Here is a 72,089-nt window from a genome sequence, read left to right as displayed (position 1 = left end):
ACTTCTTGGACCAGCCCTTGAGCTTTCATTAGATTGCCCAAGTTGCTATGTGCATCAACCTGCAGTACGTAGATAATAACAACAAAAATAATGATATATGACCAAAGCCTGTAAAAGCATAGTAAAATGGATAGAGAAGAAACGTAAAAGATTACATCCTATGGCTTGGGGTATTTACTCAGGGGATGGTCATTCCACACCTTTAGTGTGCCCACCACACCCTTGAAAACCCCAAAATGTCCCTAAAATCCGGAGACGCATCTCCGGACGCACCTTTTTCTAAAACGCAAAGTGGTCCGCCAGATCTCCAGACGCTAGGGACATTTGTGAAATTTCATGGTGGTGTGGAAAAACACATAAGGGTGGAATGAGCATTCCTCTTTACTTATTAGCTTGAGCAGCAGTTACTCATTAAACAAGTAGCAAAATTACCATTAGAGGGTTGATAGCAAGTGCTTGACGGCAGCATTGAGCTGCTTCAGTTAGTCTTCCTTTCCGCATGTATGCACTAGCTAGGTTTGACCATGCATCGGCAAAATTGGGACGAAGCTGCAGCAGCAGAACCAAGAGGGGGGAAATCGCATCAAATGAGGGGGCATTGAAAATGATAATAATTATAACATATATGCATCTTTTTCTAAAAAATAATTGGCATCAAACAAACTGGAAGGTGAGCCTTATATGGCTGTCTCTAATAGTAGAATAACGCCTCCACGCATGCCTAACATTTGTTACCTATCATTACTACTGGCTGCAACAATTAAGAACATATTATGATAGCCAATAAAATTAAGCAACAAAATCCACCATGTGTTACTCCTGAATCCATACAAGATATGTTGTCATCCATCTTATTTATGGTTCTTGGGCACAAATAATAGGAACGGAGATAGTGTATTTTAGAGTAATAATACAAAAAGAAGAAAACTAAACCAAAGCAACGCGTAAATTCACGAAACAATTACACGACAAACTACATTTACAAGTTCAGACTTGCATACAGACCTCAATGGCAACCAAGTAATAGCGAATTGCAAGGTCAATGTTGCCTTTTTCCTGCATAAAGGAAAAAGCTCTATTAACTCCAGAAAACATATGCGGTTCAACATTCATCCATTACACAAAAAAATAGTAGAGCATCCATCACAGTCATGGCATATTAGTATTGGTGACTTGCCTTCCATGCATTTGCCATATTACCGTAACACTCGGCAAAGTGTGGCTCAATCCTAAGCGCTTCTTCATTTTTCGCCACACACATATCAAAATCATGCAACTGCACAAGACAAGTCAAGTCGTGAATATCAAATGTAGTCAAACAAATAGCAGGAAAAAAAATAGATACAAAAATATATATAAAAAACCTGGTAATAAATTGCACCAAGAAGCAGTAAATTGTCGGTGCGAAGCGGATTTCTCTCATAAACAGTGTTGCTGTGTTCTAGTGCTTTCTTATAACTTCCAGTTTTGTACATTTGATGTGCAAGAGTCAAATGTAAATCTTCATCAACTGCACAAGGATCATAAATTCTCATAAACTTTCATCAAGAGTTCACAGTTAAGCAATTAAGAAGTCATCCAAAGTACCCAATTTGAAATAACAAACTGAAAATTAATTTCAAAAAATACTCTAAAGCTAAAAACCACCTAATAAACCTATCACAAAAACAGAAAAATCACCAAATAAACCCTGATTATGGAATTAATCAACAGAACTAAAACCGGTATTAATTATTGGCGCATGTCAGCTGTAAAACCTCAAGAAGCAAATAAAAATCAAAACAAACCTTCACTGGAATCATGTGAGCGTAAAGGCAATAGCGTGAGGGAAGCTGGCTCTTGCTTGACGGAGAACGGTTCAACGCGATCCAAACTGAACGGCGACCGAGAATCGTCAGCTAAGCCGGAAAGCTGAGACTGGTGGTTATAGTGGTGGCGAAGGTGGTGGTCTCCCTGGACGGAGATCATGGTGCCGGCGGTAACAATTGGAAACTGAATCAGTGGACGAAGAAGGTGAACATGAAATTCAACTGGATCGGGATGGGATCGTAAAGGAAGAAGGTGGTAGATGAAGAAATAGCTCGAAAATTTCAAACCCTAATTGTGTGAGAAAATTCTCGAGTGTGTATTTCTTCTTTTTCTTCTGTTTTATTTTCTTCCCTTCTGTTGTTGAGGCATCTGTTTTGTTAGGATTGGTGAAGACAGCAGATCGCGAAGGAGAAAGTGTTTAAAAGGAAGATGAGAATCTGGGTTGTGAAGAGATCTGAGCCGTCGATGTAGGACATATAAAGACGCTAGGGATCGATAAAGTGAGATGTTATTAATGACCGACACGTGAACACCTTTATATTTATTTATTAAGAAAAACAAATTATAATATTTTTAAGTATTTTAAACTTTGACTCATATACAAAATATTTTTATAGTATTTTTTACCGCTTTTGAGAATGAAACCATTTACAATCTACGATCTAATTTTTATTCATCTTTTAATATTATTAAATTCAATTTTTAATTTAAAAGTAATTTTCTTTTTAATAATATGCACATACAAAATACCATTTTTATGATAACTTCTACAACAATTTTCTATCACATCACTTTAAAATATTATTAAAATTTAATTTAATGTATAGCTTTTTTGACATTTCACCTTATTGGTAATCAACCACATTAAATCAAAACACGACATGTTGTTTATTTGTAATTTATTAAAGTTATATTTTTTATAAAAGTGAGACTATGAAAAAGTATGAAAAATGTATAAATAAATAAAAATTGTGAGGACAGAGAAACATATATAATTAAGAAATAACATAAATGTTTTTTTAAAATAATAATGTATTTTAATGTGAATTTTATTTTGTTTGATATCAAAATATTACTTTTTATTCTATTTTTTAATATATACACGCATGTTTAGAAAAATTAGATCAAATGGACACCATATTTAAAAATTGGCACACTGTATTTTTATTTTATTTTATTTAAGTTAGTCACAAATTTGACTTTTCGTAAGTAGCATAGAAAAATTATAAATTAGGTGCGGCGCCAATAACCTATAAGTATCGATTTTATTTTATTTTATTTTATTTGAAATATGGGTATATTGAAAAATATGAAGATGGGATAGTGATATTAAGTGTCGGAAACTTTGTTATTTGGAAAAAAATTCTCTTAATGTTGTCTTAGTATTATTCATATTTTTGTTTAATTAATTTTAATTTCTCTTTAAGCATGGTTGTTGTTCTTTTTCATTAAGAAAAGTTTATGGGGTTGAACTTTTAGGGCTCACCACACCGAGTAAGTGTGTCTCAAAGTTCAAAGAACTGCATTTTTTAAAAGGTGACATTAATATTCTTAATCGAATAATTTATAGATTTAATTGATTAAAAGATGCAAAAATTTAATTTTTTTATTCTTTTTGGTTTGGAAAGAACTTTAGCGTCGAAATTGCTTTTGGGATTTTTTTTTTTACTTTCTTACCTTTTTTTTTTGTTTTTGGGATTTTTTTTTTTTACTTTATGAACTTTTTTTGCTTTTGGGATATATTTTTGTTACTTTATGAACAATTTTTTTTTCAAAACTTCATTTTTCATCAAATAATTAGTAGAAAAATAAATATAATAAAAGTGCGATATTCTTTAGCAAGTGGTTTACCCTATTTTTTATCAAACAAAAAAGAATAAACTTTAGAGGATTAATTGACACCTTTGATTGATAAGGCTTGTGATATTTCTTTCTTGATCAAATTTCATTATTAGGAACTTTTTGAAGAGTTGTCGTGATTAACTCATTTGACAATTGTCATAAACACAACTGTTTGAGCAATTGTAATCATCAAAACAAATTGACGATATTACGTGTACAACGCATGTAGCCATATTCTCTCCCTAAAATATAAGTGATAGAAAAAAGATTATGAGTGATTAATTTCTCCTCACAGATAAAGAGAATATACTTTACTCCATATAAGAGTATACTCCTCATCCTTTGAGATTATCAAAAAGGCAAAATAAACAAATAACACATAGAGCACATCATGAATATATAGGCAAATGAAACTGAATTCTTTTTAAAGGCAAAAAAAACATATTATATAACAATGAATATGAAAAAATATTAAGCATGCAAAAAATGGGAAAAAAAAGTTAAATCAAGACAACTACTCATTATTTCAATCATCATCAATAGGAAAACCGTGAGGAACTTTTGCTCCAGCGTTAATCTCTTGGTTTTTCAAGAAAGCAACTCGCTTGGACAATCGATGAAGAGTTCTGGCGTTGTTCTGAAGTAGCTTGTTGTTTTCTTGGGTTCTTGCAATAATTGAAGACAATAGGGCTTTAGTTGAGGGAATTTGAGGAATTTCAAGGTCAAAAACTTTCAAGTTTGTTGTCTCGTGTTCTAGGGTTCCATTATTGTCTCTCAAAATGTATCTTAGAGTTTCTTTCAATCATTGAGCATATTGAATATGAACATTCCCCTTCCAATCTGATTTAGTGATGGCAACGCGTAGGGTCGGGTGCGGGTTTCACACTACCCAAACCCGCACCCAAAATCACCATCCGAACCCAAACCCAAATCCAATGGCTATTCGGGTGGCAAAATAACACTCACGCCCACACCCGTTGGGTTCAGGTTTTTTCACCCGAACCCAAACCCGCAGCAAACACACATAAAATACAACATCTACATTGAAATTTTCCATCAATTTTTCTACAACTTTCCATCGATTTTACTACAACTTTCCAACATCAACATTACAAATTTCCATCAACAATGAAATTTAAATTAAAGTCTAGAACTTTTCATCAAGTTTGTTACACTTATATGTATTTAGGGGCACTTATTTAATTTTAGGTCTAAGCGGGTGTGGTTTCGGGTTTTGGATGCAGATTTCACACAACCCAAACCCGCACCTGAAATATCGGGTGACACCCGAACCCGAACTCAGTCAACTCGGGTTTTCACTTGTTTACTCAGGTTCGGATGCGGGTGGGCCCGCGGGTTTGGGTCTGCTTGCCATCCCTAATATGATTTGAGCATGACACATGACTTTTGTGATAACGCCTCCATATGGTAACCATGCGCTAGTCCTTCTTTTGCATTCTAACATATGTTGAGTTACCTCATATGTTCTATTGGTTTCAATGATTTAAGACAACATCCAATTGATCACAACATCGTTCCTAGAAAATTCATCTTGGTGGATTTCCTTGGAAATAGCATATGCGATATAAAATATAGAATGAAATAGTAAGATGATTCCATATATCTCGCATCGATATGAAATTTATGACATGTATTAGGATTAGTAATAGGGGTTAGGGATGTTCGTGGTGCAATTTTCTCAGAAAACTGAACCAAACCAAACCATTATATAAAGTCATCTGAACCATACCGAATCGTTTCAATTTTTGTAGAACTAAACCAAATTTTTTGGTTTGGTATAATAGTTTAGAATTCTAAACCGTACCAAACCATTAGAAGATAATTTTTCCAAACCGAACCATTTGTTAAAGAACTGAACCGTTATATTTGGTTTTGAATTTTTTTTAATAAAAAACCTATTTAAATTTATTTTTAGCATTTTTTTACAAGCATTTTTAATATACTTTTTACAAGATTTTTTAACTTAAAAAAACTTTTTTTTATCTACATTCACAATCAAAATCACAAATTAATTCAAATCAAAATTGCAAACACATTCAAGTGCTAACAAAAATAAGCACGTATGATTAAGCTTGTACAATTTTCATGAACCATTTCTTAAACCAAAAGTAACTAAAATTAAACTAGGGTGTTCTGAAACTCTTTTAGCTTGCAAAGTCTTCTTCATCATCATCAAGATTAACCGACGTCTGAGATGTTATCTCTAAAAAACAAAATAAACCCAAAATAATGTTGAGAGTCATTCAAAATGTTAGTTCCATAGTTTTTGTATTGGCATAATTTTGCTAAAACATGGTTCTTAACTGATATTGAACAAGATGTTGTAACATCATGTACTGCTGTCATAACAGATTTTGCTGCTATGTGTGTGGACAGATGTTCTACCAGATGTTGTGACATTCTATACCAGAACATCCTGACTGTTTTGACTGTTTTTAATCCTTTAAAGATTTGATTGAAAAATATGAGAATCTAGAATATTCGGATAATCGTTAAAGGCGCAGACAACCAAGGGATGATTAGGACAAATGCATATTAGTCAGATTAGTCTCTATTTTTAGAAAAAGAATCTTTAAGATTTCTTTTGGAAAACTAAGATTTGATTTTAATTTTATTTGTTTCTAATTTGTAAAAAGATCTCGCAAGTGTTTCAGAAAAGAGAAGACTGGATTCATAATTGAAGTCCGAGTCCATTATGTAAGTATCTATAAAAAGAAACTTGGAAAATCTAGTTTCCTAAACTTTCTTGTAAGGAAAACCGTGGGAGAAATAAGGATTGTTGCTTTAGAAGTTCCTAAACTGCGGTGATTAGAAGTGGGATGGCGATTTCTTAGGTCTAGATGTTGACTTCTAGGCAGAAGTAGTGTTGGGTAGTGATTAGACGAGAAGTTGTAAACGGTGGGTTTAGCTTTAAACTAATACTACTGATAGTGGACTTCCTTCCTAATTTGGTAGCCCTATATTATGTGTTATTTGCACTAAGTTGGGTTAACAATTCATTGTATTATTTATCATTCTATCATTTACTTTCAATTTTGATAAGTGTGATGTGAGTCAACAAATGTTATAACATTCGTCTTGACATTGTGTGTTGTTAGGACATTTGTCTTGACATCTATCGTAAGTGTCATAATTTCACAAAATAATGAACCCTGAATCAAAATAAAGATCTGTAAAAGAAATTGAGATGCTCTTACAATCAAATTACAATATGACAAACTAATTCTCTGTTACCTTTTTTATTTATCCTAACATCCACTTAAGTAATAAATACCACCACTCTATAAGTGAAGCACAAATCACAATAATTTCTTCCCAATTTAAACATTGTGTCACCATTCACAGCCCGTGCTTAACAAGATTTAGTATATACTTTGTATGTTGAAAATAATTGGGATCAAAAGTTAACTTATAAAGCCAAGGTCTGCATTATTAATTGCAGTAAAATCATTCTTATATGTGAGACCGTATAGTCAAAAATAAAAAAGCAGAAACTCAAATTGTTGAAAGTTGTTCTAAGTAGAGGCAAAAGTACTTGAATAGACAAAGGGCAGTGTCTGCAGAACAAGAAATAATGGACTCTATCACTGTAGAAAAAATTTGTTTCTAAAGTATTAGATGATATATGCACAAGTAAATATGAAAGTTCAACTGTGTTTGTACGACATCTAATACTAAATCACCGAGTCCTGAAGAAGCTATAGGTCTTCACTTTATCATTGCATATTTGTAACATCACTCAAGAAATGAAAACTATGAAATCTATCATGTCAAGTAAGTTTCAAGGGATCAGAAATCAACAAAAGATCTGGAATCCTAGCACCATGGATGCGGCTATCGCAAGTTTAATATTGAGCAAAACAATGCAAGGCAAACATGATATTGAAAGCAAAGCTTGAACTAATTAATCAAAAAAAGAATCATCTATTGAGGTTCTAGCTTGAAACTACAAAGTCCCAACTTACTGCGAAACTTTTTTTTTTTAACTTCATTTGTGTCAAAACAGCCTATAATACATTTCAAACTACATTTTATCTCAACATACAGAGACCACACAAAAATACCAGACATAAAACTTATTGAAAATCCATTTATTGCTCAATAACTATTCCATTCCTTGTCCCACAAAACTGTAAGTCTTACACAATGTAGTTCGATATATTTATGAAATGCAAAATCAATCCCAGAAATTGAAGACTATCATCAATCACTTTAGTCTCTATAAAAATGTTGTGTTGGCACATTGCTTAGGGCACAATCAACTAAAATATGTTTCCTAAAATCTATTTAATCCTTTGGGAGAAACATGATAAGCAAATAGCATTTTCTAGTATTTTACTGTCAAAATCAAAAACCAAAGTAATCTATGTATAACTAAAATTGAAAACATTATACTACAAAAGATATAACACAATCTAAATATAACTTTAAATCATCATATGCATAAAGTAGAAAACACGTCTTCAATAACTTAAAAAATTATAAAGAAAAAATGTTAGAAAATTGATTTACCTTGCTCTAATTGATGGATCTCATTAAGGTCCTCCTCAAAAAATAAGGAGATCAATTTTCCTTTCAACCAGACTTGCATGCAAACAAGCACTTCTGCTATTTTAGGTGTTAGACAATTGCGATAATCACTAACAACCCTTTTGCGAGTGCTGAAAGCTAACTATGAAGTTACAGTAGAGGCGGGAATGGTCGACTCTTCTTGAGATATGCTTGCCAGAACAAGATATAGAGTTAAGTTGGCTTTCCACCATCCCAAGATTTCAAACTCATCTCCTTTGTTGTATGGCACTCGTGCTTCTTGTAAATATGATTCAATTTCAATCTTAAGATCATACTTATGCCCAGTTTATTGATTGTAGTGGCAGGAAATATTATCAGCATCATCATCCTCATTTGGTGGTGTGTCTAGTTGGCTAGATTGAAAGTCATCAACAGCTTGATATTGAGCATAAACTTTTGAAAGAGAAGACTTCGATTTTTTCTTTAAGTCATCAACCTTTCTAGTGTGAGCATATAAAAGACTAATATAATACTCAGCAATAAACAATTTCACCCTTGGATAAAGAACAAAAGCAATCAACAGTTAGATGTTTATTGTGTCAGGATTTTGTTGAATTTACGTTTCATCTTCTCCGCCGTATTTTTTATGTGCTCATTGTCACTCTCTAAATGCTTATTGATCCCTTTTCCAATGGAGAATACATCTGGCTTATATGAAGCACTAGTGACATATAATGATCCAGACAAACAATTTGTAGATTTGGAAGAAATCTCAAGCAAGGGAAGCACTGATGCAACATATGTCCAATCCTCTTTCTTAATTACCCCATTTGTTTTTGTCCATTTCTTTGTGGAATGTCTTATCCCGTGCATAGAGCAAATCAAAAGCTTTTTGATACTGTAAGGCAACCTTCAACATTGAATAAGTTGAATTCCATCTCATTTCAACATAAAGGAAAATAACACTTTTGTATGAAACTTTTTCCTGCACTGCATATTCCATAAATTTGGCTAGTCTGCTAGGAAAAGATTTGACATATTTAATGTAACGTCCTTCTAACCCACAAGGAATATTCACAATATAATACGAATTAACATCAAATAAAATCACCAACAAAGGTGTCACGTCGTTATAAAACATCACAAACAATAGTCATGCTTCGTAACAAGGTTGCATACATTTTAAAACATACATCGAATGACAGTTCAACATATTTATTAGAATACTTCGCAGCGGAATTCATAACTTGAACATATTTAAAGTTAACTTCATAAACATTAACTGGACATCATGATTCATGAGTCACAACTCAAACATCAACATCAAAAGGTAAATCAACTCAAATCATCAAAGAGAACATAATAGTTCAAAACATAACGACCCCATCCCCGATGTTACGTATCAAGGAAAGACTCCCTTCAATCTAAACAATGATAAAAGGACGCCATGAAGCTATCCTTAAACTTCAACGGACTACTCTTGATTACCTACACGTTACCCACGTGGAGGCAACATTCAAACAAAAATGGTGAGTATTTCATAATCATTATGTAAGACACAAGGAATATGTATATTAGTTGTATACAAATAATCAACCATACATATACCAATACAATGTATTCATCATATACGCATACTCACCCACACCTGCATATCATCGCATATTCACAACGTCACCTTATGATTCAATCACACTTATCAATTAGATATCTCATATCACAAATAATCAATATTATCAAACCGGACATCATCATAACAATGCAATGCAACAACAATGGACTCATGCATATGGTACCAATTCGTCACTGATGACTCTGTCATCGTTCTCCAAAGATCCCTGCCATAGGATCAATTCCCGCTTGGAACCGGAGTTCATCAACAAGTTGCAGTCATCCGCACAATGGGATTAAGGGCCATCACTGGACCAAGGTCCCACAACATCACTAGACTTTCGTCCTATAATTATGCTATGAATGCATGATGCTCAACTTCACAAAATCAACGACCACGGGTAGTCAAAATGGCATCATCATTCAAATATTCATCAAAGTCACATTATCACTCAACATACACGTCATAAGCATCTAATTCAACTTAACACACAAATCACCAAGTAATCATGTTACCAATCAACACAACAACATTCACCACAATCAAGTATAGAATAGAAGATTTCACAAGGTCAAGTTTCATACAAAATGCTTTCTAAGCCTACCCAAATGTTCGCAGTAAATTCCAGAAAATTCTAATAAAATACAAGTCACCATATTCTGGAATCATTTTTCAAAAATATAAATTTTCAAATTTCAGGGACCGCGCTAAGCACGACCATACCGTGCTAAGTGGGCTCCTCTCTATCTTGACCCTATTTTTATTTTTCAGAGTGCGCTAAGCGGGCCATGCCGTTCTGTAGAAATTTCCAGCGTGACCTGCATCATACCAGACACAATCTTTTGTCCAAAAAACTTATTTTAATTGTTAATTTTTTGCGATTTAAGGCCTACTGACCTAGTTCTAGCATGGATTAATCATTTCAAACACCAAATTACAACCATTCATTATACTTCTAATGAATCTTCATCAAGCCTTAAACCTCCAAATCCTCAACAAAGGTGGATTTGAGTCTAATTCATATTATCAATCACCAATATAACAATCATCATCATACAACATATTAATCATGCAATCAAAACCAACCATCGTCATAAATCATCAAGAACAACACAAACCCCGACATATAATTATCATTCCCTTAAATCAAACATAATAATTAGGATAACCCCCTTACCTTAGATTTTTATCTTGATCGATTATCTTCCCAAATTCTACTGTCGTTCTTCTTATCCTCTCTTGCCCTAACCATCTATTCTCTTCACGTTTTCTCCAATTCTACGACTAATGAGTTTCTCTACTTTTTTATCTTTTTAGCTAGTTAGCATTAGGACCCTTTTTATGAATTTCCTCATTTGCCCTTACTAACTTATCTCACCATATCCATTATTTTATTAAATTAATTAATAATGCTAATTAGAAATTATATTATTCTAATATTCTAACTAGCACCTTAATTCTAGTACCTCGCACACATCAACATAACATCACACATCACACATTATCAACAATAAATTATCGTGATTCATATAATCACATTAAAAAATCAAATAATCAATTAAATAATTAAATCCAAACATCGGGGTGTTACATTTAACTGCATAACAAATTTTTTTATGCAACTTTTATCCTCCTTCAATCTCAATTTTACAATTAAATTCAAGATATGCGTACAACAACACATGTGAACAAATTCCCCATTCAAAACAATATTACTCGAAGAACCCATTCTTACGTTGAGATACTTAATCACAGTGGTGTTTGTCGAAGCATTGTAAACTGTTATGGTCAAGATTTGACTCAACCCCCAACTTCTTAAGTAATCATCAATATATTTCCCAATCATGTGACCCGAGTGCCCCGTGATTTGACGAAAGTTGATGATTTTCTTATGAATATTCCACTCGCTCTTCACAAAATGCACGGTCAAACTCATGTAACTTAAGGTTTGAGTTGAAGTCCAACTGTAAGTGGTCAAACAAACTCTTCCACAATTTGGAAATAATTTTTTCAATTTCTCATTTTCTTCAAGGTAAAGCGCCCAAATATCACCCCTCAATGTAGACCGTGATGGGATATAAAACTGAGGCTGCAAGGTGGTCATTTGCTTTCTAAGCACTTCATTCTCCACAAAACAAAATGGAAGCTCATCACACACAAATGTTTTCACGAGTAGCACTCGACATTCCTCTTGATCAAATTTAGAATAGCTTGGCGAGCAATCTACTTCCCTTCTGAAGTGGTTTTTCTCCTTTTATTTGGTTGGGTCGCTTGGGATTTATCATTATCATAAATAATGCATCTACCTAGATGAGTCAGTATGCCACTTGTTCCATTACTATACTTAATTAAGACTCCACGGTATTGATATTTAGCTTTTTTCTCATCATCGTCCACTATGGTGAAGTGGTTTCACATATCAGACCGTAATTGACGCTTTTTTTCACTGGGATGTGGGGGAAATATAGTTTCTTCACGAGGGCCGACCGAGGTTGTAAGAATTGTAATCTCTATATTATCTGCCATCTGATAAAAAATCAATAGACAACACAATGTAAATAAAGTATTAATCAACCTACCAAAATACTTTGCGGCACTATGTGGAGGTAACAAAATTAAGCATATAATATTAAAATCACCTGTCTTAGTGTGAATGAATATTTAAATCAACCTATCAAAATAGAGCATTACAAAATATTTGGCTTTCACCATTGTGAAACTTTATGCGCAATAAAACCCTTGACTATCAGTTAAAAAGAAGAGATTTTACCATTGCTAGAAGGCACAATGCTCACTTTCATCAGATTTTTCTTTTAATATGTAAATTACTGAAGATGGGGGAATAGAAAGACTAAGAAATATTTAAGAACAAAAAAGAAAAGAATTAATAGGATTTGAACAATAGTTGTTTGAACAACCAACTTTGATATAATTTCTGAGTCAATTGACCAATCTAGTTTTAGCTATTAAGCAAAGGTTCAAGTTTCAATTATTCACAGCTCACTTTCACAACTAAAAAAGATGAACCAAAACAAACTTCAAAAGAAAATTAACGCAATGAGCTCAAACTAACATGGTTGTAATCCAAGTAGTCGCATCGATTCAAGATAAAGTGATTGAAATAAAGCAAACTTCAAAACTAAAATCAATCACACTAAATGGAATAAACTTTACCCAAAATCTAGTGAACTCCGCCCAAAAGTTCTGTAATGAAACAACAACGTAAAACATAGAAACAACACAATCATGTATAAAAAATACATTGAATGAACAATGGGGTGTATAAACAACTTGAACAATGGGAATTGACCCATTATTGAACTCAGTCACGTAAAATAAAATTGACCCATTATTGAACTAGACAACTTGAATAATGGGTCTGTATAATAAAATGGATAGACAAAAGCATGTGCATGTCCATTTCTAATAAAATCAACTGAAAAAACACAGTCATGTATAAAACATATAATGAACTGAAATATGGAAAATATTAGAAGATGAAGATGAAGCAAGTTGAATGGATTGTTAACTTCGATTTAGAAATTTTGGATCAATTTGAAGATTTTTGACGATTTGGGGTTCTTCACCAATTTGGGGGTTTAGGGTTATGGGTCATTTTTTAGTTCTTCAAAGTTCCTATGATTCAGAAGTTAGAATTTAGAAATATTAATTTGAGGCTGCATAATTTCTTATGGGTTCAGCTAAGATCCATTTTAGATTGGATAATTTCTTAATGGTTTAGTTCTAAACTATTATTAAAATACAAGTTCGGTTCACTAACCATCAATAGTAACAGTTCGGTTATTTTAACTTCAGTTTGGTTCAGTTTAATGGTTTGTTTTAACAACCATAATGGGGGTGGTGCAACAATGAGTATATTAGAATTTTTAGCATTAGATGGAGCGTCCATATAGTAGAGTATTTTAGAAACAGGTACATTGCAAAGTTCCCCAAACTTCTTAATAGTGAGAGAAATTTGAATTTTTCAAACCTCTGATGTGATTATCTCTTTATCAAATTTGAGATTAACTTAAAATGTCTTGATTAACGTGAGATGCATCTTCATGATTTGATGCAAATAAAATCATTTACTTTTGCTTGATAGAGATTTATGAATAACTTAAACCTCATATAGTAATTTGCATCAAGGTATAGCGGTTTGTGAAAGTAGCGGTCGAGAAAATCTTTATGGTGGAAATTCTCTTGAATTTTAGAGGAAAAAGCATTGGAGTCATAGAAATTTGATAAAGTGTTTCCAAAATCGAGAACCCTCTTGGGTGCCATTTGATAATGATGATAGCAAGCATGAAGTGTCAAATTCTGGTATCAAATATAGGATGTCAGATGAGATGTCACGACACTATATATGTGTTATGAACATGAATAAGAAAAGCAATAATGAACTTGCAGAAAGTAAATAACACAGCGATATGTTTACCCAGTTCGGAACAATCCTTCCTACTCTGGGGGCTACCAAGTCAGGATGAAATCAATATTCGATAGTATCAATTTGAAGTTAAACAGTCCCAGTTTATCCTTCTCACTTAATCACTACCCTTCCTATGATTTCTACTTAAGTCTCACCTAGGTATGAGGCACTCCTCAAATCCCTCTCAGTCACAATCCTGTGACCAAATAAAAATCAAATAAATAAAAATAAACAAACTACTCCTCAATGCTTCAAAGCTCACGAGGATGCAAATACTCTCCTACCTTAAAAGCTTCGAATATCAAACAACATTCAACACCTACAGGTTTATGAATGTACACAGTGGAACACTTATGACATAATCCCTTGGACCAGAAGCCGTACCAGAAAATAAGAATTTACTGAGCCTTTAAAGAGCGATCCCTAGCAATCCTGATCACGGGCTTGGGCCACATAAAATAGGGTTCTCACGGAACTAAGATGTTAAGTCAGTTTAAGTAACTGACAGCCCAAGACCTAAAAATAGAAACATACTAAGACGTTTCAGAACGCTTCAGAAAACCTGCAATTTCAAGACATCTGTTATGACATCATCGCAACTATAACACAGTGATTTAGCCAAAATTGCTGCCAACACAGAACCAACAAACTCCCCCTTTGGCAAACTTTGGTTAAAACAGATTCACACATCAGAGTAAAAAGAATCTCCCCCTCAACATGCCAAACAAGCATAGAAAAAGAAATAAATCTATCTAGCAACGTATATCTAGCAACGTATCAACTATTACATAAACTCCTCCCCCTTTTTAGCCACAATATGCCAAATACAGTTAATGGAGACAAAAGAAAGCAAATATTATGTTTTTCAAAAAATCACACACATTATTCTTCCTCATCAGAACTGGAAACATAATCACCATCATCACTATCAGAAGCAGTTGTATTTCCCTCCACATAATCATTAGAGTTTTGTGCATCATCTGCTTCTTTAGTTGTTGTGCTAGTCCCGATTTTTTCAGCTTGCTCAAGACTTTTGATAAGCTTTTCAATGTCAAGCTTCCTCATGGTGCTGGTAGAAATGATCTTATCCAAGTCCTTACAAATATCCTCCAGAGCTATAATGGTATCACCAGTGGCGGGTAGCCTTTTCTCTGTAGATGTTAAGATAAGATTTGCAACATGTTTCCCTGCAAAAAGTTTTTCATGAAGAGATAGCGAGGATTCTCTCTTGCAAGCCATATCAGTTCCTAGCAGAATACCAGGATGTTGACTGATTACAACACCACAAATCAAAGAAGGAAATGCTACAGGCATCTTGGTAGCATTTGTAGATGTATGTCTCACAATCTGATAAAAAATATAAGTACCATAGTCGAAGTTAGTTCTAGTGCCAACCACATACAGGTACTTTCCTAATCCTACTGCCACTTTTGAAGTGTGATTGGTAGGAACCCAATTTATAGCTCCAATTTTGTGCAGATTGTTATTACTGTCATTAGTATTGGAGGAATTGATCATAGGTGATTGCTCCTTTTCCTCAATAATGGTGGGGGGAACAATCTGTGCAAGAGGACGAGTAATCCCAGCCACAGGAATATCCTCACGCAGCACTCTATTAACTAGACGGCTAATAGCCTCATCAACATATCTACTCCCTTCTCTGAATTTATCAAGAACAGGATTAGAGGAATTACCTTTATAGACAGAGGGTCCTTCAGAGCTTGGTGCATGAGAGGTTTGGGATTCCTTCGATCCCAAGTTAGCGTTCAAGGATGAGGGGACATCAATAATCGCCTTTCTAAGATTGATGTCTGCAACCTGACTATTAGAGAAAGAAGCCGACATTGTTTCTTCCCTGGTAGAGGTTCTGGAAGAGGATCCAGTCGAATGTTGAGACATCTTGCAGAACTTGTAGTTAGCAATACAGCAAGAAAGTAGGGTTTCTTTTCTAAAGTGGAAGGTGAACCAGTTATTGAAAGGAAAAAGTAAATAGTTGTGTCGAGCGGGAAAATGTCTTAAGTAATTTTGAGGGTATTGGTTTTGATAAGCCAACAACCCAAGTAATTTACCGGCTTTTCTGCACCCTATTAATTGCTATACTTTCTCATCAATGAGGGGCCCTACTCCTTTTTTAAAAACTTGTGTTTTGTGACTATGTTTCTACCCCAATTACTCTGTGATAAGGATATCGAGTACTCTATCTGCTTTCTTTAAAGGTCATTAGGACCAGTTCGTCTAGCACTTGAATTCAAATGTTTAACGCAGTGTTGAAACACTTCATATAACGTTCCACCAAGCAAGGCATCATTGACATAATTTTTGGAACTCATGTAACTTATTTTGGAGTCTTTGACATGATGAGTAGTACATTGGATTATGAGGAATCCACACATAGCGGTTATTCTTCTACCTAACACCTAACATAACAACTTCATTTTTTTGTTAATTACTTGGCACTCGGATTGGGTGAAGTTGACTCAGCCCTTGATCACACAACTGACTTATACTTATTAGGTTGGTAGACAATCCTTTAACCAGTAAAACATTATTAAGATTTGGAACTCTTGAACATTTTAGTCTTCCAGTTCCTATAATTTTTCCTTTGGAGCCATCTCCATACGTTACATTCCTGGAGGGGCAAGGTTTTATACCTGCCTGCAGATCCTTATTATAAGTCATATTCCTTGAACATCCACTGTCAAAATACCATTCCTCCTTGGCCAACTCTCTTACTGATGTATGTGCCATAAGGCTAGTAGTAACACTTTTGGGGACCCAACGTTGCACCTTTTTGTTATTGACTTCAGTCTTGTTAACCTTAAGGTAGGGTCCATACTTTGGAAACCCGTGCAGTCTGAAACAAAAAGGCCTTATGTGTCCAGGTCTTCCACAATGATGACACCTCCAATTTTGGAACTTGTTCTTGGTGTGAGCGGTTTTTCTCTTGTCATGATGTTGAGGTCTCTGATTTGACATCTCAGGACTTGACTTAGGGTGTTAGTGGTTTGCACCAGGAGTTTTGTTCTCTCTGAATCCTAACCCCCTCATGTCTCCAGTCATTCTTCCCATTTGAAGAATTTCATCTAATGAGTTAGTTCCATCATTTAGCATCCTTAGAGCTTTGTGTACTCTGTTAAGTTCAGACTTCAAAGAGCTTACTTCTTCTTTCAATCCAAAGATGGTTTGTAGGAGCCCTCTCTTTTCTGCCTTCAGGATGTTTATGGACTCTTTTTGACTCTAGCATAGTTTTGAACTTTTGAAAAACATCTCTTCATATGATGTAACTAATTTATCATAGGTTAGCTCCTTTCTATTCGAATTTTCAACTGCCCCCCACCTACATGTTAAGGCTTTTACGGACTTCGCAGATTCCTTCATATGATCATTCTTAGTGACCTCTTTGTTTCTGGACTTTGTAGGTCTCTCTATTTGTTTCTTAGAATACGTAGGACATTTGCTTTTGTTGTGTCCAAACCCCTCGCACACGAGGCACTGTGGCTCCTTCCCTCGAGAGTACCCCATAACCTTTCTGACTTGTCTACTAAGCTAAGCTATAGCATTGGCTAACTTTATTCGTGTTCTTGAATTATATTCCTTTACTTCATCATCCGAGATGGCTTCGAAGGATATGCTCTTGTTCTCCAATTCCGATCTTCCTATGATACTTAGCTCAAAAGTCTGTAGAGATCCAACAAGTTCATCTAGCTTCAAGTGGTTGATGTCTTGACTTTCTTCTATGGCTATGACTTTCATGTCAAATCTCCTGGGAAGAGATCTCAGCATTTTTCTCACCAACTTAGATTCAGGAATCTTTTCTCCCAATACACTTGATGCATTTGCTATCTCCAGGACATCCATGTGAAACTCATGAATGCTTTCATATTCTTTCATCCTTAGATTCTCAAATTGAGTGGATAAGAGCTGAAGTCTTGACATTTTCACTTTAGAGGTGCCTTCATGTGTTGTTCTAAGGATCTCCCATACATCTTTGGCCATTTCACATGTGTTCACTGTAAGTACAAGCCTACACTCATCAAGAAGTTTTCGATTAACGGCAAACATCATAGTTGAACAAATATCAAGCCACAAGTGAATGACATAAGGAAAAGTAGGATTTTGGCTATCTAAGACATTTTAGGCCGACACATCACAAGCCTAGGTCGACCTAGAAGGCTTCATTCAACCAGCAAAAGGAATTGACTCAGATAGGTCGACCCACTCAGCCCTTAGGTCGACTCAAACTGAAGAGAATAAAGGATTCTCACTTCTGTCCCATTTAGGTCGACTCAACCAATTGCCTAGGTCGACCTAAACTGAAGAAAAACCACAAAAACCAAATCCAACTGATTTTAGGTCGACCCAAAGCCCCAACAGGTCGACCCAACTGGAAACAAATATAGATTTGTTGAATTTGCTCCATTTAGGTCGACCCAATCAATGAAGTAGGTCAACATATCTCCTCAAAATTTGCCAAATTATGCGCTTGCTCTGTGTTAGCTGTACCAGCACCTCTATATATCTTTTTCTGTTAATTATTAAATTTCAACACCAACAACTGAAAGATACACAATCTACTATCTACCCAATATTATTAGATTGAGCATACTACCTAAATTAACCTTATTCCAAATTTTTATTACCCTTGCAAAAGGTTGTTTCAGTAATTAACAAAATGAATTTTTTCATTGGCCATGTGTGCTTTGCTGATTCGTCAATTAACACAAAATTGTACTTTCCCTCCAAACCTACTTTACTTTGTCTACACCTTCTCACGCTTTACCTTTCTTTCTCACACTTCAATTACTTTTCTTTCTCACACTTCACTACGGTTTCGAGGCAGAACTCCATACTTTCTCTCGGTTTTCCTCCCTTTCTATTATACTTCTCGAACGGCGCCGGTCAAGAAACAAAGGTAAGGTATGCGTTTCTTGCTTTTTTATTTCAAACCAAAATGTTGTTTGTTGTTTGTTTCCCGTTTCGTGCTTAACACTACCGTCGAGCCAGTTGACATTAAGAATGTTTGTTGTTATTCAGAATGTTTGTTGTTATTCAGAATGTTTTTTGTTTCCCAGTTCTGCAGTATTCACCATGTTTCCCGCCCGTTCCTTTTCATTTTCATTCAGAATGTTTTTTTGTTTGGCCTCATAAGTTATGCTTGCATTCTACCACAGGAACAATGTCAAGGGCTCCCATTCTCATTAACGATCTGGTCAAGGGGAACCAAGTCTGGAAAATGCTGATTAGGGTTGTTGATCTTTGGGTTGTGAATGAGAAAAATGGCCATCAACACCTTGAGATGGTCATTCAAGATGTCAAGGTATCATTTTTTTCTGTCATAACATTACAAAGCGTTGGTTTGTGTTTTTAGAATTTTTTCACTGTGTTCTTTCTGTCATAACGCCTACTCTTTATGTTAATAGTATTAAAAAAACCTTACATTATTAAGTGTATCTGGCAAATGACCATTATTAAACGATACTATTTGCAGGCTGATAAGATTCATGTCACAAGTTGGAACAGAGATTTCAAAGATTGGTTTGAACAAGTGAAGGAGCATGAGACTTATATTATGTACAATGGAGAGCCCGTTGACAATGAAGGTCCTTTAAAAGTCTGTTCTCACCCACTCAAGCTCGTCCTCAACGGAGGGACTACGATGATGAAGGCGTCGTTACCCGACATACCAACCCACAAATTCATTTTTCATCCTATTGATAACTTTCTCAAAGGGACCTACAAGCATGACCTGTTATATGGTGAGATATGACTATTTTATTTTGTGATATGGTTTACTAATTTGTATCTCCTTCTGTTAGCTCACATGTCCATGAATCCAATTGTTTCTAATATTGCTTGACTTGCTTCATAAATTTTAGATGTTATAGGGGTGTTGCAAGATGTTGTTAAGACACAAATGGGCGGTGGTAACAGGAAATCTTGCGTCAATATTACCTTGCGTGATGTCGAAGGGAATGTTATCGAGGTGGCATTATGGGAAGCTTACGGCAAGCAATTCATGAACTACACTACCCCGAACAACACTTTTGGGCCTACAATTATCGTTTTGACCCATGCCTGGTGCAAGCCAAATTCAGGTTTCAATTAGTTTACAATGCATCATACTTGATGTTTACACTTATCTACTTTAAGTATTAGATCACTTATCTACTTTGCCTTGCATTTTAGTTTCCGGTCTTCCGTCTCTTTCGAATGCATGGAACGGCTCTAGACTTCTCATTAACTTGGACCATCCACAAGTGGCAGAATTCAAAGCTAGGTAATGTATCCACTTATCTGCAAAAATTCATCAATTTATGTGTTTCAATTCCATAAATTAATTTCTGAAAGTCATGTTGTTAACAGTTTTGGAACTACTGATTTATCCGGTATACCTGCCCTCTCCCAATCATTAACATGCGATTCTTCCATGCAATCTGCAAACAATTTCTGGACTAATTTGAGTGAGGTCAGGAGTATCCATGCTATCGCTGCACTAGCAAAGGTTTGGCTTAATTTGCATAATTTCTGTTATGAATATATTGTTATTCTTTCTATGTCATTAGCACGCCATTAAGCTTTCAAATCTGTTTTTCATTATCTTCGATGCAAAAGGATTCTTTCGCAACAACTATTGGCACTACTGTCGGTTTCAAAGCTTCCAAGAACGGATGGTATTTTGAGTCTTATGCTGGGTCATCTGGAAATACAGATCCTGAACCTGTTTTGAAGTGAGCACTTATTCTTGCCCCTACACCCAATTGTATATCTTACTAAAATATCTATCCATGACCTTAAACTCACTTTTGCATGGTAGGTTCAAAGTTGAGGTTGAAGTTGTCTATGGTGACCACAATGGAACATTTGTTTTTTGGGATAAGGATTGTATTCCGTTTACAAAAATGACTGCTAGGGAATTAAGAGAGGTTATGAAACAGGTGACATTTGGCATTGGCATTTCGCTTTTATTGCATTAGGTCGGTTAGTTGCATATTAATCCTATAGTAATTTCTTTTTTTTGCATAGGCTGGAGAAGACAATCCTAAAATTTGGCCTGCTCATCTAGATGTTTTGTTGAATAAACAATTTGTGTTTCGTGTCAAGTATCAACAACAGTACCGACAGTTCTCTATCGTGAAAATACTTAACGAGGAGGGCCTTTACGCCAAGTTTGACAAATACCTCACCCCGGATGAGGTGCATCATATGTTTCATGCTTCTTTTAGAGTACTCCAACAATTGTTTTACATTAATAACACATTGGTTGTTTTCTGTTACAGACCATGCCACTTCAGACCGATCTTGAAACGTCCACCACTGCTCCGATTGTTATTCCAAACCAAGTAAGTTCATGGATCTATACTTTTATTTATTGTAAAAAACAGTCTACTGTTAACTCCCTCTAATTATTAACTCTTTTCTATGTCTCATTTGTAGCTCACACAAACTTCGGAGCAATCAATCTGTGCTGAGCCATACTCGGCTGCTAGCCCGACTTGGAGCCCAGAAGCAAGCTCCAACAGTACTCCAGCCAAGAGGGGATCAGAGTCAACCTCGGTTAATGATATCATCCCGGTTGAAGAGATCACTCCCAAACAATCAGCCACTAAGGCCAAGACTGGAAAGAAGCTTAAGCATTTGAAGAAAGAATGATTTGGTGGGTTTATTTCAACAATTACTCTCTATTTTGTTGCTGTATCTAGCATTTTGGAAGTGTAAGGATTTATTCCACCAACTAAACTGAATTCTGAACTACTCTACTCATTAGTTATCTATGCCATGAACCTGTAGTACTATAACTCCTTTATCCAATATTCAACATGTTTTGTAAACATTCTGATATTATAAATATCTAATTGTTGAACAACTATAGTCTAATATGCTTAGATATGGCATTTTCTGGATGTTTTAATATTCAAAAGGGTGCAGTCTGAAATGAACCAAACATTCTGCAGGAATACCAAATAATTCACATATTCCCTAAAATCAGTGCTTATAACTACATGTTCCCTAAGCACCTACAATAGTTTACATGTTCCCTAATCACATGTTGAATAATTACCTACAAGAAAAAATATGTTCCTATTTGTTCATAGGTTTACCAATGCTTATAATTACCTACACTATTAGTTTTGAAGAATATGTATTGGCAGTTGTTTTCTTCAATAGATTAGCTTTCTGAATATTTAGTAGTGTTAATGAGGTTGTTAACTTAACCATAAAAATAACCGATATCAAAGTAATAAAAATATGTTAGCTAGCATATTTTATTTTCAATGAACCGATATCAAAGTAATAAAAATAACCAATTTCAAGAATGAATTCATGTGAGCTACCATATTGAATTTTTTTTGACAGATTCTATGAAAATCCAATTGTGTTATTATCATGTTGTATTATTTGGACAGATTAGCAATGGTCTTATTTAATGATAGTTAATATAAGTATAAGTGACAGCACACAATTGGATTACCAATAATGATAATTACCTACTATATTAAACATGACCACTAATTACATTACATGTTCCCTGATTAAGTTGGTAGGTATTAGACAGAGTTAGGATTCCTCACTTAGACTACAACTTGCGTTTCCTACTACTGAGATGAACCATATAGGATTCCTCACTTAGTCACAAGACATGTTCTTGGAATGATACATGATAGACTTAATGGATGCAAGACTTTTGCACTTGAGAACTTTTTTTAAATAATTTGCAAAGGGAACATAACTGTATGATTCCAAGAAAAACTCTGTGCTAGAGATCTTGGACCTGTGGTACACATGAAATCTCCTTTTTTCAAAACAGCCCTATCACTTCTTCATTTATCTATTGTACAATGCAGAGCTCCCTTTTTCACCATTGCACATTGGGCCACGCAAATTACTCTATAAAACTGTCCTTCTCTGCGCAGGTACAGCAGGGAGATTGGTACACACTCCAGCATTTTGGGAAATTCTAGAGATATGTGTCACATCAACCTTAAATGCAATGTACTCCTTGACACGGTAAGTCAAACATTTTCCATAGGTTCTGTTTTTTTATGACATCCCTTTCATAATTTTGTTAAATTTTTATGTGCACAAGCTAAAGTAATGTAGGATGTAGTTGTATTGGTATTGTAACTTTAATTCATAACAGACCCTGCTACACACTTGCAGCATGTAATGATGTCCTGTCTCTAGCACAGACTGCATAAATTTTGCTTTTGTAACCAAGTAGTTTTTCCATTGTCATTTTTTGATCCATTTTATAAATAGTTATCGTAACTACATGTTTTAATAGCCAACTATTTACCTATGATCCATTTTATAAATAGTGATCGTAACTAATTTGTTTAAAAAATTTACATCTATTTTTACTCTAAAGAAATTAACTTTAATAGATTCTAATATTATATTCAGTGGACAAAAAAATTGTACTGACCTTGACAAACTTTCTTTCGGTTGAACATTTCCAGTGAGTTTTACTTGCCTTTGAGCACAAAGAGGAACATTTGTTAACATCTATTTCGTATGCAACAGGATATGCAACCTCATTGTTCCTGCTAAACAGGGTCTATACATGACATTGGAATAACTTCATCAGGTGCAAATCTAAGCCTGCCTAACCTATTAATATATGTATGCTTCTATAATAATGTGCCTTGGAATTTCATGCAACCTAATCAACTTACCATTGCTTGTCATCTTTTTGCATTCCTGGGAATTTGGTTTGCCAAACACAGCCTTAATAATGACAGAGATACTGTAATGGGATGAAACTGAATATAATGGTGTTATGTGAACTTATGTTCCATGGCAGAATATTGCTTAAACTTATATATGTATGCTAAAGGATAGGACTAGATAGTTTAACATTTTCAGAAAACGCATAGATACATGTTCAGCAAGGAATTTCCTTGAAGTGATTAACTCAATAGTCAATGCCATCTATGAAACAAAACCTAATTGCCACTGTGTTCAATATACAGCAAGAATCATGTATGGGACATCTAAAATGTGTTGAGTTCAGCCTAACTTCTGTAGTACATCTACAAAATAATATCTGCTCAACATATTTGTAGAAGTTCTATGCTTATTAATCACTGTGATCAATATACAGCAACAGAAGTTGTATCAAAAAAGATTAGAAATAACCTAATTACCTTCCCTTATTTATCATAGTGCTTCCCTTATTTATCATGTGATCAGACATGATACTCAAATAACTTAAAGATCCCTTATGTATTCTGATTAGGAATAGCCAAAATGTGTTGAATATTGCACACATTGGCTTCTCTCTATGTAATGGCCAACATCGTTTAATTATTTTAGATAGCACGGATTGGTATCTCTTTATACAAAGTGAAGTTTGTTGAAGCATTTAATGTATGGCACAACTACCTCAATAAGAGCTTTAACTAATGTATCAACTGTTTTTATAACTTTTCTAAGTCATATAGATGATGTCTTTTTTCTCTACCATTGATAATTTAATGCTATCTGTTATTTACTTTGAGTGAGGAGCATTGAATATTTAGTTCAACCAAGGACATAACAATATTAATGGTTCTGAGTTAAGTATAATATGACTGGTTTATGAACAAGTATTTTTAAGAATCATTTGCTTTAAGACAGTCATCATTTACCGATTACTAATAGTAATATGATTGCCACTGTTGTAGATAATTTGCCGTTGCTACAAATGGAGCATATTCACAATGCATCAGGAAAAAAGGCTAGAGCTAGAAGAATGTTGATTTTGAAAGAAAATCGGTCTAAACGTCAAAAATTATCTCCTCAACAAATACTCCGTGGGCAGACTGTGATTAATAATCCTACCTTCCACACTCCGAGACAACCTTTGTCCGACCTTACTCAGGAATTCCAAAATATTATTACAAGAACACCAGTTTATCAACATTCTATTAGTCCAAATGTCAGCGACGCAGGGACAGAACCTAGCCTATCAATACACGGTTTTAAAAATCTGAGAAGCTGCCACATTGCCTCCTTAGGGACAAATCTTTACTCAAAGTTTGCATCAACTTCTACACTTAAGGAAAATGATTCTTTTGGTCTTCCGAGCATAACTACTCAGCACCCCCTTCCGCCTCATGAAAAGAACGTCGTTCGAGCCGGAAGTTCTTCTAATAGAGCCACGTTATTGTAATTATTTTTCTTAAGTACATACTGTTTCAACAATGGTTTATATATAAGTTGTCAACTGGCTATAGGTAAATATTTCTAATGTATTGCCCATTTTCTTTGTCAATAGATGTCCACCGGATTCCAAGACAGCTCGGGGACGGCCTAAAAATCAATTTGGAGTTCCAAATATGGCGCTTAACTTGTGCAGAAAGTTTCCTATACCAACGAATACGCAAGAAGCTGCCATGCAAAGTCAGACCTCAAATGCAAACCCACAGCCTAGGTATATTATTTGATCATGCAGTTAAATTACCCTTCAAACCACCTCTGTATTTGTAAGTTTGATCTTACTAATCTTTGAGAATTGAATAGGTGTTCAACATTCGATAAACCTCGCAGGGGCAGGCCTAGGAAAAATACCACTGCTCTTAACCTCCCTATGAATACAGATATCAACAACCAAACAATTAACTTGCAACATTCTATTCCATCTGAAGTATGCAGATCAAGGTACCAAACATGACATTCTAACCATTTCTTTGACAATTTGTTTCAATGCTAACTCTCTAATATGCGAAATGGAAATTTCACTAACACAACGAAGTCGTTAGACCATATGTCCATGGGGTTCAAGTACCGCAAAACAGGGGCAGACTTGGTGCTGACGAGTATACACCGGTCTCAACGCCTACACATGGTCCCAACAATCGAAAGACGCCAACATGTCCAGTTTTTACACCTACGGTCAATTTGGATTTTAATAGCGACTCAGACAATGACAGCGACTATGACCCTTTTGCAAGTAAGTTTAATAATTCCATACTAGAGAGCCGTATCTTTGGTTGAAATTCATAATTGTCTCTACAATGGTAAATGTCCATTATGTTTCAACTATACCCACACATGTAATTATTTTCCTTTACTCATTTTAAGGTTTGTTTATCATAACATTACAGCATATCTATCCGAGGATGAGTTATTATCGGAAGACGAAGATTATGATGCACCTTTCACAATTCATGATAATGCTGCCGGCCATTCTGAAGGTATCCGTTCTTAAACACAGCCAGCATAACACAAAAACCGTTATGCTTAAATATTCCATTTCTTCTAAAATATTGATATATTCCATGCTTTTGTAGAATATTACGATATTGGAGTGCCTCTTATTGAATGCCGTTATTGTAAAGCGATGATGTGGTATCAAGAGAGAATGCATAAAAGTTCTCATTCCGCCAACCCAAAGTTTATGATGTGTTGTGGCAACGGGAAAGTTGAACTCCCACTACTTAGAGAGCCTCCAGAAACCCTTGCAAAACTTTTGTTTGATCACAATAATTTGGTTAGCCGCAAGTTCCAACAACAGATCCGAGTATACAACATGATGTTTGCATTCACGTCACCGGGGGCAAAGGTTGACAATCGATTTAACAATGGACGTGGGCCTCCAACACTAAGGATACAAGGTCAAACATGTCACCGAATAGGAAGTTTGTTGCCACCGCAAGGTCAAAAACCTAAGTTTGCTCAGTTATATATTTATGACACCGAAAATGAAGTTGAAAATCGAATGGCAGGACTAAGGTTATTTCTTGAAACCCATCCCTGTGAATTTGACATATATATATATATATATATATATATATATATATCTTTTGTAAATTTTGTTACTGTTTTAATATCTTTTGAATTAATATTCTTTTTTTGTCCATATCAAGGAACAAAGAAGATTTTGATCCGGAAGTTGTCAGTCGATTGGCAAGCATGCTGTATAAATTCAATCCTCATGCTAAAAGTTTTCAAATGGCAAAACAATGGTTAAATAATGGGGAAACTCCAAATTTAAAGCTCCGGCTCATTTCCAACCGATCCACCGATGGCAGGGTCTATAATCAACCAACCGTGTCTGAAGTGGCTGCTTTGGTTGTTGGTGATATTGACACGGCAGAAATGAGGGATATCATAATGCAGACAAAGGGAGGTAGACTTCAAAGAATCAACGAGCTGCATGCGGCTTACATGGCTTACCAGTATCCTTTGATATTTCCTTATGGTGAGGACGGTTATAGACCTGATGTTGCACATAGAGACTTGCCTGTCAACGAAAACAGCATAAGAAATAGGCTCACAATACGCGAATGGCTTGCCTTCCGCATTCAGACAAGGTTATGTGAGGCTAAGACTTTGTTATCTTCGAGAAGGTTGTTCCAACAATTCCTGGTCGATGGTTACACAATGTTAGAATCCGAGAAACTAGAATGGCTACGTAAAAATCAACCAAAGCTTCGAGTGTCAAAGTACAACTCTTTAGAGAAAGAGGGCGATCAAAGTCAGGCGCCAGGAATAAGCATAGGTAAACGAGTTGTTTTGCCTTCTTCCTTTGTTGGCGGCCGTAGATTTATGGATCAGTTGTACTATGATGGGATGGCTATATGTAGTAAAGTCGGATTTCCCGATTTGTTTATTACTTTTACATGTAACCCAAATTGGCCAGAGATTCAAAGAGTTCTCGGACCTCTACATTTGAAGCCTCAAGATCGCCCGGATGTCATTTCAAGAGTTTTCAAAATCAAATTCGATCAACTCCTTTCAGATTTGACCAAAAAAGGCGTTCTTGGAAAAGTGCTTGCTTGTGAGTTACCTTTGCCCATTTACTTAAACATTAGAATACCATTGCTTTCATGTTTACTAATTTTGTTTTATTTTGCCCGTGCTAGATATGTACACCATTGAGTTCCAAAAGAGAGGATTACCTTATGCCCATATATTGCTGTTTTTGCATCCTTCAAACAAATATCCAAGGCCCGATGACATTGACAAGATCATTAGTGCGGAAGTCCCCGATCCCAGAAGACACCCTCGGTTATACAATTTGGTAAAATCTCACATGGTCCATGGTCCTTGTGGTTTGGCAAATCTCATATCACCTTGCATGAAGGATAACAAGTGCACCAAGTTTTATCCTAAGAAATTTCAGCCTACGACTATAGTGGATCACGAGGGATATCCGGTTTATAGGAGAAGAAACAACGGACACACAATTGAAAAGAACGGCATCATCTTTCATAGTGGTCATGTGGTTCCTCACAATCCAAGTTTGTTGTTGAAATACGAAGCCCACATCAACATGGAATGGTGCAACCAAAGTACTTCCATCAAATACCTTTTCAAATATATCAACAAAGGTTCGGACCGTATTTCTGCAATCATACAAGGTCAGGACAAAAACAACGTTGACGAGATCAAGCAATATTTGGATTGTCGATACATCTCCCCAAGTGAAGCATGTTGGAGGATCTTTTCTTATTCTATACATGGAAGGAAGCCCGCTGTAGAGAGACTGTTTTTTCATATGGAAGGTGAAAACTCCGTGTACTACAAAGACTACGAGCAAGTTGGTGATGTTTTACTCAAACCAAGTGTAACCGAGTCAATGTTTACAGCTTGGTTTGAGGCAAACAAAACTTACGAGGAAGCAAGATTGCTAACCTATGGTGACTTTGTTTCTAAATTTGTTTATCATAAAAGAAGTCGGACTTGGAAGCCAAGGAAAAGAGGATATACCATTGGTCGACTCATTTGGGTTCCTCAAAGCACTGGTGAATTGTTTTATTTAAGAATGATGCTCACTGTCACAAAGGGTCCTTTATGCTATAAAGACATTAAGAAAGTTGATGGAAAACAACTAAAAACTTTTAGGGACGCATGCTTTGCGATGGGATTTCTACAAGATGATCGAGAATTTGTCGAGGCCATCAAAGAGGCACATCTTTGGGGTTCCGGTCCATTTTTACGCAAGTTATTTGTGACTATGTTGTTATCTTCTTCCATGAACAGACCGGAACATGTTTGGAGAAAGACTTGGATGTATTTATCAGATGGCATTCTCTATGAGCAACGCTTATTCACAAGAAATCAAGGTATTTGATTTTTACTCTCACTGTCATGTTTGTTTAGATATATTGCACCCTTCATGCATTTAACTATCTTACTGCAAAATACTGTTTTTATTTTACAAATAACATGCATCCAATATAGTAGAATCAGTATATTTTCAGTATTTACAAACTATGTACTACATGCTGGTAACGATAGAATCAGTATAATGTGTGGTGTACACGGTTTTTTTTGTTATATATGACAAGCTATCTTACTGGTAGGTTACAATATATTACCTACACTATTCAATGCAGAATCTAATGTACTTTCGATGACTCAGACCGTGTTTTCCATTTTTTCATATTATAATATGCGAAAATATATCACTGCCAGGTTGCATTAGCAATTTAAGCAACATTACAAATATACTATAGAGAAAGTGGCTCATTACGTTTGTACACCTCTTTATTTCCAAAACTGATACCTTGCCTATCATCCATAAGTAACTATCAGGATTACAATTGTCTAAGTAATATATAGTACTCATTTATAAAATGCATAACATTCTATTATTACCATCTATGTCGTAGGTCTGACAATGAGCGATGTCGAGCTCAAAGAAAGGACACTTATGGCCATTGAGACACTTTTACAAAATAATAATCGAACTCTGAAAGACTTCAAGACAATGCCATATCCAAAAGATTTTGTCGTCTCCTTTACTGGAAATAGGCTACTATACGATGAACTTCAATATGATGTTGTTGCTCAAAAACAAATTTTTGATACTTTGTATGCTTCTCTTACAGGTAAGTAGACTCTATTGAATAAACATTTGAAAATACATCAATTTTGCTTTTTTATTAACACTCTATTTTGAAATCACTATTATACATAGATGAGCAACGGAGCATTTTTGAGGAAATCATGGATGCTGTAGAAAAGCAACAAGGTGGGGTGTTTTTTTTATATGGCTATGGTGGGACTGGTAAGACCTTTATGTGGAACACTTTATCAGCAGCACTTAGGTGCAAAAAAAAAATTGTCTTGCCAGTTGCTTCGAGTGGAATTGCAAGTTTGTTGTTACCAGGAGGAAGAACTGCTCATTCTAGATTTAAGATTCCCGTTCCTACTTTAGAGACTTCTATTTGCAACATTGAAAAAAAAGATGATATTGCTGAGCTTCTTAAGTTTACAGATTTAATCATCTGGGATGAGGCTCCTATGGCTAACAAGTTTTGCTTCGAATCTTTGGACAAATCCTTAAAAGATATCATGAGTAAAGACACACATGCATCTAAAAAAATATTTGGAGGTAAGGTTGTTGTTTTTGGTGGTGACTTCAGACAAATTCTCCCTGTTATACCAAGAGGTACTAGATCTGATATTATCCATGCAACAATTAATGCTTCTTATATTTGGGATCATTGCAAAGTATTGAGACTTACAAAGAACATGAGATTGCAAAGTGGTCCACCTACTACTACAGCTGATGAGATTAGGAGCTTTTCTGAGTGGATTTTAAATATTGGAGATGGGACCATGTGTGAACCTAATGATGGTTATGCTGATATCTGTATTCCAGATGAGTTCATAATTTCAAACTTTTCAGATCCGATTCAGGCCATTGTTGAAGATACCTACCCTGATTTGATTCATAATTATCTTGATTCCAATTATCTTCAAAGTCGTGCGATATTAGCTTCAACAATCGAAGTAGTTGATGATATCAACCTATATATCACTAACCTTCTTCCAGGTATTCATATGCCACTTAGTTCATTTCCTGTATGCTAATCATAAAGATATTTTGTACTATGATATAACCTTTTTTCTCTTAACATTATTAACTAATTCTTGGTATTTTTCATGATGTAGGTGAAGAGAGAGAATACTTTAGTAGTGATTCCATTGATAGATCAGATGTAACTAACTTTGATGCATATGAGCATGTGACACCCGAGTTTTTGAACGCTCTTAAAACCTCAGGATTGCCTAACCATTCAATCAGGTTGAAAGTCGGGGCCACTATTATGTTAATGCGCAACCTAGATCAGTCAGAGGGCTTGTGCAACGGAACACGACTAACTGTAACCAGACTTGCTGCCCATGTCATTGAAGCCAAGATCATTTCCGGAAAAAACATTGGTAACATCTTTTATATTCCTAGGATGTCTTTATCCCCCTCACAGTCTCCATGGCCATTTAAATTGGTGAGACGCCAATTTCCAATTATTGTTTCCTTTGCCATGACTATTAACAAGTCACAGGGCCAGTCACTTGACAATGTGGGATTGTATTTGCCAAAGGAAGTTTTTAGTCATGGGCAATTGTATGTCGCTATCTCAAGAGTCAAATCCAAAAAGGGATTAAGGATTCTTATTCATGACAAAGAGAAACAACCTATGCTCTCTACCACCAATGTTGTTTTCAAGGAAGTGTTCCATAACATTTAAAAGGTGCGAGGTTTAATATTATTTCATACCAAACATGTATCAACTTGGTTAAGACTATGAATTATTATTCATTTGCAATTTAATTGAATTTGTGTTTTTTTCATATCTTTCAGGTTATATTCATTCACTTCATTTTGGAATGTCATGTTGTAGCTCAACTTATTTTATTTGAGATTTTGTAACACATTTTGTATTTCTCTACTTATTGGTAGCAGCATATTGTTTGGTCAGTACTAAGCTTATAACATTTGAAATTCTACTAGAGCCAAAACAATTCAGGCGAAGGCTAATACTTCTTCATTATCATGACATTAACAATACTGTCAATATATTTTTTGACTGATTATATCTTTTCATTATAGTCATATTCCATATGTTAATTTCTTCCAGGACAACAAAACATCACTAAAAAATAACCCGTGCGGCAGCACGGGTCTGTTACTAGTTACACACAACAATTCTTGTGGTGAGGGTTTGTGATCAAGATCGATAACGTCCATGGAAAGGAATTGAAGGTTCCCAGTGGGTGAAGATTTGTGGGTTTTTTGGTGAATAAAATCTGCGAATTTTGTCCTCCAAGATTGGTGAATTTTAGGGGTTTTTGTCAAGAGGCTTCATCAAGGATTCAACTGAGTGTGAAGATTGAAGAACAAAGGTTCGAGCAATTCACAACACTGCAGAAAGGGAATCAACGATAAGCTCTTGGAGGATACTTGATCTGGCTCAAGATCAAGGGAAGAAGATACAAAGAATCAACATATTCGGTTTATCGTTATTGCTTTGTTATCTTCTTTGTATAAACTCTTTTCAATCATAATGAAAGACATCCCAATTCCCGTTTGGAATTAGGGGCAGATGTAGTCGTAGTGAGGACGATCGACGAACTGCCTGAACAAATATCGTGTTCTTATTACTTTTATCTTTTCGTTTACGTTTCGCTTATTTCTGGTCATAATTGCAAATGGATTAACGTATCAAGTGTTAAACTTGTGTGATAAGATTCTGCTCATCACAAGTCACCACACATTGATTCATAATTCAATTTGGACATTATCACCAAGTGTTCGATATATTGCTTTCATCATAAATCAAAGCCATTGAAAAACAAGTTTAATCAAGCAAAGACTTAAACGATTTATCGCATTATAACCTGTTGATTCTCTAATAGTTTTTATCATCACATCATAGTTAGTTTGTGGTTTAATTACATATCTGATCCTTCCCGTAGCGGTTCGGAATTGACGCGAGTCGATCCCTAAACTCTTTTGCCATATTTTTTAAGGAATTCCGAATAAATTCTGAAGTATCTATTCACCCCCTCTAGATACGTAAGCCTAGCGTCTAACATTCACCAGCCTAAAGATGTTCTTGTCAATTCCATTAAATATGGCATTTAAGGCCTTAGAATTGGCAAGTGCGAGTTCGTCTTCTTCTTGGTTTCAGTCTACCTCTGGCTTTAACACAATCGTGGGTTGATTGTCTTATCCCATAATAACAGGATGTGTCCACCCTTTCAGAAATGCTTTCCAAACCTTGATATTTATAGATTTCAAAAGGCCACCATTCAAGGTTTCCAAAATTCATAATTGCTTCCATCCAGAACAGGTGGTATGTTCATAAATCCAACTTCCTTGTCCATCGTACCAGAAAGTAACCTCCCTAGATCTTACTCAGATACAGAGTAGAGTGCCTGCTCTAATACCAATTGAAATTCTGGTATCAGATATAGGATGTCGAGTGAGATGCCACGGCACTATATCTGAGTTATGAACATGAATAAGAACAACAATAATGAACTTGCAGAAAGTAAATAACACAACGATATGTTTACCCAGTTCAGAACAATCCTTCCTACTCTGGGGGCTACCAAGCCAGGATGAAATCAATATTCGATAGTATCAATTTGAAGTTAAACAGTCCCAGTTTATCCTTCTCACTTAATCATTACCCTTCCTATGATTTCTACTAAGTCTCTCCTAGGTATGAGGCCCTCCTCAAATCCCTTCCAGTCACAATCCTGTGACCAAATAAAAATCAAATAAATAAAAATAAACAAACTACTCCTCGATGCTTCAAAGCTTACGAGGATGCAAATACTCTCCTTGCTTAAAAGCTTCAGAGATCAAACAACATTCAACACCTACAGGTTTGTGAATGTACACAGTGGAACACTTATGACCTAATCCCTCAGACCAGAAGTCGTACCAGAAAATAAGGATTCACTGAGCCTTTATAGAGCGATCCCTAGTAATCCTGATCACGGGCTTGGGCCATATAAAATAGGGTTCTCGCGCAGCTAATCTATTAAGTCAGTTTAAGTAACTGACAGCCCAAGACCTAAAAATAGAAACAGACTAAGACCCTTCAGAATGCTTCAGAAAACTTGCAATGTCAAGACATCTGTTATGACATCATCGCAACTATTACACAATGATTTAACCAAAATTACTGCCAAAACATAACCAACAAAGTGGTAACATAAGAAGGCAAGTGGGAGAAGAAAATATTTCGAGATGAAGGAAAAAAAGGAGTGTACCTTTTTATTGCCATCTTGTAATCGATTAGGATCAGATCCAAACAAAATTTTTTAATGTTGATTGATATATTATCTGGGTTGATTGAAAATTGATTTGTCATTTGATATTTTTTTCTATTTTCGGACTTTTAATCGATTAAAATCTTATCTCAATCAATTAAATCATCAATTTTTATTGATTTCCATCAAAGCTAATTGATTTATGATCTCCTTAGAGATTGGTTGTTGAATTGAGTTTATAATCATTTAGATTTTGTAATTAATGGATTAAATGACATTAGATTTGAAAACAAATAGTCTTAATCAATTATCTGGACATTTTAAAGCATTTGAGATAATGTGCCTAGTGAAGAGAACTCAAGGGTTGACCTTCCCTCCAAGCTCGCCAACATAAAAAGAGTAGGCCACACTAGTGCTATAATTTAAGAAAATTTAGATGTCCCCAATGTTGAGGCATAATGAAGCGAACACTCTTGAGGTCACCTAGACCACTAGTTGGATGATTCCTATAATATGTTATCTATTGTTAGACGAGCTCCCCCAGTCGAGATGGAAGCGAAAAAGGTTCGAAAATGTGAAGTAAAATATATTGTGATATGGAAAAAGAAATTGCCTTATTCCTCACAGAGGACCTCTAAGGAACATGTGGTAGCCACATTGGCGGGCGTGCACTGGCCTAAATTGCACATGATGGGTTATTATTGGCCCACTCCAATGAAGGATATTGTAGAAACTGTCAGGAAATGTGACAAATGCAAAAAGCATGCCAATCGGCATCATGCACAAACTAAGATCCTTCATTTTGTCACATCGTCATGGCCATTTTACCAATGGGACGTGAATATCCTAGGCCTTTTCCCACTAGCGAACGACCAACTGAAGTTCTTAATTTTTGGAGTAGACTATTTCACAAAATGGATAAAAGTTGAAGCCATCTCCAAGATTACAATATAGAGGGTTCATCGCTTTACTTGTAGCGGATCATTTGTAGGTTCAGGCTACCAAGAGTTATCATCTTATACAATGACACTCAATTTGCAATTCAACTATGGTTGATTTCTATTATGACCTAAGAGTACAAATAAAGTTTATCTCAGTTGTCCATCCACAAGCGAATGGGCAGGCCGAGTCGGCAAACAAGATAATATTGGGCAGGATAAAAAAAGTTGGACGAAGCGAAAAAGCTTTGGGCCATATAGCACTATGAATTACTATGGTCATATCACACCATCCTCCATTCAACTACCAAAGAAACTCCATTTATAATGGTATACGATGCTGATGCCATGTTGCATGTTGAAATCAACACGACCACATGGAGGCATTCTCAGTTAAGTGAAGTAGAAAATGAGGCAAGGATTAGATATACAACTAACCTTATTGACGAAACCTAAAATGTTGCCTATATTAGAGAATTCGTCTACAAATATAAGGCAACCAATGGATATAATTTCATGGTGGTCCCAATAAAAATGCAAGAGGACGATCTCGTGTTCAGGCAAGTTTACATGTCAACTCACCTGGTAAAACTACAACCTAACTAAGAAGGTTCATACTATATATGTCAAAAACTACCTCACAAAGCTTACAAACTCGAGGAACTGAATGGAAGAATCATCCCTAAAATATGGAACTCAATTAACCCGAGATACTAATATAGTTAGGTATTTTATGTTTCATATTTTAATAAGGAAAATCCATTTAATTCCATGAACCTTCTTTCAATTATTTTATTATCATATTCCCATGAAGTATCACTAGTTCATATCCATGTTGGACTTCCACTAGAAGATCCTTACCCCCTTATATACAATATCAATATTGGACTTTCATTGGAAGATCCTTGTCACCCTCAGAGGCAATGTCAATGTTGGTATTCTCCTAGAAGATCATTGTTGCCCTTAGAGGCAATATCAATGTTGGACTTCCACTGGAAGATCCTTGCCACCCCTAAAGGCAATATTAGTGTTTGACTTTCACTAGAAGATCCTTGCCGCCCTCATAGGCAATATCAATGTTGAATTTTCACTAGAATATCCTTGGCGCCCTCAAATACAATATCAATGTTGAACTTCCACTAGAAGATCCTTGTCTCCTAAGGGACAATACATATATTGGGCCAATACTAAAGAATTTTCAGGTTTCATCTTATTTACAATTAACCTTCTTGTTGGATCATAAAATATACCACGTAGTGGATCCTTTAATAAGCAGAGAAACAAGTAAATTAATTTAAGGTCCTGCTTGAGGGACTCAACTTAAAGTCTCATATGAGGAACTCAACTTAAGATTTCACATGAGGGACTCAACTTAAAGTATCGCCTAGGGGGACTTAACTTCAAGTTTAGTTAGAGCGAATCAACTTAAAGTCTAGCCTAAGATACTTAACTTAAAGTCTAGCATGAGGTACTCTACTTAATGTCTTGTCTGAGGGACTAAACTTAAAGTCTCGTTTAGGAGACTCAACTTAAAGTCTCTCCCGAGGGACTCAACTTAAAGTCTCTCCAGAGAGACTCAACTTAAAGTCTCACATAAGAGACTCAACTTAAAGTCTCTCCAGAGAGACTCAACCTAAAGTCTCGCATAAGAGATTCAACTTAGAGTCTTGCCCGAGGGACTGAACTTAAAATCTCGTTTGAGAGATTCAACTTAAAGTCTCACTTGAAGGACCCCAAACTAAATCACTCAACCCTTTACAAGAACTCGTTCTTGATGGATTGTGTATTTGGATAATTCTATTTGATCTAAGAGAGGGCCAATCACAAGGAAGTATAACATACCTATTTGGAGGCGAATACGTAGCTAGCATTATATGTCGCCCAAGGTTGGGTTCTAGTCGCCCATTTATCACCACATGCGCTTATTGGCTACAACACTCGCCAAAGAGTGATGTAAGAGCCCGTTCGAATTCAATACATGTATATTTGGAAATCGCTTTTACATTGAATGTCATAAATCATCCGGGTTTTCTTCTCCACAATACCCCCTTATACTCTTAATTATCAAGTATTCAAGATTTGTTTTTTCACTATATATAAATTTATTCAGATTTCTGTTATAATATTCAATTTTTATCATATTTAAGATTTTTCTTTATACCAGTTATAAACTTATCGAGCAATTCTATCTTTTATCATTTGTTATATGCTTGAATTATGATCTTGCTCTCATTCTCCTTCACTTTCTGTGTACAATTTCATTTTAAAATTTAAATAAAATTCAATTAATCCCACAATATTCAAGAAGACTCATATTAGGCATAATCAGTCACACATCAATCTAAAATGACACAACTGATAACTTAAACAAACATAACATGAACAGACATGTCTATAGATAAAATTAGTAAAGAATTTGAAGAAAAAATTACTTCATTTTAATTAAAATCACATGGGTCAGAAACACCCACCAAAAAATAACTTAAACTTTACACTAAAGACCAACAACTATAATCATTTTTATTACAAATTTTATTCAAGAACTTATATACAAAAACAAAGAGATCATTCTTCAACATTACTTGATTCATGACATGGAGAGAACAAAGATTGCTCTTTCCTTTTACTAGAACTTGTAAGCACTGAAACAACTTTACGCAAGGTTGGTCATCTAGAAGTAGGGCCGGCCCAAGGGTAAGACGGGCTAGGCCCTCGCTTCGAGCCTAAATTTTTTTTTTTAAAGATATATTAGATCTCAAAAAATTAAAATTCAGTATATTTTTTTGAAAAAAAATTGTGTAAAGATGTTTGATTAGCTTAGTTGGTAAGAGTTTGATGTTTTATTTGAAAGGTCCTGTGTTAAAATCTTCTAGAACTACAAAAGAGAAAATTTTACTATCCATTTTATTAGAACCGATGGTTTTTTAGAATTTTTTTGAAACATAGTTTATTTTTTAATGAGGAAAAAACTATTTCCCTAGAGTAATTTGAATACATAAATTATTATTGAATAATTATATATATATATATATATATATATATATATATATATATATATATATATATATATATATATTTAAATAATTTTATTTTTAATTTTGTAAAAATTCATTTTTCCTTGTGTTACTCTTGTTTATATAAAAGCTTTAAAAAATATTTAAAGATTTTTGTTTAATTAAAAACAAGACTCGCCGTATAAAGAGAATTTCGTATTAAATTTTGTATTTTGAAAGATAATTCAACTTTGATAAAAAAAATATAAATATTTAACTACCAAAATTAATATAAGTTTCATAGTAGATACTAAAACATTTAGTCGTAAATTTTTTTAGAACTTCTTCTAAAAATTAAATATTTAATTATAGTAGATGAACAAAAAAAACTTCATTTTAATAGTCGTCTTAGGCCTCACATTATGTTAGGTCGGCCCTGTCTAGAATGATAAGTGTCAGTGCATAGTAAAGAAATTTTTAAGACATCAAATATTTGAGCAACATCAATTTCATCTAGTAGGTCCAATTTTGCATAATGATGTCTAGTTTCAATGAATATTTGTTGATATGATTTGTCACCCAGGTTACAAGATCACCACCACCTTGGTCCAATGACTAGATTGGCTTCTTGCTTCTTAGTAACTCCCATATGACTACTCCATAACTGTATACATCACATTTTGCCGTGACTTTCATTGTGTATGCATACTCTGTGTCAACACAATGAAAGATTGCGATACACGCGTGAAATGATTATTGTTGAAAAAAAGAAATGCGATAATGTTTGAAAGAGTGCTTACCAGGGGCAATGTAGCTATAGGAGCCAACAACTACAGAGATTGATTTGGACTTTGAGATATCAATAAGCTTAGCCAAACAGAAATCACTAACATGAGCTTCAAATTCATGGTCAATAAGTATGTTATTGGACTTGATATCGCGGTGGATAATCCTCGGCTTGCAATCGTGGTGTAAATAAGACAGTCCTTGTGCAGTTCTTAGAGCAATTCTAAGCTGGAAATACCAATCAAGACTACAGGAAGATTCTCCATGAAGTAACTCTCATAAACTACCCTTTTCCATGTGTTCATAAAGTAGCATATTAGAGCCATTGTAGTTGCAGAAACCGTATAACTTCACAATATTGCTATGCCTTATTTTGCCCAAAGTTAAGATTTCAGCGTGGAAGCAACCATTTAGATCAATGTTGTTACTGTTTGATGTAAGTTTCTTTACAGGAACTGTACTCTATCAAGCCTCCGCCTGTATTCAATCAAGCCTTATGGAATGGCCTGTTTGGCCTTCCACCTCTCTGCACAAGGGTCAGCAACCGCAACACGCTGGATCTTCCGCTCACAGATACGAGGGAAGTGCCCGTAGATCTAACAATGCATAAATAAAAACCATAAAGCTGAGGTAATTATAATTAAACACAAAAACTATGTAATAAATTATAATATACCTGTAACAAGCTCAGGTAACCAGCAAACTGTCTGGTGTTAGGATGAGATGAAACATCAAGCGTCGTGTATAACATCGTCAATGTCGCCACTCCCCAAGCTCAACATGGAGTGTCAAGGGCGCTGAATATAGAAACATAGAGAACATCTATATAAACTCCATACTTGTCTGCAAAGCGAGTACATGCCACTAGATGTAGCATCTACGCCCTAGCGACAGCCTGGTACCTATCTGCATGCACAAGCTCCTGATAAATCCTCCTCAAACAAGACATCCTAAGGTGAAAGCCCCGAGTCTCACCAAACTCACTCAACACCACCACCTCATCAACCTCCAACGCATCCATAACCATGAGGACCGCCGTCGCCTGGTCCCTATAAACTGGTGTGAAAAATGTACTAGCAATCAGAATGTGAAAGAGGGCATCCACATCATCTAAAGTCACCGTCATCTCCCCAAATGGAAGATGGAAGGATGATGTCTCTAGGTGCCACCTCTCAACAGAAGCTGATAACAGAGAGGCATCCAACATCGTCAACGAGCATCCAACAAAGTCCATCACATGAAAATCCTGAACTATCCTTCTCACCTGCTCAGGTATCTGACACTCGGGGAAGTTCTTCAACTTTGACCTGTGAGAAGCGACCTTCAACACTTGACGCTCCTATAAAAAAATAATATAATTAAAACAAACTCGTATAAATAAAATCGTGTAATAAACATAAAAATTAAGCACTTAAATAAGACAAATATTACATACCTCGCCCTGCCATATCCTATAAGCGACATGGTCAACATATCCAGTCAACACAGACCTGTTAGAAGGTCCTCCGAGAAAACCTCCATCAGTGTGTACTGATGGCACCGTAGATGCACAAGTGGTGGGGTCTGTATCCTGAACCACCCGCTCCTGACCTATCTAATCCCCTTCCACCGACACCTCGACCTCTCCCATTGGCACCTCAACCTCTTCCACCGGCAACTCAACCTCAGCCACCGTCTCCTCGACCGTAGCCACCGACTCCTCAACCTCAACCATAGCAGTAGCTGCTCTACCAGTCCGGTGGCGAGGTGCAAGGAACCCCGCCACCGCCTGCTGCTCAGTCCTCTGTTTTTGATTAGAACTGGTCGGAGGAAGGCATCCAACACGTAGCTCTGCGACCTGTGCCTCATCAGCAGCTCGAGCAAGAGCATCGACTCTATCGCTGGCCCGTCCCGCAATAGAATCGTCCTTGCCTCTGGTCCTTACTGCAAAATTTAAAAATATAAGGAAAATAACATTTAAAAAAAAATAGAAATACTGAAAATTTTGAAATTTCCGGTGCACCGGAAATTTCAAAGTTTCAGTAAGACAATTGGTACCGGAAATTTTAAAATTTCGGTATGATAATTAATAAATAAAAATACCGGAAATTTCAAAATCAAAATTTCTGGTAGCAAATTCCGTAAATTTTAAAATTTCTGATAGAAAATACCGGTAATTTTACATAAAATACCAAAAATTTACTTGTTTTCGCTAAAAATCTGACGCGCCTCGAAATTTCCGGTATCGTCTGAAAATTTGAAAAATGTGGTTCCTCCTATAAATTTGAATAAAAATGATAATGAGAAATGGTTGAATACTTTGGTCTTTTTCATAGACTTGAGGGGGTGCCATGATTAATTTGAGGGTGGCATGTTAAGGCATAATCAATCACACATTACTCTAATCCAAAGAATAATGTTATTCTTACACCCATATTATACACCAATACTTACACCAAACACTGTTCACCGTATTTATACGGTGAACAGTGTTTTTAAAACAAAATAATAATATTTATTTTTGTTTTTAAATTACGGACGACACTGTTCATGTATGGACGTGCATTAACCAACTTCATTAATCAAATTTGTACACTGCATTAACCAAGTTTGATGACTGCTAAAAATTATTTTTAATACCTAGATGTTGCATTAACCAACTTCATTACTGCATTAACCAAGTTTGGTGACTGCTAAAAATTATTTTTAATACCTGGATGTTGCATTAACCAACTTCATTACTGCATTAACCAAGTTTTTACACTGCATTAACCAAATTTGAGTAATGCTATTATTACAACCATGAACAGTACTTTACAGTAGTCATCAGATTTGGTTAATGCAGTGTGAAAAATTGGTTAATGCAGTAATGAAGTTGGTTAATGCAACATCTAGATATTAAAAATAATTTTTAGTTGTCATCAAACTTGATTAACGCAGTAATGAATTTGGTTAATGCACGTCCGTACATGAACAATGTCGTTCGTAATTTTAAAAATAAAAATAAAAATAATTATTTTATTTTAAAAAATATTGTTCACCGTATAAATACGGTGAACAGTATTTGGTATAAGTATTGATGTATAATATGGATGTAAGAATAGCATTATTCTAATCTAAAATGAGTGAATGATAACCTAAACCTAACATGAACACACATGTCGATTGATAAAATTAGTTAAATATTTGAAAAAAATTACCTTTATATTAATTAAAATCACATGGGTCAGAAAACCCATTTAACTAACTGAAAGAGAAATTTTTAATAGATTTATCTATTCTAAATAAAATCCCAAGTCTCGGTTTAAGAATTCCAAATCTTTACTAAAAACACCCTCATTAGGATTCATCTTTACTATAAATATACAAAATTAAATAAACTTAATTAAGAGTAATCCAAGTAAGGTTAATGAGTTATTGTTGTATTAAAATTTGAAATAATTCATTCTTTTTAAAACAAATTTATTCGATAAAAACCAATATTATTAGATTGAATGTGTTGCCTTATGTATAAGTTTTTAGTGATTATGATAACTTCTTCTACCAGTAAAAAAATATATGGTAAATAAAAAACTAAACTACATAAACAAGAATACCAATGAACACAAACTTTACATTAAGGTTGTGTTTGGTTCGGGGTAGATGAAGGGGAGGGGAGAGAATATTTTTAATTAAATGTATTTGGTTCAAATTTTATGAGAGAATGGGAGGGAAGGAGAGGGGAGCAAAACCCCTCCAACACACACTTTTTGCGTCCCTCCAAATCGGAGGGATTTGGAGGGGAGAGGAGGGGAGGGAATCACAACTTTAATATTTTAAAAATTATTATAATTACTATAATATCCTCAGTTTTATTTTAATATTTTAAAACTATTTATTTTCTTTTGTATTATTGCTCTCTTCTGTGTGTTTTTTCTCAATTGCTTCTATCAACTTATTATAATTATTCTCCACCTTTAAATTATTTTGAAATTTTTGTCCTTAATATAAATCATAATCATTTCACTTTTTTGATTTTTTTATAACTCTTTTATGTTTATTTATGTTTTTTTTTCTAATTTTGTTATGTATCCTATCATATTTTCTTTTATGTCAAATTTTTAAAATTTTCATTTTAATTTATTAAAAGATTTAAACCATTTAAATTTAATAATAGACTGTTTTATGTATTTTATATGTTAAATTATTCATTACGATTTCAAAGTTGTTATCAACATATAGTTTAATTTGTTTTTGAACATTTTATTCGAATTAAGTGAGCTCAATTTTTTAACGTTATGTAGTAAATCATAACTTTTTAGTCACTCAATATTAGAAATTTTACTAATAAAAAAATATGTATAGATTTTTCACATTTGAATATCATATTTTATCACTTATATAAGATAATAGGGATAAAAATGTAAATTATTAATAGAACCCCTTTCCTCCCCTCCTGAACCAAACATATTTTTAATTAAAATCCCTCCCTTCCCCTCCCCTCCCCTCGTTTGAACCAAACACCCATCTGATTAAAAAAATCCCCTCACCTCCCCTCCCCTTCTCTCCCTTCCATTAAAATTCCTCCCTTCCCCTCCCCCTCATTTGAACCAAACACACCCTAAAGACCAACAATTATTGTACAAATTTTATTCAAGAACTTATATACAAAAACAAAGAGATCATTCTTCAACATTACTTGATTCATGACATGGAGAGAACAAAGATTGCTCTTTCCTTTTACTAGAAATTGTAAGCATTGCAACAACCTTACGCATGGTCGGTCGTCTAGAAGGATAAGCGTCGGTGCAAAGTAAAGAAATTTTCAAGACATCAAATATTTGAGCAACATCAATTTCATCTAGTAGGTCCAATTTTGCATCAATGATGTCTAGTTTCAATGAATATTTGTTGATATGATTTGTCACCCATGTTACAAGATCACCACCACATTGATCCAATGATTGGATTGGCTTCTTCCCTGTTAGTAACTCCAGTAGCACTACTCCATAGCTGTATACATCACATTTTTCCGTGACTTTCATTGTGTATGCATATTCTGACAACACAATGAAAGATTGCGATACATGCGTGAAACGATGATTATTGTTGAAAACAAGAAAATCGATAATGTTTGGAAGAATGCTTACCAGGGGCAATGTAGCCATAAGAGCCAACAACTGCAGACACTGACTTCGACTTTGAGATATCGATAAGTTTAGCCAAACCGAAATCACCAACATGAGCTTCGAATTCATGGTCGATAAGTATGTTATTGGACTTGATATCGCGGTGGATAATCCTCGGCTTGCAATCATGGTGCAAATAAGATAGTCCTTGTGCAGTTCCTAGAGCAATCCTAAACCTGGAATACCAATCAAGACTAGAGGAAGCTTCTCCATGAAGTAACTCTCCTAAGCTACCCTTTTCCATGTGTTCATAAAATGGCATATTATAGCCGCTGTAGTTGCAGAAATCGTATAACTTCACAATATTGCTATGCCTTATTTTGCCCAAAGTTAAGATTTCAGCGCAAAAGCAACCGTTTAGATCATTGACGTTACTGTTTGATGTAAGTTTCCTTACAGGAATTATACTCAATCAAGCCTCTGCCTGTACGCAATCAAGTCTTCTAGAATTATCTATTTGGCCTTCCACCTCTTCGCACAAGGGTCAGCAACCGCAACACACTGGATCTTCCGCTCACAGATGTGAGGGAAGTGCTCGTAGATCCAACAATGCATAAATAAAAACTATAAAGCTCAGGTAAATTATAATTAAACACGAAAACTATGTAATAAATAACAATATACCTGTAACAAGCTCAGGTAACCAACAAGCTATCTGGTGTAAGGATGAGATGCAACATCAAGCGTCATGTATAACATCGTCAATGTCGCCACTCCCCAAGCCCAACTTAGGGTGTCAAGGGCGCTGAATAGAGAAAGATAGCGAACATCTATATAAACTCCAGACTTGTCCGCAAAGAGAGTACATGCCATTAGATGTAGCATGTACGCCCGAGCGGCAGCCTGGTACCTCTCTGCATGCACAAGCTCCTGATAAATCCTCCTAAACCAAGACATCCTAAGGTGAAAGCCCCGAGTCTCACCAAACTCACTCAACACCACCACCTCATCAACCTCCAACGCATTCATAACCATGCGGACCGCCGTCGCCTGGTCCCTATAAACTATTGTGAAAAATGTACCAACAATCAGAATGTGAAAGAGAGCATCCACATCATCTAAAGTCACTGTCATCTCCCCAAATGGAAGATGGAAGGATGATGTCTCCGAGTGCCACGTCTCAACAAAAGCTGATAACAGAGAGGCGTCCAACATCGTCAACGAGCATCCAGCAAAGTCCATCAGATGAAAAATCCTGAACTATCCTCCTCACCGCTCAGGCATCGGACACTCGGGGAAGTTCTTCAACTTCGACCCGTGAAAAGCGACCTTCAACACTGGACGCTCCTATAAAAAAATAATACAATTAAAACAAACTAGTATAAATAAAATCATGTAATAAACATAAAAATTAAGCACTTAAACAAGACCAATATTACATACCTCACCCTGCCATATCTTATAAGCGACATGGTCAGCGTATCCAGTTAACACGGACCTGTCAGAAGGTCCTCCGGGAAAACCTCCATCAGTGTGTACTAATGGATCCGTAGATCCACAAGTGGTGGTGTCTGTATCCTGAACCACCCGCTCCTGACCTATCTGATCCTCTCCCACCTACACCTCGACTTCTCCCACCGGCACCTCAACCTCAGCTACCGGTTCCTCGACCGCAGCCACCGACTCCTCAACCTCAGCCACAATAGTAACTGCTCTAAATACATACCAATCCGGTGGCGAGGTGTGCGGAACCGCACCACCGCCTACTGCTCAGTCCTCCGTTTTCGGTTAGAACCAGTCGGGGGAAGGCGTCCAACATGTAGCTCTGAGGCCTGTGCCTCATCATCAGCTCGAGGAAGAGCACCGGCTTTATCGGTGGCCCGTCCTGCAATAGAATTGTCCCTGCCTCTGGTCCTTACTGCAAAATTTAAAAATATAAGGAAAATAGAATTTAAAAAAAAATAGAAATACCGGAAATTTCAAAGTTCCGGTATGATAATAGGTACCAGAAATTTCAAAATTTCGGTATGATAATTAAAAAATGAAAATACCAGAAATTTCAAAATTTCCCGTAGAAAATTCCGTAAATTTTAAAATTTCCTATAAAAAATACCGGAAATTTACTTGTTTTCGCTAAATATCTGATACGCCTCAAAATTTCTGGTATGTCTAAAAATTTGAAAAATGCAGTTTCTCCCATAAATTTGCTAAAAAGTGGTAATGAAAAATGGTTTGAGATTTTGGTCTTTTCATAGATTTGAGGGAGTGTCATGATTAATTTGAGGGTGGCATGTTAAGGCATAATCAATCACATGTGGCAATCTCACAAAGCTTCTCAAGTTAAACCAAATTTCCAAATTTTTTATATTTTATAGAATTCTACATTAATTTTAATATAAATTTCAAATGAATTTTGCATTAAAACCCGTCAAATAAATATGTTATTAATTTTTTATAATTAATATCTCAATTAACATTGTTTAAAGAATATAACAATTTTTATAACTCTTATTATCATTAATTATTTATTTTACAATTATAAAATATTGATATTACTTTCTAATAATATAACATTTTTAATTATATCATTAAAAAAATAGACTCTACAAAAAAAAAAATCCCTCCACAATGGTAAAAATACACAAGTTTTGTAACTTTTTTAAATACACGACTTTTACTTATTTTAATGTTACAAATACTACATAAATTATTCAAATAATATTTCTATATAAAATTATACAATATTAAAATAATAAAAATATAAAATATAACATATAAACTAAAATATAACTTCTATTAACAAGACCTTTCATTTGCTTTTGAAATTCTATTTCCTTTTACCTTATATCTTATTTTTTTAGAAAAACTATTTAACATCATAAGTACTACATATATAATTTAAAGTAATATATTTTAACATAATAATTTATAATTTAAAAGAATTAAAAAAATATATAACCTATAAAAAAAACCCTACAATGTTAAAAAATAATTTTAAAATATAACTTACTTATTTAAATATTAAAATGATATAAAATTGCTCATAAAATTATGTGTAAAATCCTTTATATTAAATTTATTAATTTTTTTGTATATTATGTAAATTTATTCTATTTATAAAAATAATATATTAATTTATCAAATAAATTTTGGAAATACATTTTTTCTCTTATTTTTTGTACATGTAAATTTATTCTTTTTTTTTTATAAATAATATATTAATATATCAAATAAATTTTGGAAATACATTTTTTCTGTTATTTTTTGTATATTATATAAATTTAATCTATTTATATAAATAATATACTAATATATCAAATAAATTTTGGAAATACATTTTTCTCTATTTTATAAGTCATATTATATTAAAATATAAATACAATATATATATATATATATATATATATATATATATATATATATATATATATATATATATATATATATATATATATATATATATATATTATTTTAAAAATATAAATTGAAAGAATCTATTTGTTCTACATTTCATATTTAAATTTAAATAATAAGTTAAAGTTTTCAAATATACATTATTATTTTAATTTTAAACTTAATATAGTTCAAGTAGTCATATTTTAATACTAAAAAATTTATGTGTTAAATTTTTTTTATATAAAATTTATTCTTTTGTTGGTATACTATAAAATTTTATTCTATTAATATAATTCATATATTAATATACCAAGTAATTATTTGAACTAATTTTTTTAAAATTTTATTCTATTAATATGATTCATATTAATATCAAAAATAAATATTTTAACTAAATTTTTTCTATTTTTTAACTCCTATTATATAAAAATATTGAATAGAATAATTATTTGAACTTATTTTGTAACTCCTATTATATAGTATTGATGAATAGAATAGTAATGAATTGAAATTAGTTAATAACTTGAAACCTCCTAAAAAATATGAAAAATTAAATAATAAAAATAGATAAAGGTCAAAGAATTAAAATAAATATAATATCATAATAGTAATAAAATTTTAGCTAAAAAGAATTTTCTTATTAAAAAAAATTCTTCTAAATTACATAATTACTTTTTTTGGTATATTATAGAAATTTATTCTATTAATATGGATCATATATTACTATATCAAATAAATATATGAAATATATTTTTTTCTATTTTGTAACTCCTATTATATAGTAAAAATGAATAGGATAATTATTTGAACTTATTTTGTAACTTCTATTATATAGTAATGAAGAATAGAATACTAATGAATTGAAATTAATTAATAACATGAAACCTCCTTAATAAATATACAAAATTAAATAATAAAGAGTGAGAAAGGTCAAATAATTAAAGTAAAGGCAAAATATCTTTTTTGGTCTCTTATGTTAACCTCGGGGTTCATTTTGGTTCCTTAACTTCAAAAAATGTCATATTAGTCCCTTAACTTTTCAAAAAGTGTCATTTTAGTCCTTTTTATCATATTAGCGACTGATTTAGCGACCAATTTTTTAGTTTTTCCGTCGCTAATGTGACAAAAAGGACTAAAATGACACCTTTTGAAGAGTTAAGGGACCAATATGACACTTTTTGAAGTTAAGGGACCAAAATGAATCCCGAAATTAACATAAAGGACCAAAAAGAATATTTTGCCTAAAGTAAATATACTATCATAATAATTATAAAATTTTAACTAGCAAAATATTCCTATAAAAGAAATTCTTTCAAATTAAATAAATATTTTTTATTTGTTTTTTGGTATATTATACAAATATAGACTATTAATATGAATCATATATTAGTATAACAAATAAATATTTGAACTACATTTTTTTCTATTTTGTAACTCCTATTATATAGTAATAATGAATAGAATAATCATTTGAATTTATTTTGTAACTCCTAATATATAGTAATGATTAATAAAATAGTAATTCATTGAAAAAAATTAATAACTTGAAACCTCCTAAAATGTAATACTCGGTATTAATAATTCCTGAGTCTATAAATTGAGTAATTAGTGGAGGACTTTTAGAGTTATGTTATACCTACCATATATTTAGAAGTATTAAGAAGTAAACTAAATATGTGTGTGAGGGGGGGTATTATAGTCTTTACCCACTTAAATTAGGACTTAGGAGTTGTTTGGAAGGCATGATAATTCTCCATTTTTGGAAACAAACCAAATTTTGTAGAGAGGAAGAGAAAGAGCGTGAAACAAGAGGAAGGAGGAAGAGAGACCCTTTATCAACTTCATCTTTCACCTTGCATGTTTAGAGGATCATCATCCCAGCCCTAATCCATCATCAAGCAACCTGTTAGTAGCTTCTCCTCCTCCTTTGATTTCAAGGTGAGTCTCATAGATAGAGACCTTGGGGAACTTTTGGGGTTTACGTCAATATGAGGGATTAAGGGATTGAGAGTATGTGTTCAATAATCCTTATTCATGCATGTTTAAGACTTTATTTTAGTAGTAATTCGTGTATGTACCATTGCCATATCTTATTACTCGATCAAGCTTGAATGCATGTGAAATTTTGGGGTTTGGGAACCCCAAATGCGTTTCTGAATTTTGCTGGTATAGCAGAGTTCGCTGTAGCGAACGTTGTAGCGAATAAGTCTGGGAGTTGAGTTGATTTAGTTGCTGGAGCTCGCTACCGTTTGCTGTAGCAAATCGGGGCTTCGCTGGCAGTTCGTTGTAGCGAACTTACCTATGTTGAAGAAAGTTTGCTTCTGTTTGAGTTCGCTGTAGCGTACAGCAGTTCGCTGTAGCGAACTAGCCTGATACAAAATTGATATTTCTCCCCTATGAGTGCAGTTTCGCTTCGTATTGGAATCGAAAGCCTCTTCTAACTTGTGTGACAATCTGATATGTGTTTTAATTGTACAAGACCATAATATGATCGTAATCCCTCATGTATGCATGTATGCTGTAAAATACATTGTATGGTCCATATTATGGCATGTTTGATGTTGACTTCCATTGTTCCGGTTGAACATTCGGAGTTGGTTGATTGTACGACTCTTTGAGCATGGTTGTTATGTATGCTTGAATGGGAGTAGGCTTAAGCTACTAGGCGGTAATGCACTGTTATTGTGGACATGGTTCCAAGGACTACTGTTGCGATGTGCTGGTGAGGGTCTTGAATGGCGTTTCCCACCTTGATGTAACACATCGGCGTGCTCGGTATGTATTTGTGCACCTGAGCTACCATTGCGATATGCTGGTGAGGGTCTCTAAAAGGCGTTTCCCACCTTGATGTAACATATCGGCGTGCTTGGTAGGGTAGGGTCGTGATGCCATGTAGGCTACATCACTTCGGACTCACCTCTAGTGGTGCCACGTAGGCAATACCATTAGAATTTCGCCCGGTGGGCTTGTACTGTCTCGTAGACGTTTCGCATCTTTATAACCACCTGCGTATATACCTGATTGATGGGGTAGTGACGCCACTTAGGAAGTCACTACGGTAACTCATCACAAATGAGATTGTGTAGCCAAGTAGGCCTAAATCACATGGGATTCATCTAACTCATGGTGCGGTGGGCTTATGCGAGTCTCTTGACGCGATGTACAGGAGTAACTCACCGAGGGTGTGGTTAGTGCAGCCTAGGTAGATAAGCGGATACTACTTCTGGATTCCTCGTACCAGTGTACGGGTCTGCATACTTGTTTGTAATGGCTATGTGCCGGTTTGTTTGTTATATCCATTGGTTGGTTATGGGCCTACCAATGGTGATGCTACCCGTGTGTGTACTTGTACCTAGCCGTGAGGACAACCTGGATTCTTGGTGAATCCATTTTGGTGCATGTTCCCTGTAGAACTGAGCGAACCCGTAAGATAGGGAGACTCGCTGAGATTTAGTAATCTCATCCCATTCCAATTATTCTTTTCAGGTGGTTCGAGGCAGGATCGTGAAAAGGGTAAGATGGCTTAGCTTCGAGATGGTGTTTCTTGGAGATATGCTCTTTTGTAGTTCGTGATCTTTTGTGCTATCATCTTTTGTATCATGGATATGTATTAGTACTTGTTGGGAATTCTTGTAGTTTGGCCATGACAGTTTGGGCTTTGTATTTGTACTAATAACATTATCTATTCCGCTGCTTATGTTTTATGATTTTCGAGTACTATTATAATGCCATATACGTATATCCTAGGCAATGTATGTATGGAGTGTTACATAAAAAATATGAAAAAATTAAATAATAAAGATAAAGTAAATATAACATTATAATATTAATAGAATTTTAGATAAAAAGAATTTTTCTATAAAAGAAATTCTTCCAAATTACATAAATATTTTTTAATATAAAATTCATACGAGACTAAATTAATTAAAATATTTTTTTATAGTTTATAATAGTAATAATGAATTGAATAACTCTCAGCTGAAGTTCATGAATAACTTGAAATCCCTAAAAAAATATGAAGAAAAAAATGAATAATAAAGATAATTAAAGGTTAAAAATTATAGTAAATATAATATCATAATAATGTGCCCTTATATTCAAAAAATTATAAAATAATAATTTAAAAATTTCATTTACATAATTCTTTAAATTATATCTATCTTTTTTCTATTCCCAAACTCTTATTATTTAATTAATATTTAGTTATTGTTTATTTATGACTATTCATTCAATATTTAAATTTGACTATTCACTCGCTATATATATCAATGTAAATTTAGACTAATAATTTAATTAGTTATTATTTTATACTTTTAGTTATTGTTCTATGCATAATCACATCACATGAATATAAATATATGATCCTAATTTATTATCATTTCATTTATATTTTTCATAGTAATAATAATGATTAAAATAGAAACGAATTGAAATTAATAATTAAACTGAAATTCATGGAAAATGAATAGTAAAAGATAGTTAAAGGTTAAAAAAAAAGGAGATAAAATATCATAAAAATAATAAATCAAAAATATAATTGATCAAATAAATATATTAATATACTAAATAAATGCTTGAACGGTTTCTTTTTGTATTTTGTAACTCCTATTATTTAATTATGGCAATTCACTCATTTATTATATTGATTTAAATTTTAGTCACCAATTTGATTGATTATTATTTTTGTTATTTATTATTGTTATTTTGTAACTCCTATATATGATATTGAATTATCACTGTTTCATTCAAATAAATCATTGGTGCCCTGGTGGTACTCTTCACATTTTTTATAGTTGTTCATGTTTAAATTTTACATTTGTCTTGCGATTTATTTTGTGGCATATAATAGAAACTCAAATTATTCTATTACAAATATATAAACTTTCGCTTATATTGATATAACATTTATTAGTCTCCTATCTAACTATTTTTATAATCTTTTATTAAATGATGACTTTTTTTTCATGTGAATCATAAGAAAATGATGATAAAATTGTATTATGTTATTGTTGTTTGGAAAGTCTAATATTCGTTCAGGTAAGTAGATGTCTCCTATCTAATTATTTTTGTTATGTGAATGAAAAGAAGAGGATAAAGAAAACTCATATTGTTTCTACTTTTGCATTCTTGCTACTTGAAAATCATGAAAAAAATGTAGCTCATGTAAGTATAATTTTAACAGTGATCTTTGAGAGAAATGTGTATTTGATTTAAATTTATTTATTTAATTATTTGAGATCTTGAATAAACAAAAATAGTAGTGTTATATGAATATACTTTTTATATGAACTCACTTAACTATTCATGCATTATTATTAATGGTTTTGATGGTACGATTCACACTTCACTTGGAACAGAACTTTGGATCATCCAGAGTATCAAAGATATCTTATTTGAAAACACCGAAGTTATTCGCATCCTCCGTGAAGACAAATCAAATTGCAAATTTCATGGTTAAGCTCGCATCAAGTAACAACAATCTTCTGATTCTTAACTCTCTTCCATCGGGAAGGAATTTCTTTTCATGTTTATATTTTTTTATCTCTCTTTTTTAAGCATTATAACCAATAAAATAATTAACTTTTGTTACACATCATTTTAATAATATTGTCTTTTTATATGAATAATATGTATAATTTCTATTTTATTTTATACATCAGTTAAATCTTATAAATTATATTAACTTTCTTATTTTTTTTAAATTATTTTTATTGTTATTTTTATTTGTATTAATATGATAATAATTATTAACTATCTTTATATATTCTTTAAAATTAAATAATTATTTACGGAAAGTAAAATTTTAAAATAAAATTTAGTTTTAAGTTAAAATTGATTTAGTTTAAAGTTACTAAACTCTGAATATTTTTTAAGAGTTATGTAATGGTAGAGTATTTGATTTATTATAATATTAAAATAATATGTATTATAAATAATTGATTTATTTTGTTAAATGGAAGAGAAATATGAGGACTAATCTAAAATTTTATCAAAAAATTATATTTAATAATCTAAATATCATTACTTAATAAAAAGCTTAACATAGTTTGGCTAAAAATTTAATAACTTAAATTAATAAATTTTAGAATCATCAATTATAAAATTGAAAAAAAATAATTTTAATTTTCAAAATTATTTTTTTGTTAATTTAATTATTGATGTGAAAATAATTAATTTATTGAGATGATTATATAAAGTTCTTCGATTTATTAATGATATAAATTGACCCATAATAAATAATAGTTTTCTATACCTCATAAAATAACTAATCCATTAATCAAGTCACAACATATTTCTTCCACTACAAAAAATAAATAAAAAAAATCATGAAAATATGAATAAAGTTACTGGATTAACATATGAACGCCGAAAAAAAATCAATATGGTAAGATATACTATAATTTTAAAATTTTATTTTTTTATAAAGAATATATAATTTTAAAACAATTAATCAAACCGTGCAACGCACGGGCCATATATCTAGTTAATCCAAAATGAGTGAATGATAACCTAAACCTAACATGAACAAATTTATTCGATAAAAACCAATATTATTAGATTGAATGTCTTGCCTTATGTATAAGTTTTTAGTGATTATGATAACTTCTACCAGTAAAAAATGATATGGTATATAAAAAACCAAACTACATAAACAAGAATACCAATGAACACAAACTTTACATTAAAGACCAACCATTATTGTACAAATTTTATTCAAGAACTTATATACAAAAACAAAGAGATCATTCTTCAACATTACTTGATTCATGACATGGAGAGAACAAAGATTGCTCTTTCCTTTTACTAGAGCTTGTAAGCATTGCAACAACCTTACGCATGGTCGGTCGTCTAGAAGGATACGCGTCGGTGCAAAGTAAAGAAATTTTCAAGACATCAAATATTTGAGCAACATCAATTTCATCTAGTAGGTCCAATTTTGCATCAATGATGTCTAGTTTCAATGAATATTTGTTGATATGATTTGTCACCCATGTTACAAGATCTCCACCACCTTGATCCAATGACTGGATTGGCTTCTTCCCTGTTAGTAACTCCAATAGGACTACTCCATAGCTGTATACATCACATTTTTCTGTGACTTTCATTGTGTATGCATACTCTGTAATCACAATGAAAGATCGCGATACACGCGTGAAACAATGATTATTGTTGAAAAAATGAAATGTGATAATGTTTGGAAGAATGCTTACCAGGGGCAATGTAGCCATAAGAGCCAACAACTGCAGACACTGACTTCGACTTTGAGATATCGATAAGTTTAGCCAAACCGAAATCACCAACATGAGCTTCGAATTCATGGTCAATAAGTATGTTATTGGACTTGATATCGCGGTGGATAATCCTCGGCTTGCAATCATGGTGCAAATAAGATAGTCCTTGTGCAGTTCCTAGAGCAATCCTAAACCTGGAATACCAATCAAGACTAGAGGAAGATTCTCCATGAAGTAACTCTCCTAAACTACCCTTTTCCATGTGTTCATAAAGTAGCATATTAGAGCCGCTGTAGTTGCAGAAACCGTATAACTTCACAATATTGCTATGCCTTATTTTGCCCAAAGTTAAGATTTCAGCGCGGAAGCAACCGTTTAAATCAATGCTGTTACTGTTTGATGTAAGTTTCTTTACAGCAATTGTGTTTATATGATTAGGATCATTTGATATATCTGCTCTGTACACAGTTCCACTGCCGCCTTTTCCGATTTCGTATTTGGAATGAAAATCTTCGGTGGCTTCAACCATGTCTTGGAAATTCAACTCCTCTTTCGGAAAAAAGTACATGTTTGAAACATTTGGAGAATTCGGTTTAACTATATCTTGGTTTGGCACAGTGAGATTTTTCATTAGATATATGATAACCAGAATTAAAATCAATGAAACTCCACTAACAATAGCTGCAACTATAGCTAGAATTTTTCCTAGTTTATTTGGAGGGGAATGTGATGTTGAACTTTGACAAAGGACAAGAAGTCCTCCACATAGTCCTTTGTTACCTGAAAAGCAACTGAATGTGGAGTTTTGAAAGAGAGGTAAAGAAGGTAAAGGGCCGAAAAGATCGTTGTATGAAAAGTTGAAAGAAAGTAAACTAGAAAGTCTGTTAAAGGAGTTTGGAATTTCGGCGCTCAAGTGATTGTTGTTGAGTTGGAGAGATTCTAGCATGATAAGATTCCCAAGTTGAGAAGGTATTTGGCCAGAAAGTTTATTATAGCTGAGATTAAGTGCAATTTGCAGGGATGCGAGTGCACCTAACTCATGTGGAATATAACCACAAAATGAGTTTTCGCTCATTTGTAGTTCGGTCAACCGCAAGAGTTTTCCGATTTCTGATGGAATTTTACTAGAAAAATTGTTATTCGAGAGCCTTAGAAGCTCTAGCTGTGAAAGAGTTCCGATCTCACCTGATAAAGTACCTACGAAGCCGTTGTTGCTGAGGTCGAGTCTTTGGAGCTTCCTGCAGTTGAAAAGTTCCGTAGGCAGTCTACCGAAAAGATGATTTGATGAGACATTAAAGGATACCAACTGAGAGAGGTTACCGATTTCTTTCGGCAATTCAGCCGAAAAGCGGTTGTTAGAAAGGTGAAGTCTTTGCAAGTTTGGGAAGTTACCAATTTGTGGAGGAATGGGGCCAGTGAATTCATTCTGTTCCAACTCAACTGTAGAAAGATTTACAAGCTTGCATAAATTTGAAGGAAACTTGCCCCTCAAGTTGTTACCGAAGAGGCGAAGATACACCAAAGACTTGCAGCTTGTAATTCTAGAAGGTATATTTCCGGCGAGTTTGTTTGATCCTAAGTTCAGCATCATCAAGTGAGACTGTTGGCAAAGATGAATCGGAATTCTTCCGACTAAGTTGTTGAACGACAAATCAAGCACCCAAAGTGGACTATTTGCTCCAAGTGCATAAGGAATTCTACCATTTAATGAGTTGTTGAAGAGTTGCAATGAGGACAGTTTGGTCAAATCCTGAAATCCAATCGGAATAGTACCGTTGAGGTGATTGATAGAGAGATCAAGCTGAGTTAGGTTTTTCAAAGTTGTGAACTCATTCGGAATTGTGCCGGTTAGCTTGTTCTCGAAGAGATGAAGCAGTTGCAAGCCTTTGATATTAACCAACTCGATCGGTATCTCTCCTGTAAGAAGATTCTCCGAAAAATCAATCTCAATTGCAACAGAAAGGTTTCCAATCTCCTTTGGAATATTTCCTGTCAACTCATTCCTGTAAAGGTATAGTCTCTTTAGGAATTCAAGGTTTCCAAGCTCCTTTGGAATTTCTTCCACAAGATTGTTCTGATATAGTGCAAGAACCTCCAAACTTGTACAGTTTCCAAGCTCTTTAGGTATAGCACCATGAAGATCATTTTCCCTAAGGACCAAACATTGCAAGTTCTTGAGTAGTCCGAGTTCTTTCGGTATTTCACCACTTATCTGATTTTGAGTTAAACCAAGATACTCCAAGCTTTCACATCCACCTATCTCATGAGGTAAACTTCCCGAGATCATATTCTGTCCGGCTCGAAACCGAATCAATCTTTTAAGGTTCCCGATAGAAGCCGGCAAGGATCCGCTGAGGTGATTTGTGTAAGTAGTAAATATCGAGAGTGAAGAAAGGTTACCAATTTCGTCCGGAAAAGTTCCTGAGAGCTGGTTGTTGGAAAGATGCAACTCAGTTAAATTCGAAAGCCGGCCTATTTCGACGGGAATTTGACCTTCAAATTGATTAATGTTGAGAGTAAGAACCTGCAAGCTTGAGCAGTTTCCAATCTCCTTTGGTATAAAACCAGAGAAAGAGTTCTGAGATAAATTAAGGTGAAGCAAGTGAACCAAACCACCAATGCTGGAAGATAAAGAGCCTGAGAGATTCATTGCATGCAAGTCAAGAGATTCAACCAATGGATTGATGTCACTGTTGCAGATGACACCTTTCCAACCACAAGGTGTTGAATCACTTGGATTCCAATTCTCAAGATGACTGTATCTGTCAAACAATTTCCCCTTTATATCCATAAGATATTTTCCCTCTGCATTAAGCCCTTCAGAGAGACAGACAATAAGAGTAAATATCAACAACATCAGAAACAATGCATATACATTTTTCTCCATATTTGCACATGCAAATTCTGCACAGGGTTCTATTAGAGGTGAAACACTAACTATTTTTATTTTCCTTCTTGGAAGAAGAAAGAACCAAAGCACTAGAAGATTCATTAAAACATGCAAAATTTTGAGGAATATCGAGAAGAGGAGTGAAACTTCCCATGATAATGGGAAGGTGCATAGAGCTGACAACTTGATAATATGATAATGGTAAAGAATGAATAGATAGCATATTAGCATATAGATAATTGGAGGACAAATGAAGCATTCAAAGATTCCACTTTCTAAGATAATTCATCTTATATAGGATGAATATCATTTGAAACTCTTCTCAAACCCTCATTATATTATAGAGATTCTTTGTCATGTAGCCTCTGCAATTTTAGAATCTTAATGAAGTTTCTCCAATCAGTAGTATTAAAAGGGTGAAATATTGATTGAAAAATAAAATGATGTATTTTGAGCAAAAGATATTATTTGCTAGTTGAAGCTCCATGAAGATGAAAACCAATTGAATTGAAGATAAGTGGAGTTTCATCTGACACTACATCCACATTGCTTAATTTATCAGTGTAGTCAAAAGTCATTATTCTTCTACAAACTTCAGCACTTCAAATCATTAAAAAATTGATAGACTGAAAAGAGAAATAGTACAGAGATGGTGAAAAATATAATGAATGGCATAATATAAAGTTTGATAAAAAAAGTTTAAAAGTGATACTAAGAGAGAAAAAAAAGTGTTAAATAATCTATGACTAGGTGCAAAAGTAGTTTTACTGTAACCTGGCTTGGATTTAGTCTATATGCATTGCAATGAACCTTCAAACAGACAAAAGAGAACTTACGGAATTATTTTAGGAATCTTGTGAGTGGGATAATACCTTAGCAGAACTCATTAAATAAGTTAAAATGTGTTGGTGCTTCAAACTTTTTCCAATGTTTAACATTCTTCAGACACTGGGAATATAGAGCACATGCTAAATTTGTTTGTAATGACTTTTTTTGTCCGGTTTCAACCAGGATACGAACATGATTGTCCCAATCAGGATTCGAACTTGGAGTCTCCCAAACAATTCGTCTTTAACTCAAGCTCTAGTAACTTGATTATTTGTAACGACGCCAACATTAAATTTTGTCTGTTGGTTGTAATAGATTATGACGGAGTAAAATAAAAGCGAAAAATAATGGAGAGGAGGATAAGCAGCATGACAAATCTACAAATATGGTAAGTTTCCAGGGTCTGATACTAAATATTAACAGCTCAACTCAAAATTTGCACAAGAGTACAACAAAGAAATAATTAATATTACATGAAAACTAACCACTACGACTTTCTTTTCTCGTGTAAAATAGTACAACATGAAGGCATAATATTACAACCCTTCTGCATCCGTGACATCATTTGAAGCATTATCAATCTCCTGTTTAGCAGAAATTACCCTGTCCAGAGTTTCGTCTGAAACTGAGATCCCTGTTGTCTCCAAGTCTGCCACAACGGCAACAGCGGCATCTAGTTCCCCGAGGTCAAGGCAAAGAGATATGATCTCATCATAAAGCGGTCTGAAACATAGGGGAAAGAAAGGAAAGCAATTATTAGCTAGAAAGCAACAAAAATATCAAGATATGGGTTGGGTAACCGAGTGAGTCTCTAGTCTTAAGAGACTCCAACTACAAGAGTTTCGTTATATAAAGAAAATGGCGTTACCTCCCAAACTTATAGCCAAGACCATGAGTTATTTGCAAAATTGTCAAGAAAGCAGAAGGTAGAGGTGCTTTTATAGCTGCACGCAAGATCACGGCACAATCTCCAATAGTTGGCATCCCTCCCAATTGTATGACCTGCGTAATACAGCCAAATTATGAATATATCTCAGCTATGATTTGATACATAAGCCAAATTTCAAAATTGAATGAAATATCACACTATGCTTGAACAGGAATCTACAAGCAGATGCATAATGCAAAACATAACAAATATCACATTATCACCACTGAGAATATTTATAAGCTAATATTTGAAGCAGCGCAAATTCATTCCTTTACGGGTAGCTTTCTAGCTGACAATACAAAAAACAACTGTTATAGACACTTCAAGTTCTTTGTAGATTTCCTTCTTGATCAATGACAACCACAGCATTGACACCATACTTAATAATCATTATGCCATTGCTAACTTTTAGTTCTATACAAGTACTTACAGTACAGCTCCGAATATTTCTTTTTTGTTCAATGTTTCTAAAGGTGTATTTGGTACTACTTATTTGATCATAATTTATAGCAACATCAATGTCATCACTACAAGCATAATCTTCGATTATCTGCTCCTATTACATATTAATTCACAGGCTTACCTAGCCAAATTTGAATGAGTTTGAAGTTAAATTATATCATTCTTTGTTCTTTCAGTCAAAAGGCTTAGACAAAACCGTGTTAAAAGAAAAACTAAAAATTGCAAATTTTTGCATCTATCAAGTTTTAAGAAGTACCAAATGTAACGGATATATCCTCCTATATCCTATATATGCCACTATCCAATATGGTCGCTCACAATCTATTTAAGTAGAAATTCCTTTAGTTTTATGATCTTTCAGAATTTTGTGAATACATAACTCAGAAAAAGATGAAAGAGAAAAAGAAAGATGATTGTCGAACAAAAATGCACAAGAAAATAAAGCTCTCCAGTTTATCTGATTATCCATTATAGCAACCTACAAGGCTCATAAGCAGAACTAACCGATGCCAAATGACATTACTATTTCAAAAGTGTAAAAACATAAACATTGCAGTTAAAGGTTCAAGCATATATATTAGTAAAAACTGAGGAGTGTAAACTTTATTGTGGTATCCATTGGGCTGAGTATCTATTTGCAATCTGTATGAAAATAAATGTTTGATTTAAGTGCAAGCTGATCATGAATACAAGATAATTTGACTGTCAATTTTCAATACCATTTTACACCATTTTGGATCTACTCTCAAGGGGAGTTATAAACAGTATGTTTCATTTTGTTTGCATGAAGCAGTAATTCTGATATATGCCTATTAGGATTTAGAAACCGTGACATTTTACCATTTCAAACCAATTCAAATAGAGAAGCTTGCAATAAAAAAAGTAGTCCAGGTTTAGTTACTTGCCTTCTGCATAACTTGGATTGCCAACTCGACTTCCCGTTCCTGTGACCATCTATGAGGAGGCTTGTTCTTCAGTTCTCTCTCCCATGTCCATCCCCAAGCATCTGCTAAGGAGTACATGTCTGATACATCAAACACTCTACGATTCCTCATTTCCTTAAATGCCTCAAATATGTCCAAAGGAAACCAATCATCGTCGGCATCATCCTGCAAGGAAACAACTATAAATTCTCAAACAACGTCAAAGTATTCAAAATGTAACAATGCAACAAAGAATAAAAGAGTATAACATTAAATTCAAGCGCAAGGTCTAAAACAGACTCAGCCTCTCATGCATGATCCCTCCAGGTCAAGAAAACAAATCATCCTGCTTGATCCCCCTCCCCGACCAACTAGAATATTTGGAATGGAAAAAAAGACACCAAGAGATTATCATACCTCGACCATATTCCGAGATGTTCTTCTTCTTGACTTTTTAGAAGAGGCCGAGGGTTGGTCGGAATCATTCAAGAGCTGGATTCCAATCATTTGAAGGGGTTTTTTAGCTTCAACTTCCTTTTCCTTTATCCTCTCTACGTCTTGGTTCTCATTCGGTTCTACTTCCTCTTCTGCCTTTTCTACTTCCTCATCATCATCATCTGCTTCATCATCTTCGGCCTCTTTTGCATCACCCTCTGCAACATCAATATAATCTTGAACATCAGGGGACTCTGATGTATCTTCAATCATGGCATTTCCTTGAGCACCAGGTAAGCCTTCTCCTAAGAAGCGGCGTTTCCAATACTCTGTATTTCCTTCCTCCAGCTTTATGCGGGAAATCAATGCATCCAACTCTTCATCCACCTGCAACATTAACCATATTTAAGTTTATGCATTATATATAAAGATCAAGATGGCCGACAAAAGAATATGGCATATGAGCACATTAGGAAAAAAAATCAACCTCTTCTTCCTCCTCTTCAATGTGAGGAACCCAAAGCGGCCGACCACGAGATTGATTTATTCTCCTTGCTTTCTGAACACGCTGATAAAGAACATTTCTGGTTCCATCAGTAGGCAAACCTTGTGCTTCTAGTTCTTCCTTCAATTCAAGCACAAGCATTTTACTAGCAGCCTTAGGCTTTAAAACATTCTGTTCAGGCCCCTTTATGATTTTCTTTAGCCACGTAAGCACTCTAACATAATCAGATTCAGATACATCATCCCCTAAAGCTACAATTCCTTCAAACTGCAATTTCTTCAGAAGCTTCCTATGGTACAACTTCCTCTCCTTAAGGCATCTTTGTTTGAAGGAGGTCTCCATTGGATTTGAATATATAAATCCTTCAGCATCAGGATCTAGAGGTGTTTTACCACTTCGAGGCACCCACCGTTTGCGCTCTCCAGTAAGGCCACCTTCTTCAACATATCTGTTTCAATGAATAGCAAACTTGCAATCAAGACATCAACAAACATAAATCAATTTAATAATATGCACTAGATCAATAAGCCCCATTAACTAATATATACTAGACCTGTGGCTAGCACATGCCTACATCAAATAGAAAGAAAGCAAAACCAAAATGAAAAAGCTTGAAAATTTTCTAGGTAGAAATTTTTTAAGAGTTTATTCAGACTAGTACTTAGATTTTGGGCTGCCTATTTAGCCAATAGTCCAATTTTGGGTACTGTAAGGACTCAAATTTATAAAATAACACTGTGCTCTGGTGGACATTTTGGTCGGCACGCCAATGTGGAAGCTACAGAAACAGAAATTACCATCACAAGGTAAGATAAGAATCATTAGGTAGGCACATTAGTGACACTACTCTTGGACAGTAAAATAACAGTCAAGATGAAACCTCAATCAAAACTAAAAAAGACGAGTCAATTCATTACAATAATTTCAATTTGGGGTTTAGTGACTTGAGCAAGATTAAGCAATAAAAGTATGTGTGCACACATAAATAAAATAAATAACTCAGACCATAATAATAACAATAACAACAACAACAATAATAGTAATAATAATAATAATAATAATAATAATAATAATAATAATAATAATAATAATAATAATAATAATAATAATAAAACCAAATATAAAATAGAAATGATTTGCATAAATAGAGACAATACCTAGCAATATAATCAATCTCATAACCAAGATCAGCCTCCTCTTGTAAAGGTTCAATCCATGAGCTCACTAAGGTCCGGTATTTTCTGCTCGAGATCATTGCCCGTGGGGGAATTTGTTGGTTATCTTTGGCCATAGCTTCTAAAGCTTCAAGCAAGTCAAAAATCCTTCCTATAGTACAAAAATGTCTACCAGGTTAAGTCAAAGCATTCCTGAACAATTTTGGTCATAAATATGTATGAACAACTTATGACACTACATATTGAACTACACGGACAATTACATTTACCGTGATTATTATCCTTAGTAATGTAAGTTATTTTACTCGCCGCAAGAGTAACAAAATATAAGAAAATAGCTTCTTAAGGGAATGAAAATAACTTGTGGAAGCAAACCTTCTACACATGATGAAATAGCATATTACTCTTCAACTAATAAGTAATAACCTGAAAATTATTCTTTAAGCTGAACATATTTTACACCCTATAGAATACATGCCTCTGATGCCCTAACATTTTATACAGAATATTAATGAAATATTAAATTCTTTATCAATAAAGACAACTATTCTAAGAATGAGAATACTTAAAATAAATAACCAGTATAATCAAACCTTCCCGACACAATGCCCGAAGGTACAACGAAAGAGGATCTCCATAGTTCCCTTCATTATGTAGAACTTTTATACCCCCTTCAAAGTTTTTAAGTGCTCGGAAATGCCTGATAGCTTCTCGTATTACACAGTACTTGGTGAAACACTCTACTAACAGCCTACAGAGACACCAAAGGTTACTTAGTCACAAATGCAAAGTAAACTCCTCGCAGAAGGAAGTATCACTAAAATCTATACATTAAAGCAGGAACCCATAGGCCTTCTAAATTTAAATAAATAAAAAAAATCTTAACCTTAATACTCGCCCACAGTCAACACTCACACAGATTATGATGAATTGCTTGTTTCTCATTATGTTTCCAAAAAGGTTTTCCACAAGAAGTGAAAGAAGCTCAAACTTCCATACAAAATATTTTTCAGTATGAAAAACTTCTAATATTTTTCAAATAAGTCAGCTACAAAAACTAATGAATATTGCCAATAAAAGGCCAAATTATATACTAATGAATTCAAATCATCCACTATTCAACATGCTAAAATGGTCAGGTTTGTAAAAGAAAAATATAAATAATGTGCCTTACGCATGGGTCTTCACATTTGGTTGTATGCGCTTATGATCTTCGACCATCATGCCAAGCAACTCAGCGACATCTTGTACTCTATAAGTCAAACGGAAACAACTTTGGTTAGATCACACAATAATAAATTCAATCCAAGAATATTCAATGGGGGCCTTAGTGTAGTTATTATTGTTGTATGATAAGAGAAATTGTGAAAGATTTTACAAAATTAGCCTTCATTAATGGTATGGGAAAGATAAATTGAAAGAATGGAAAGAAGAGAGAATAATAAATGCTTATGGGTATAATAGGAAGAGTAACATTAATGATTGGTATTGTAAAACAGCATATAATTTGGTACTAAACTTTTTTCCAAAGTGACGTCAACAAATAAAAAGGTAGAATATGAAGATTGCAAAATAGTTTATTTAACAAGTGAAGATTGAGGAATATAATCCTTATCATAATGTTTCCTTATATATTAAGAGTTCATACTGAGGAACAAATCTAAATTGCTAAAGAACAAAGATTGCTTTGCAATAATGTTGCCTTTTGCCTACTGTTCACCATGCACACGCAGCAGACTAACCTGTCATAAGAATCAGCTCTAGTATACGCTTGAATGACCCAATTGTATGTTTCTGTATCCGGCTTCATATAATCTATAGCATAATGAATTAAAGACTATTCAACTCAGACGTTCATAATAGAGAAATAGGCTATATCAATCTAGAAAAGAGCGCCCTTATCCCAAACAGTATTCACACGCAATTAAAGAAATAAAAGAAGAGAAAAACAATCGGAATTGACAAAGGAGTGTTTCACAAGTAAAAAGAAATAGAGACGTGGAATTCAAACCTTCTCCATATTCCATGTTCTCAAATGTTGTAAAGGCTATTTCAGGTATTCCGCAGGTAGCCTATTTAATTTGAAGGAAGTAATATTAAAAAAACATAACGCAAACATCCAGGTCAAGACCAAAACACATTCATAATTTGTTTTTTCATAACGAATTGAAATTTGAAAAGTTAAAAAAACTCAGCATTGTTCACCCGAAATACTGAAACATGTAAAAGTAAATTTACATTACATCATATTCTATATCAGTAGTAATCTTAACAGACTTTATAGTCAAAAAGAGAAGCACAACCCATGGAGCAAGGTTTTGGTTAGAGTTTTAACTTTTAAGTATGGAATTCATCTACTAGATAATGATGTATGTATAACGGCTACAACATATGAGTTAACTAGTAACACATAATAGTTTCGGCATCCATTTTTAATGTGATATGAAACTGACCCTAAGAATTGCACACAAAAATAGATGGAGAAAGTTAACCTGCACAGAAAGGAGGCAATTAAAATGAAACGTTGTTGCCATTCGTCCAGCAGCTTCCATCTCATACGAAATTTCCAAAGCATTAGAATGGTCTCCCGCTTTGCAGTCTTGCTCAATCAAAAGATCATAAACTTCATCTGTAGCCCTAAGGCCACCCTTAGCACCCTTCAAGAACACTTTGTTAGCATCTTCCAAATGCTTATTCCGAACGAGTTCCTCTACATCACACGAGAAAACCAACACACAATAAACAAGTCACTAACCGGAAAAAAAAATAAAATTAAACCATCACCAGTCAAGAGTGAAATGAATCGCATAAAAAATCAAAATATACCAATAAGAATAATCCAAGCTTGACGAATATCATAATCTAGCTTTTCCATAGCTCCAAGTATCTCTAAACCTTTAGTGGCTTGACCTTTAGACCCAAACAATCTTACTAACGCAATGAAAGTTTCATGAACCGGTCGAAGCCCCGCACCTAACTCTCTCTTCAGCGAATCCATCTACACAATGTAACATAAGTGCTTATCATAAAAGCTGTTTCTATAAGTCATTTCAATCAGTCTCACAAGTCACAAATACCTATGCCATTACATAGACTCAAATATATCAATTCAAATAAACTCTTAGGCTCTGTTTGGATAAAACTATAATTCAATTCGATATCGATTTTGGTATCTGATTAGTGAAAAAGAGAATTACCGCTGCTTGCTCATCGCCGTTAAGAGCATACGAAACCACCAAACCGTGAAACGACCTTGGACCGGGACTCAAACCGGCGGCAATCATGTCGTACATGACTTGAGAAACTCCGGTCGAGTCACGGTTCCTGGCCTGGTTCATGAGCTCCTCCATGAAACTGAACCGGAGACTGGTTTCAAGTGAAGTGTCGTCATCTTTGGGTTGTTTCTTCTTTCTGGACCGCTTCTCCGAGGAAGTGACCGCCGCTGCTCGAACCGGTGCGGTTCGAGGAGGGAAGCGGTTTAATTTGAAGGGGATGTAGGTATGGGCGTAACTGTAAGTGTAACATGAATGCATGTATGTGGATTTTGTGAAATGAGTTTTGGTTTTGAGAATTGAGAGAGTGAAGCAGTGAGAGTGTTCAGTATGCGAAGAAGGAATCTAAGAGCTCTTGTGGTGAAGATGATAAGGATTTAGTACAGAAATGACGATAGTCAAATACAATTCCAAACGATTACTAAATCAAAACTTCACTTTTTTTTCTCTCTTTGGGCCTTGTCTTTGGGCTCTCATGTAAAAATTCAAAATTGTCGTTCAGTCATTTGGAAATATATTTTGGAAATATATTTGGGAAATTCTGATTCCACCTGCCCGCCCCGCGCGCACCTGCACAGCCTGTGGCGCCTCAGGGTTTTGGAGGAGGACCGTCTGATTTATTCCTTCTTCCTCTTTACCCTGACCATGTTGTTAGACGTATTTAGGACGAACATGTATGGATTTTGAATTTTGATTTCTATTTCATTTTTAATTATGATTTTATTTATGAATTTTGAATTTTGGTTTTTTTATTAAATCCATAAAAACATTTATGCAGGACCGTGATACGCTCAAGGTCATTAGCCATGGACGGAAGATCGGTAAACTGGTACCCCCTACGGAGCCATGGTTTGATGAGCTTTTAGAGCCTATAGGGTTGAAAGATCTGGCCCTCTGTGGATACAACGTGGTCAATTGGGGTATGAGTAACGCGTTCGTCAAGAGGTGGCACCATGAGACATCGTCGTTTCACATACCACATGGTGAGATGACGATCACACTCGACGGCATCGCGTGTCTACTACATCTTCTGATCAGAGGGAGATTCCTGGATCATGAGAGGATCAGTAAGGAGGAGGCGTTGGATCTGTTGGTTGAGATGTTGGGAGTCACCCCTGAGAGTGCCCTAGGAGAGATTGACAAAACCCGAGGTAGTCATGTCAAGTACAGTTATTTGGATGAGGTGTTTGGGGAGGAGGTATAACGTGCATGAGATGCCGATGGTGATGCCGAGCAGGTTATCATGCATAGGAGGTATGCTATGAGAGCATACCTTTTGTATCTTGTTGGTACACAGATTTTTATGGACAATTCCACTTACACTGATATCATGTACCTCAGGTTTTTTTGCTAAACTTGAGACGGTCAACGAGTGGAACTAGGGGTGCTGCTTTCCTGGTATACTTGTACACGAAGTTGGACGAAAGGATTAAGTGGAATACTAAACAGATAACCAGTAGCATGTCTCTGATGACGGTATAACTTCTTTTTCGTTGTGGCCTTTGTTAATTATTTTGATTTGCAAAACTAACTATTTAATTTTCTTATTTCAGGGATGAATCCTACAACACTTCCCCCGTATCTCGGGTTGGTCACTTGCGAAGAGTTATGCTAAAGATAAGCCGCGTGTCTGCGCATATGGCCCCCTCTGAAGGAACCAGGAGGTAGATCCATTCCGGTTGTACATTGACCGGCTGGCCCATGAGGACGTACACTTATCTGCATACGCCGACCATCGTGAGACGATACCATTTAACGAGGTGTCGCTATTTATAGGTTGGTTGGCTTGCAGGATTCGCAAGACAACTGCCTATATGCCTGAGCGAGTGATGCGTCAATTCGGGTTCATCCAGACTATTCCCTGGGATCCTGCTGTAGCTGCTCCTCCGATGGTGAGACGAAGGGATATGAATAAGCTTTTTGATGATTTTGAGAATCATCTTGTTCTTGAGGAGGCTAGGAGTACCGTAGCTACATGCGACTGGAGCTACGAGTACGGTTACATGTTATGGTTCTTCCGGGTGTCCCATCCATACATGATACTAGATGTTCCAAGGAACCCACCAATGTCAGTTCATCAGGAGATCCTAGAGGAAGAGCAGGCTAGGGCTGATCATGCCACTGACGTCTTGCCCAGGTGTCGTTAAATCTTGGAGCTTACGAAGAAGAGTATTGACCGAGGTTCATTTACTGATGGATCTGATGCTAGATGGACTCTGGATGCCATCATGGTGGGAGCTCAGGCTATTATGCTTTACAGGAGGCAGCGGAGGAATGCCTCGAGGGTCACAGGCCGATCCATCATCCGCCATACCAAGTAGTTTTTGTTACTTTTTTTGTTATTTGGTTGTACTTTTTTTTGTATTACATTTTGGATTATATTTTTTATATCTCGTACTACTACAACACTATATATATATATATAGTAGTTCTGGCTCAATAGCTTTTTGTTATTTAGTAATTTGTGGCTTTTTTTCGTTTGTACAAGTATTTGTATTATGCGCGAACGAATCGTAACAATATTAAAATGGTAATAGAAGAAACCGAAAATATATTGCCAGTTTGAAACCGCAAATATACTTCCGATTTTCAATCAATTTTAACAAGAGATGGTGCGCACTAGAAATATATTTTCAGTTTTGAAGGGGCATTTTTGGAATTGCATATGGTACTTCTTTGGACCATGAGGTGGAATAAGAATTCCACATATATTTTGGTACGTACTTTATTATATATGAGGATCTTTTAGTGCATCAATAGGGTGAAAAACATTATGAAATTCGAAAATATCTTTCAAATTCTAAAAATGTATCTCCGGACGTACCGTTTTTATATCAAAACACGTTTTAAGTGAGACTCACCCTAAATTCATTCGTGAATGAGAAAAAAATACTCTGGAAATATTTCCAAAATAAATTTAGTCATAAAATTGTGACATTGTTCAAAAACGACTGAATTGTGTGTGTTTGAGGTGTGTCCGAAAATGCATTTTTAAAATCTGAGAGTAGTATTGTATTTTTACAAGGTGTCCTAGTAATCCATAGGGTACATTAAGAAATTTCCTTTATATTCCACATCTTTTTGTAAGTGAGTCACACTCTCATTTTACCATTAATTACTATGGAGATGCATCTCTGTAAAATTTACGAAAGTATACTACTTCCATAATCACCTTTTAGGTAGTAAATTTTGACACTTTTGAAGAAATACATTGATGTTATAAGTATATTATGTTTATAATAAGTATACCGAGATGATAAATTTGGTATCAATTAAATCATACTAGTGTAATAAGATTAAAATGTCATATAATATAATCAATCCAAAATCTATAATACTATCAAAATGACAAACTGTAAACCATAATACTATCCATAATCCATAATACAAATACTATTAAATACTACTGGGTATATCCGATCCCCTGTTCCTTCTCTACATCTGTACTACAATGTGGTCCGTGCCTTAGATAGAATGACATCTATAGTAGCCCTAACAAGATTTCCTTCTAAAAACTCCCATCTCTCTAAACTCACACGTGCAATGGCCTCTATACACTGACATGTGGGTAACACATCAACGATATGATCTTTCCTAAGCTACTCCTCCTCTAATATCTTTTGATGATCTAGGTAGGTGGATATCCGTGAGAATCTAGTGTCATGTAGGGATGTGATACTTTAATATACAGTTGGATGTAGCCAAATGCACTACACTATTAGTGACAAGATTTCATATTTTATACTTCATCTGGTACCAGATGATTATATAAATCATCATACATCACATCTACATATGTCTAGACCATAGCAAGAGGAGCATACACGGAGGAATCTCTTGGAATAACTTGTAGATACCTGAACCGACGCATGACTTGCTCAAAAAGACGTGGATACATCATGCATGACCCATAAGTCAACCACCCAGAGTATAGGGCTATGTCATCCAAGGGACGAGTCTGACGGTGATCGTCATACGATATGTAACATACATCATCTACTACAGTGCAATCAAGAAACACTATAAAGGGCTCAGTCATCTAATTCCCTCTCAGCGGGACAAATGCATAAACACATAGCTGAGCCTAAGAGTAGTCATCAACATATGACCAGCCAAAGATGTATGGAAAGTGTTAGAGGATCCATGCTTGAAAATGGTATATATGAAATATTAGTAATGGTGTATCACAAGTGTCATGAAAATGGTACAGTAACAGTAAATGTGCAAATATATTATCATGAATAGCCTGCAACTTGTTGTCATTTGTCTGGCCTTTTAAAGATAACCTTTAGCTAACTTCGAGTACAGGTAAACCAAACAAGTGACCCCCTGTTGTACTTATGAATTCGGTCCTCAATTAAGTATCTAAGATAAACCGCATCACTGTAATAAGCATTTTTGTCCACAAATATCAATGTGTCAACCAAATACATGAGGTATGACCTCAATGCACATGTTTTATGATGCATAACATGTGCAGCATCACAATGGGCCTCCGCTGCCACAACTAGATGGTGTATATATAACTTTTTTAGAAATGCAAATCTAGCATGACACCCTCTAGTGTCTTATAGCTCCTTTAGGGAATTCTCTGGGTCAGGTCCCAAATAGATCATCATCATCCCTAGTGCATCACATCTAGTCATTTTAGAATGGTCTAATAATCTTTCCCTAATCGAAAGATGTAGAGGGGATGACACATCATCTAGCATGATGGAGATCTCACCACGTGGAAGATGAAAAGATGATGTATTTGAGTGTCGTCTCTCAACGAAAGCTGACAACATATCATGGTGTGGTGTCGTTTTTTTACCTCCTCGTTTCACTAGGGAGGACGGCACGCTGAACCCTTCACGAGAAATTTAGAAGGAGAGAGACGCCCTTGTGGGAGGAATTTTATTTCAATTCTTCCTACGATAACACACGAACTTTTTAATTATCCTACGAGGAGGAAGGGGAAAAAGATCTCAAATAAACTCTAAGAGTTTTCTAGGAGTGGGGATTTCACCTAAACATATATTCTGGAGTCCGGGAGGTTGGTTATACATAGGGAAGGTTTTAAGCGTCCTACATATCCGTAGTAATCTACGGGAACCTTCTTTGTGTTTATGTGTTTGTGTTTGTTGCTTGATTGGGAAAGTTTCTCCTTTGTGTTAGGAGAGATAATTGAATTGAATTGAATTGAAAGACAGATGAACTGACTGTTTTTGGTTTTTTATTAGCTCACTGAGATTCCTTGTGAACCTCATGCCTACATATCCCTAATGGAAGTCAGAGCTCTTTGTAGTTCGAGGAACTAATTAGGGAAATGAATTGATTTTGAGTGCCTTGTTTGAACTCAATGTTGAAGTTTGAATTAAATATCTGCTTGCGGAAAAGAGACAAGATGTCATCTTAACGTAGAGATATTTCAATTGTATTACCACAAACATTTTAAAAGTGAGTGAAAATGAGTGTTCTTTCATGATAAAAGAGGGACCTTACTTGTGTGTGTGCAAGTATGTCATTAGCATCTTATATGAAAGAACAGTCATAATGAAAGGTTTACTTTATGATAAGAGAGGTATATTACTTGTGTGTGTGCAAGTATGCTAGTATCATTGATCGGAAAAATAGCAAGTGTACTATTCTTGCCTCTGTAGTAATAATAGGGGAAATTCCCCGAATGTCGATCTCAAGGACTGCGTAGGAAATACAGATTCGTAAAATATGATTCAATTGAACAAAAGATTAATGTTTTGGTTTTGGGGGATTAAATCCTTGCAAAGTAAAATAATGAGAAAATAAATTGATTTTTGTTATCAAATATATGAGATGCTAGGGTGAGTGGTTTATTTGGCATGCAACACTTCAGAATTAAGATCTCTTCAACAAGTTCATAACATTCAGTTACCACATCCTTAGGGTGTCTCCTCCTAAGTCCTTAGTGAGAAAACCTTTGGTCTTCCAACCTAAATCCTAAGTCCTTAGGAACCTAAATTGAAACCAAGCTTTTATATAATCAAGATTA

General features: G+C 34.5%; 7 protein-coding genes and 1 pseudogene across 7 annotated transcripts in view; 2 read left to right on the top strand and 6 right to left on the bottom strand.

Annotated features, from left to right (window-relative positions):
• LOC131644215 (probable UDP-N-acetylglucosamine--peptide N-acetylglucosaminyltransferase SEC) overlaps positions 1-2,266 on the bottom strand; it is a 10,737-nt gene extending 8,471 nt beyond the window's left edge. Inside the window, exons 1-6 of the mRNA XM_058914652.1 lie at positions 1,788-2,266; positions 1,365-1,510; positions 1,178-1,276; positions 1,006-1,056; positions 433-549; positions 3-59 (exon numbers count right to left, since the gene is read on the bottom strand). Coding sequence (XP_058770635.1) covers positions 3-59; positions 433-549; positions 1,006-1,056; positions 1,178-1,276; positions 1,365-1,510; positions 1,788-1,968 — 651 coding nt within the window. The 5' untranslated portion in view covers positions 1,969-2,266. The remainder of the gene's footprint in view (positions 1-2; positions 60-432; positions 550-1,005; positions 1,057-1,177; positions 1,277-1,364; positions 1,511-1,787) is intronic.
• Positions 2,267-8,530: 6,264 nt separating this feature from the next.
• On the bottom strand, positions 8,531-13,706 carry LOC131654187 (zinc finger BED domain-containing protein RICESLEEPER 2-like; annotated as a pseudogene).
• Positions 13,707-15,107: 1,401 nt separating this feature from the next.
• LOC131654179 (uncharacterized) lies at positions 15,108-16,070 on the bottom strand. Its single transcript, XM_058924606.1, has one exon. The coding sequence runs from the start codon at positions 16,068-16,070 to the stop codon at positions 15,108-15,110; it is 963 nt and encodes a 320-aa protein (XP_058780589.1).
• Positions 16,071-19,401: 3,331 nt separating this feature from the next.
• Positions 19,402-21,875, top strand: LOC131654171 (uncharacterized). The gene is made up of 10 exons (XM_058924596.1): positions 19,402-19,542; positions 19,714-19,981; positions 20,102-20,320; positions 20,412-20,502; positions 20,589-20,727; positions 20,838-20,953; positions 21,040-21,160; positions 21,249-21,419; positions 21,503-21,565; positions 21,660-21,875. Exons 1-10 carry the CDS (start codon positions 19,402-19,404, stop codon positions 21,873-21,875), a joined length of 1,545 nt encoding a protein of 514 aa, XP_058780579.1.
• A 2,995-nt stretch (positions 21,876-24,870) lies between these two features.
• LOC131654159 (uncharacterized) lies at positions 24,871-31,690 on the top strand. Its single transcript, XM_058924587.1, has 11 exons — positions 24,871-25,373; positions 25,483-25,638; positions 25,728-25,865; positions 26,003-26,157; positions 26,312-26,401; positions 26,498-26,939; positions 27,074-27,987; positions 28,073-29,275; positions 29,825-30,043; positions 30,133-30,993; positions 31,113-31,690. The coding sequence occupies exons 1-11, from the start codon at positions 24,871-24,873 to the stop codon at positions 31,688-31,690; spliced, it is 5,259 nt and encodes a 1,752-aa protein (XP_058780570.1).
• Positions 31,691-39,820: 8,130 nt separating this feature from the next.
• On the bottom strand, positions 39,821-44,352 carry LOC131654149 (LRR receptor-like serine/threonine-protein kinase RGI2). Its single transcript, XM_058924576.1, has 4 exons — positions 44,052-44,352; positions 43,601-43,960; positions 40,580-40,866; positions 39,821-40,282 (listed from the first exon to the last, which is right to left on the bottom strand). Exons 1-4 carry the CDS (start codon positions 44,350-44,352, stop codon positions 39,821-39,823), a joined length of 1,410 nt encoding a protein of 469 aa, XP_058780559.1.
• Positions 44,353-54,095: 9,743 nt separating this feature from the next.
• On the bottom strand, positions 54,096-58,645 carry LOC131644213 (probable leucine-rich repeat receptor-like protein kinase At5g63930). The gene is made up of 2 exons (XM_058914649.1): positions 54,638-58,645; positions 54,096-54,546 (listed from the first exon to the last, which is right to left on the bottom strand). Exons 1-2 carry the CDS (start codon positions 57,777-57,779, stop codon positions 54,170-54,172), a joined length of 3,519 nt encoding a protein of 1,172 aa, XP_058770632.1. The 5' UTR covers positions 57,780-58,645; the 3' UTR covers positions 54,096-54,169.
• Positions 58,646-58,765: 120 nt separating this feature from the next.
• Positions 58,766-66,490, bottom strand: LOC131644214 (uncharacterized). The gene is made up of 13 exons (XM_058914651.1): positions 66,005-66,490; positions 65,634-65,805; positions 65,300-65,517; positions 64,819-64,879; positions 64,550-64,622; positions 63,982-64,059; positions 63,401-63,558; positions 62,790-62,958; positions 61,615-62,080; positions 61,110-61,514; positions 60,675-60,878; positions 59,245-59,378; positions 58,766-59,099 (listed from the first exon to the last, which is right to left on the bottom strand). Exons 1-13 carry the CDS (start codon positions 66,338-66,340, stop codon positions 58,913-58,915), a joined length of 2,661 nt encoding a protein of 886 aa, XP_058770634.1. The 5' UTR covers positions 66,341-66,490; the 3' UTR covers positions 58,766-58,912.
• Between the last annotated feature and the right edge of the window lie 5,599 nt (positions 66,491-72,089).

Source organism: Vicia villosa, linkage group LG1 (assembly GCF_029867415.1).
Source record: "Vicia villosa cultivar HV-30 ecotype Madison, WI linkage group LG1, Vvil1.0, whole genome shotgun sequence".
NCBI lineage: Eukaryota > Viridiplantae > Streptophyta > Magnoliopsida > Fabales > Fabaceae > Vicia > Vicia villosa.
This window is presented reverse-complemented; position numbering and strand designations above follow the sequence as displayed.

Excerpts from the sequence above, each read along its gene's own strand:
- LOC131654149 (XM_058924576.1), bottom strand. The coding sequence starts at position 44,352 with ATGCCATTTTATGAACACATGGAAAAGGGTAGCTTAGGAGAGTTACTT. Across the intron at positions 40,867-43,600 it reads CTCTCCATGTCATGAATCAA|TAAGGACCAGAGGCAAGGAC; the intron begins GTAATGTTGAAG and ends TAAATTTTGCAG. Across the intron at positions 40,283-40,579 it reads TGCCGGTGGAAGAGGTTGAG|GAGCGTCAAGTGTTGAAGGT; the intron begins GTGCCAATGGGA and ends ATTTTTTTATAG.
- LOC131654159 (XM_058924587.1), top strand. The coding sequence starts at position 24,871 with ATGATTGCCACTGTTGTAGATAATTTGCCGTTGCTACAAATGGAGCAT. Across the intron at positions 26,402-26,497 it reads TGCTGCCGGCCATTCTGAAG|AATATTACGATATTGGAGTG; the intron begins GTATCCGTTCTT and ends ATGCTTTTGTAG. Across the intron at positions 29,276-29,824 it reads CTTATTCACAAGAAATCAAG|GTCTGACAATGAGCGATGTC; the intron begins GTATTTGATTTT and ends TCTATGTCGTAG.
- LOC131644213 (XM_058914649.1), bottom strand. The coding sequence starts at position 57,779 with ATGCTAATATGCTATCTATTCATTCTTTACCATTATCATATTATCAAG. Across the intron at positions 54,547-54,637 it reads TTATGGCTACATTGCCCCTG|AGTATGCATACACAATGAAA; the intron begins GTAAGCATTCTT and ends TTGTGATTACAG.
- LOC131654179 (XM_058924606.1), bottom strand. The coding sequence starts at position 16,070 with ATGTCGGCTTCTTTCTCTAATAGTCAGGTTGCAGACATCAATCTTAGA.
- LOC131654171 (XM_058924596.1), top strand. The coding sequence starts at position 19,402 with ATGTCAAGGGCTCCCATTCTCATTAACGATCTGGTCAAGGGGAACCAA. Across the intron at positions 20,321-20,411 it reads CTGGTGCAAGCCAAATTCAG|TTTCCGGTCTTCCGTCTCTT; the intron begins GTTTCAATTAGT and ends CTTGCATTTTAG. Across the intron at positions 21,566-21,659 it reads CGATTGTTATTCCAAACCAA|CTCACACAAACTTCGGAGCA; the intron begins GTAAGTTCATGG and ends TCTCATTTGTAG.
- LOC131644214 (XM_058914651.1), bottom strand. The coding sequence starts at position 66,340 with ATGCATTCATGTTACACTTACAGTTACGCCCATACCTACATCCCCTTC. Across the intron at positions 64,623-64,818 it reads GAACATGGAATATGGAGAAG|ATTATATGAAGCCGGATACA; the intron begins GTTTGAATTCCA and ends ATTATGCTATAG. Across the intron at positions 62,959-63,400 it reads TCGGGCATTGTGTCGGGAAG|GAAGGATTTTTGACTTGCTT; the intron begins GTTTGATTATAC and ends TTTGTACTATAG.